At 37.6% G+C, this 72089-nt stretch overlaps 4 protein-coding genes, 2 long non-coding RNA genes and 4 pseudogenes across 6 annotated transcripts; 9 read left to right on the top strand and 1 right to left on the bottom strand.

Moving 5' to 3' along the window:
• Nucleotides 1-1140: 1140 nt before the first annotated feature.
• On the top strand, nt 1141-2995 carry LOC125207899 (aldehyde oxidase GLOX pseudogene; annotated as a pseudogene).
• An 11697-nt stretch (nt 2996-14692) lies between these two features.
• Nucleotides 14693-15961, top strand: LOC148923045 (uncharacterized). Its single transcript, XR_016132370.1, has 2 exons — nt 14693-15495; nt 15621-15961. It is a non-coding gene; the product is annotated as an uncharacterized LOC148923045 (long non-coding RNA).
• A 3241-nt stretch (nt 15962-19202) lies between these two features.
• LOC125207901 (aldehyde oxidase GLOX pseudogene) lies at nt 19203-20992 on the top strand (annotated as a pseudogene).
• Nucleotides 20993-28773: 7781 nt separating this feature from the next.
• Nucleotides 28774-30624, top strand: LOC125207900 (aldehyde oxidase GLOX pseudogene; annotated as a pseudogene).
• Nucleotides 30625-39878: 9254 nt separating this feature from the next.
• Nucleotides 39879-40405, top strand: LOC148923044 (uncharacterized). Its single transcript, XR_016132433.1, has 2 exons — nt 39879-39939; nt 40065-40405. It is a non-coding gene; the product is annotated as an uncharacterized LOC148923044 (long non-coding RNA).
• A 3216-nt stretch (nt 40406-43621) lies between these two features.
• On the top strand, nt 43622-45433 carry LOC148923043 (aldehyde oxidase GLOX pseudogene; annotated as a pseudogene).
• Nucleotides 45434-46309: 876 nt separating this feature from the next.
• On the bottom strand, nt 46310-52999 carry LOC125206049 (Tetrapyrrole (Corrin/Porphyrin) Methylase). The gene is made up of 9 exons (XM_048105332.2): nt 52538-52999; nt 50729-50796; nt 50544-50640; nt 50313-50441; nt 49976-50084; nt 49752-49896; nt 48484-48526; nt 47521-47691; nt 46310-46942 (listed from the first exon to the last, which is right to left on the bottom strand). Exons 1-9 carry the CDS (start codon nt 52760-52762, stop codon nt 46841-46843), a joined length of 1089 nt encoding a protein of 362 aa, XP_047961289.1. The 5' UTR covers nt 52763-52999; the 3' UTR covers nt 46310-46840.
• A 2791-nt stretch (nt 53000-55790) lies between these two features.
• On the top strand, nt 55791-57595 carry LOC125207942 (TRAM, LAG1 and CLN8 (TLC) lipid-sensing domain containing protein). The gene is made up of 5 exons (XM_048107463.2): nt 55791-56233; nt 56674-56814; nt 56890-57009; nt 57094-57189; nt 57353-57595. Exons 1-5 carry the CDS (start codon nt 56012-56014, stop codon nt 57458-57460), a joined length of 687 nt encoding a protein of 228 aa, XP_047963420.1. The 5' UTR covers nt 55791-56011; the 3' UTR covers nt 57461-57595.
• Nucleotides 57596-61858: 4263 nt separating this feature from the next.
• Nucleotides 61859-64118, top strand: SERPIN1 (Serine protease inhibitor (SERPIN) family protein). The gene is made up of 2 exons (XM_048106682.2): nt 61859-62319; nt 63124-64118. The coding sequence occupies exons 1-2, from the start codon at nt 61930-61932 to the stop codon at nt 63901-63903; spliced, it is 1170 nt and encodes a 389-aa protein (XP_047962639.1). The 5' UTR covers nt 61859-61929; the 3' UTR covers nt 63904-64118.
• Nucleotides 64119-66840: 2722 nt separating this feature from the next.
• LOC125207632 (dehydration-responsive element-binding protein 2D-like) lies at nt 66841-67820 on the top strand. Its single transcript, XM_048107054.2, has one exon. It carries the CDS (start codon nt 66927-66929, stop codon nt 67533-67535), a length of 609 nt encoding a protein of 202 aa, XP_047963011.1. The 5' UTR covers nt 66841-66926; the 3' UTR covers nt 67536-67820.
• The last annotated feature ends 4269 nt before the right edge of the window (nt 67821-72089 follow it).

The raw sequence follows: 72089 nt of genomic DNA, 5'->3' as shown, positions 1-72089 counted from the left end.
GAACATTTGGAGAAGAGTAAACGACAGCGACAAGAGTAGCTTAAAAAATTAAGATGAAGATTGATACATATACATACCAAACAGAATGAAATGAAACATAATTTATTAATTAATGTTGATGATATGGGAAGGTGAGCACGTATAGTAGATGGATCAAGCGCTATAGAGACAGGGATATATACTATGATGTAGGCTAATTTAGTGACTTCAAAATGTAGTTGGATAGAACTTAGAAAGGCAATGAACTAGTTTAGATAGAAATAAAATTTTGGAAAACATTAGGGTAGCAAATATTTCTAAATTCAAGTCCAAAATAGCGAATAATAATTTCTAAATTCAAGTCAAAATAGTTTCTAAATTCAAGATTAATGAAATTGATAGTACTCCCTACGTTCTAGAAAGATTGTCTCATTTCCTTTTTTACACTCATTTTGCAAAAATAATAAGAAATAGTTAAAGAAGAGAGAGAGAGTAAAGTAAAAGAGGTAATAATGTAGAGAATAGTCTTACCTACATCATTCTTTCTCTTATTTTACTCTCTTTCAACTTTACCTATTTATTATTATTTTTGCAAAACGAGTGCAAAAAATGAACTGGGACAATCTTTTTGGGACGGAGGGAGTAATATTTTAGAGTTTCAAATCAAACTTATTCTATTTAAAATATTTGATGCGCACAAACAATATTTTATATATGGTCTACTTATATTTTGTCAAGCACTTCAGAAGAATGATATGTAAGTTTCTCTTTGAGCCTATTCAGGGGTCTATTAAATTAATATGCATAATACATTGACGTACGTTGAATTTGGATAAAAGGGCAATGAACTAGTTTAGGTAGGTAGAAATGATTTTGAAGAAACATTTTGGTAGAAACAAATAAAAAAATGAGGGAAGTATATAGACAAGACATAACATAATAATAATTGAAACAGTGATCTGGCATGTTGAGCACGTCTAGTACATGCAGGTAGAGAAGAATGAATGAAATGTAACATTGGATTAAATTGATAGAGCACACTCCAACCTAATTAAAAATTAAATGTGGAAATTACTAGTATTTAAGGATGTGGGAAGAATGAAGAGAGAAAACATCAATTCAATTCAATCTGAAAAAACATTTGATTTGATTTCAATTGAATATATGATGGACATGAAAAAGATTGTAATAGGTTTGAGTTTGATGTTAGTAGCAATGTTGCAAATGATTGTTGTTGGTGCTGGTGGGGGCAAGTGGGACCTTTTACGGTCGAACATCGGGGTGTCTGCGATGCACATGCAACTCCTGAACAACGATCGTGTTGTGATCTTCGACCTGACTGATTTCGGAGCCTCAAACATTTCCCTGCCAAACAACCGGTGTCGCGACAACCCAAAGGATCTGACACTCCAACACGATTGCACAGCGCATTCTGTTGAGTACAACGTGGCTTCCAACTCAATCCGGCCCCTGTTCGTGTACAGCAACACGTGGTGCTCTTCTGGAGCCGCCATGCCTGATGGTTCTCTAATGCAGACGGGAGGATTCAACGACGGTTATAATACCGTTAGAGTGTTCAAACCATGCAACGATAATTCTTGTGATTGGCAGGAATTTAGCAATGTCCTCAAACACAGAAGATGGTATGCCTCCAATCATATTTTACCTGATGGTAGGCAGATCATTTTTGGTGGACGCGACCGCTTCTCGTACGAGTTTTACCCCAAAACATCCGGAGCTGATCTAGCTGTTGAGTTGCCTTTCCTTAAGGACACTCGTGATCCGACCATTGAAAACAATCTCTACCCCTTTGTTTTCTTGAATGTGGATGGGAATATGTTTGTCTTCGCCAACAATCGAGCTATCTTGTTCGACTATGTAAGGAGAGTGGTGGTAAGAAATTACCCTACCATCCCGGGTGGGGATCCTAGGAACTATCCTAGTTCGGGTTCTGCAGTTCTGCTTCCGTTGCGGATATCCTCAGGAGCAATAGTAGCGGAAGTATTGGTGTGCGGGGGAGCACCGAAAGGATCCTTTACAAGTGCAAATAACGGCAACTTTGTAGCGGCCCTTAATACATGTGGGAGGATCCGAATAAATGATCCAAATCCGCAGTGGCTCATGGAGACAATGCCTCTCGCCAGAGTCATGGGTGACATGGTGTTGCTCCCCAATGGAAATGTCTTGATTATTAACGGGGCCGCTGCTGGTACAGCTGGCTGGGGTATAGCGCGTAATCCTGTGCTTACACCCCTCGTTTATCGTCCCAATAATCAGCCCGGCTCCAGGTTTGAGGCACAGACCGCCACTTCTATACCTCGGATGTACCACTCCAACGCAATATTGCTTCGCGATGGACGTGTTCTTGTTAGTGGAAGCAATCCAAATGCTTATTACACATTTACAGGGGTTCTCTATCCCACAGACCTCACAATGCAAGCTTATTCCCCGGAATACTTAGATCCACAGTTTGCATCTCTTCGTCCCAACATCGTTTCCCCGGCTTCGCATTCTCAGCTTGGCTATGGACAACTACTTACCATTAATTTCACCCTTCCTCAACCCACAATCAATGCTACTACTGCTAATTCTCTTACCGTCTCAATCGTCGCACCTCCCTTCACGACACACTCATTTTCCATGAATCAAAGACTCCTCCTTCTTACCACTTCTAATGTCACATCTTTGGGAGGATCCAATTATCAACTTCGTGTCTCCACTCCCAATTCTAGAATTCTTGCTCCTCCAGGATATTATCTTCTCTTTCTTGTGTATCAACAAGTTCCTAGTCCTGGCATTTGGGTCCAATTCAAGTAGCTAGCTAGGAGGACTACTTAATTATTTTCCTTCTTACTATTAGTTTTGTTAGTTTAGTTTGTATCCTCTCTCTTTCTCTTTCTCTTTGTCTTTGTCTTTCTCTTTCTCTTTCTCTTTAAGGAGGGAAAGACAGAGACGTGTGTAATTTCAGCTTCATTTTAAAATACGCTCTCCTGTTCTTGAGAGAGTGCGTAAACAATGATATATCATATACATAAATCTCACTATTTTTACTTGGTATATATTAATGCCTATTGTTCATGAAACAATTTTCTTTGTTATATTTGAATGCATATCGCTCTAACAAGGTTGTAGATCGTTCATGTGAAACAAAGTTCGATCCCAACTTTCCTCAAGTACGCAGTAATCAGCATTCCTAAAGCTAATTCAAAATTAGATTTAACAAACCAATTGAAGCCTCATTACGTAGCATTAACAACCCTATAAACTTGTTGCTCAAAAGATTTCGGAAAGAAAGATAAAGATACACATCGTGACTTTTGAGAAGACTGTGTCATATCATAGACGTTAAAAACACAATGGCTGAGGATATATCTAATTAATAAAGAAGAGAGAAGATAGTCAAAGTTGTCCAACATCTTAATTAAGTGAATAAAAGCTCAAATACAATTAATAATTAAAGTCAAACTATACAAGAATGTAGAGAGAAGCTAGTAACTGAAAGGTAAAAAGAGTAAGAATAATTATGTTATTAATATTTCTCAATGACTTATCATCTACGTGGTCACCTTTGAAAAGAAAATATAAACCCTAGAAAGAACTAATAAAATACTCCATGATTTTATTGCAAAAGATATGCGTAACTAAATATGATACCGTAGTTGGCTTTGTGATATTGCATTTCGTATGAGGTGATCATTATTTGTTGACGGAATTTTGATGCCTCGTTGGCTTTGTGATCTTGCTATTAGAGCATCCGCAATGGTCGGCTAGCGACCGGCTAACCGATTCGTCGCGCTAGCCGATCGGCTAGCCGAACCATTGCAATCGGCAAACGCGATTTCGGCGAGCGGATCGGCGTGGGCTGGCCGATCGCTCGTCGCTGGCCGAAGCGCTAGCCGATCGGCTAGCCGCCATTGTGGAGGCCTGATCGGCCAGCGATCGGCCAGCGCCGATTTTCGATATTTTTTTTTATTTTTAAAAATCATATATAAACGCGATTTTCGTTTCATTTTCATTTGCACCACTTGTTTTAACGAGTTTTCTCTCTCTCTAACTTTCTGTTCAAGAGCATCATCGAGTGATGGATCACAACAACGAGTCTAGTCCGGCGACGAGCGGCTCTCAGACTCCCACAGTACCCGTGGGATCTGGATGGGGGCAGATGGGCCCGAGATTTAACATCCCTTGGAATCAGATGATGGGGATGGTGGCTGGTGCGCCGGGGGGGCGATGGGGGAGGGACCAGGGGGGTATGCCGTGGGGGATGCCGGGCGGCGGGCAGGGGAGTGGCGGGCAGTCAGCGCCCGGGTGGGGGGGGTATGCCCCAGATGCAGCAGCAGATGATGCTGCAGCAGATGATGGGGATGATGTGGCAGGGGGGATGCCGGGGGGAATGCCGCACGGTATGCATCCCGGGATGCCGGGGGGGTGCAGGGGTCACCGGGAGGGGACGCGGTATATCGGCCCTCGCTTGATTCCCCGGTGGAGACGCAGTTCTCTGGCGATGACCTTCTGTCATTGCATGATATGGGGATCGATCTCGGGGACAATGATACTCCCGTTCCAGCGACGCCGGCCGCGCCGAAGAAGAAGACGAGGGGGAAGGGGAAGGGCAAGGCGGTCGGCGAGTCATCGCAGCCCGCTGCCACTGGCCGGAGGAAGTGGACGGAGGATGAGTACGCCGCGGTGGCCAAGGGGTGGTTGGAGGTGTGCGACGATCCACTGGTTGCGAACAACCAGCGGGTCGTCAACATGTGGGCGAAGATCAGGGCTGCCTATAAGAGCCACTGCCCGCACGGGAAGGACTTCAGCAACGAGGAGGTCCGGAAGGGGTGGGAGCGCACCAGGGCCGCGGTGGGCCGTTTTGCGAATTTATACGCCAACGCACTCCGTCAGCTCAGAAGTGGGCAGACTGAGGACGACGCCCGGAGGATCGCCGCGAGTCAGTTCCCCTTGGAGGGGAAGTATAAGGAGTTCACCTTCTGGGAGTGCTTCTTGTTGTTGAAGGACTCCGAGAAGTTCCGGGCGGGGTGCGACGCTGGGTGGACGAAGAAGCAGCGACTTAACTATAGCGGCGACTACAGCGGCAGCAGCGGCGGATCCCACGACCTCCCCCCGGATGCTGAGGAGTTTCCATCCCCTCCTTCATTTACTGGTCGCCCCCGCCCGGTTGGACAGAAGCGGGCGCAGCGGGCTGCGAGGGGCGGATCCCCCCTATCGCCCCGCGAGGTCCAGTCCTCCGCCCTCCCAGCCGCCCCACTCGAGTACACTCTCCATTCGCGTAACCAAACACGGGCTCAGATGTTACAGGTCTTCCGAGAGTGGAAGAACGCCACTGACCCCACGGACAAGAGGTTTCTTTACGAGATGCTCGAGAGCATGCGTGCTGATTTAGAGATCGCGAGGTCACGGCTGGGGGGTTCCGACGTGGGCTCAGATACCACGGGTGGCGGCAGCGGCGGCGGAGACGGCGGCGGCGACGACGAGGACGACGGCGATGGCGATGAGGAGTAGAGAGTGGCGGGGCTCGTGTGTTGAAGCCCTTTTTTTTTAAAAAAAATCATGTACTTTTTTTTTAAATCTTTGTACTTTTTTTTTAATGGAATGGATTATTTTTCCCGTATATGTGTCGTAAATTTAATTCCGTATATCGCAATTTTAATTCCGTAAATGTAGTATATTTTGAATTGTTTTTATTGCGGCTGGCCTATGGCTGGCCTAAATCTGACGTGGCAGGTGGTTTTTTTAGTGTTGCTGACGTGGCAGGGGAGAGAATGGCTGGCCTATGGCTGGCCTAAGCACCATTGCGGATGCTCTTATACTTGGATCTTGTCGGACTTTGGTATCGCTGCAGTTAGGCTGGTCAGATGTGTTCGAGCAGCTGGTGTCTACAATAGGAATATACATGGAAACAACTTCACTTAGGGTGCGTTCGATACACGGAATTGGAATTCTATGAAATTGAATTAGATGAAATTGAATTATAATTCAATTCCAAATCATTTGTTTGGTATGATTAAAGAATTAGTATGGAATTGCATTATAATTCCAAATCCTTTGTTTGATAACTCAAAAATAAAGGATTTGGGATTGAATAGAATTCAAATCAAAATTCAAAATTTTAAAATAACTATTTTTTAATAAGTTAATCACTTTCACTTTTTCTCATTCTCTAAAATTCAAAAAAAATCATTAACTATAATTATATCATAAAAACAAACATAATGTATAATATAACAAAATAATTAAGCAATGATAACTAATCTATATGTATGTAAATATATGGTGTGTGTGCCTATAGTATTTAAATGCAAGATAATTATACATGAATAAAGTTATTTACAAATTATGATCATATCAATTATATACTCCCGAAACAACATCAAATGTATATGATCATTTTCCAAATCATAAAGACTATATATATATATATATATATATTATACAAATGTAAGTGGAGTAATTAACTAGATAGTACCATCACAAACAAAAATAACACAAAAAAAAATAACACAAGTGATTATAAAAGAAGAAACGTAGCTTCATAAGCTGAAAATCTTGTTCATGCAGCAACAAGTGATTACAATATTTAGTTTCACAACCTATGCCTATTTTGATAATGGCTTCAGCTAAATTATCCCTAAATCTAGTTTCCAAGCATTGCTCCAATAGGGGTATCTTCTTCCCCTGCAAATTATAATGGCATGAGATCGTTGCCAAGCACAACATCAAAGCGTATAGGAAAAGTTCCAGCACATCAAACTGATTTTCAATTCACCTTCATGAATGAAGAGCAGATAAACATGCAGGGCTTATACTAGTTTCTTGGAAGGCAGCCCTCAGTACTGGTGATCTACGATTCCTACTAAGAGGTTGTTACAAAAAATACGAAGATCAAAGATAGCATTATCAGTGCATGAGTGTAGTCTGCAGTGGAAGACGATCGATGTACGTTATGAAAAGAGGTCCCGGAAACTATTGAACACCTCTTCTTCAGCTGCAGGATCTTAAGCAACTTCTGGTACTATTGTAGTGCTAGGTGGAATAACTCCCTTTGTCATGGCTTGGCATTCCTCTTAGTAAGATTGAAAAAGAAATTTGGATTGCCTTGTTCTATGTTATTTCTTGGTCAATATGGGACATCCGGAATAAGATCATTTTCCAAAAGTTCAAGCCAACTGGGATTATTGGGATTATGAGAAAAAAATTTATTTTTTGGCACCTAGGATCTTGGATGAGAGGATGGTGCTCGGAGTTTCCATTTTCACCGGCACATATTATGAAAAAATTTGAGGATATCAAAAGGTAGGCAAGGGGAATGAGCCCACGTAGAAGATGACTTGATGTGAATCCAAGTATTACAAGATCCATTTCCCAAGAAAAACCCAAATTGTAGGTGATTAATCTAATATTTTTGTGAAGTAGATTTTCTATTAACCAATAAAGGCAACCCAACAAGAGATAAGGAAACTAAGATGATCAAAACAAGAAGTAACATTGGATAGAGTGGAAATTGAGATACATAGTCATTGATGAAGCAAGTTAAGAAACTTACAACATAACTAACATGCATCCATGGCTAGATCTTCAAGGCAAACCACAAACCTTGAAGCATACCTCTACTTGATCCATACTTCACTAGGAATTGATGAAACAAGCAACCTAAATCTAGGAATTGGATAGGAAACCCTCTTGAAGAGGAACAAATCTCTCAAGCATATAATTTCAACAAAAACTAAGGAAAAGAAATGACATCAAGAGGTATTTATACTATGGGTCCAAAAATAGAAAGTTGACCCACAAAATCCAAGTATCGGCCATTTCGCCCGGCCGGGCGTTTTTCACAAGCCAAAACGCCCAGCCCGGGCGTTTTCCCTGTTCCCGGGCGAATTTCAACAGTGAGCCGGGCGCGCGAAATGCCCTGCCCGGGCGTTCCTCTGAGTGCGTTAGCCAAATCGCCCGGTCGGGCTATTTTCGCATGTGAAAACGCCCGACCCGAGCGTTTCCTCTGGAAACCTCGGTCGGCCCTCTTTTTTCAGCATGATCCTCAACTTTGGCTCCTCCGTCCTCCTAGGCTCCTCCCGCTTGGACTTTTGAATGAAAGTTGCGAGCCCATCCCAAAGCCGCCTCGTCATGGCTCTCGTCGTGGGTCCGCCTCGTGAGTTCGTATCATCCTCCCCTTCTTGGAAAGGATTTGTCCTCAAATCCGGGTTCCCTACAAAATCAAACGGACTCAAATAGTGACGTTGAACGTGCAACTAACATTATACTCACCGGGCAAGTTGACCACGTGGGCATTGTTGTTGACGCGCTCCAACACGAGAAAGGGGCCATCTCCTCTAGGGGCTAGTTTTCCCTTGGTCTTGTCGGGGAAGCGTATCCTCCTAAGATGTACCCACACCCAATCACCGGGTTCAAAAACCACCTTCTTGCGCCCCTTGTTCACGTGGCGCGCTACTTGCTCTCCATTCTCTCGAATCCTCTCTTGCACTTGGGTATGCATCTCCTTCACACACTTACCCTTCTCCTCTCCCCCTACATCAAACATAATTGGCAAAGGCAAGTCCTCCGTGGAGAAATCCAACGGGGTGAGGGGGTTAAAACCATAAACAACTTCAAAAGGAGACAACTTAGTAGTGGAATGAAAGGTTCTATTGTAGGCAAATTCGGCAATAGGTAAACACTCCTCCCAAGACATCTTATTCTTTTTAAAACTTAGCAACTTTGCACTTTATCTCTCAAGCATTGTATATTACATAACAAGCATCTAAACTTATGAACTTTTTCTTGCCACCAACAACAACTACCCAAAGATGTGCTAGCACCTCAATTTTAGTGACAAGGACTGAAAAGAAGGGCTAACAAGAGGATATATCATGTAGGCTAGTATAGTGACTTCAAAATTTTAAGAAAGAAATCAGGCTATAAAGCTCAAACTGGCTTGCTAGGGATTCATGTAGGGTCAGGCATGTGATATTTTTTCTATGACGCTTTTAGTCCTAATGCCCAGATCATTTTTGTGCATCGATATCAACAAAATATATTCAAGTCCTACTCAAATTATGCAAATTAACCATATAGATTTTTTACTCATTTTTCAAAACAGAAATAGTTCTCTCTCCTTAGCTCAAGAAATCGGACACCAAAGAACAGTACTCTTTCCTAAATTAACAAGTGAGACTCCTTGTTCTCCAGAAGCAAGTAAGTGACAACTGAGTTCATAGCACAAGTTCACTGGAAAAGCTAAGTGCACTTAGTGACTCCCAACAAGTATGAGCAAGTAACAACCCATAGAAAATCATTCTAACATGCACACATAGAATTTCAACCCTCTCCCCCAAACTTAAATTCTACATTGTCCCCGGCAACGGCGCCAAAACTTGATGTGTAATTTTAGATCTTTTAAGTCAAAATAGATTCGCACTCAAGTTCACAAAATTATCCCTAATATTACCACTTAATTGCAAGAATACAGTTTCGTGTGTAGTAATTTAAGGTGTCGATCTACAAGGAAGGTAAGTTTGTTTAACTCCAAATAAAAAAACAGTGAAGGTTTTTGTTTGAAGTCTGTTTTCTCAAAATAATGACAAAGAAGTTGAATTTAAATTAACACAAGTGAGACAATTGTTACTCCAAACACTTGCCGACAAGACATAGATTTATCCTCTGCATTCAAATCTATCTCATACGTTCAGGACAATTTAAAATACATCAACATGCAAACACTAAACATGCTAAACATCAACTAGTCAAAGAATAGTTAAACACTTACTCTTTAAACCAATTTCAATAATCCTAAGAACCCTACAGAAGCGCGAGATTCAAAGTACAATTGCAATTAAGATCAAAATCCATTATCAAGTTGTCATCTAAACAATTCCAACTGATAATTCATTACTACCACAATCCATCTCAATTAAAGCTAAAGAGGCACTAAATCAAGACAATAGAATTATCATTACAGATGCACCTAGAGTAATAAATTCATTCAATCAAAAAAAGTAGTAATAACGAACATGAGAAAGAAACGAGCATAGAATAAATCATGAAATCAAACTGTCATACTGTGTGTTTGGAGTAACACAAGATTCTTAGCCTAACATAATTAAACTAAGAACAATGATAAATGGAGATGAAACCCTAGAAGTCATGGAGTAAATTTGGAGTGGATGATGCTTGACTTGATGATTCCTCCGTCTGATCTCTTAACTTCTCCAAGTAATCTCTCCAATTTTCTTCTCAATTTTTCAATATCACCATCTGCTTTTCTCCTTAGGTCCTCTCTGCTGCCGGGCTCCTCTCAATCCCTCCTTTTTATATCTTTCTTTTCTTCTACCCCAAGTTTCTTAGAATTAGTCGCCAATTTCCCCTAAAGTCTCGCCTCCTTTTTCTTCTCTTTTAAGAATAGATATTAACACCAATTAAAATATTGTTTTCTTACCTTATACCATGCGATTCCTTCCACAATTGGGGTGCTTTTTTTAATCATGATTCTTGCAATATTTAGCACTTCCTGCCAAGAAAACATATAATATAAATTAGGCTTTTTACAAATGAATTAATAAACCAACAACCCCATTCCATACGTACAAAAATCAATTAACAAAAGATGGTCAAATTTGAATTATTAATTGACACGATCCTCAACTTTGGCTCATCCGTCCTCCTAGGCTCCTCCCGCTTGGACTTTTGAATGAAAGTTGCGAGCCCATCCCGAAGCCGCCTCGTCATGGCTCTCGTCGTGGGTCCGCCTCGTGAGTTCGTATCATGACTTGTTGGGGAAGTGTTTGTTTCTTCTCCTGTTAGGTGCCTTGATAACAATATATCGTTGTGAGCTGCTAAGGTTGAATCGTCGAACTGATCAGGCCAGCCTATTTCTGCCTGCTACCTGCATGAATGCGGGTGAGTGGATCCGGTAAAAGCTCAGGCTGATCAACTCGGTTTACGTCCGACTCGAGCAAGATGAAACAAGGAACTCAAAGGAGTGCAATCAAAAATCTTAACCCACTAAACTATTAACTAGTATAGAGAAATAACGATTGATCCCACAGAGATGAGGTGTTGGACATTTGTTAGTGTGACACGGCTTGGGGCTTGGCTACTGCCACACTTTCTAGGGGGTGGGTTAAGTTATAACTAGTGGACTTGGAAAAGAAAACTGAACTGGACAACTAAGCTAAACTACCTGATCAACTCAAACAAACTTTCCATTAATGGACAAACAGAATAAACAGGGACTGCTGTAAAGTAAAAATTTTCTAACAACTTCATCGTCTTCAACGAATCAGCATAGAAAACAAAACAATAAACATATATGAAATGTTAGAGAAGACGAAACATCAGAAAATACATAAAAATTACTCCTAAGATCTAAGCTACGACAACATAAAAATAAGAACTAAAGCATTTTCATGCAAAGATGAAAAATAAACTAGTAGATCTAAACTGACGAAGACGACTCAAATATAAAACATCAAATCTAAGCTAAGACTCAACATCAAACAAGAAAGGAAAAACAGATCTAAAGCATAAGACATAAAACAAAACACAAGGCTAGAAAACGTAACAGAAACTTGGATTAAACTAACGCTAAGAGTCGATTACATCAAAAGAAAAATAGTAAACTAAGCTAGGAAAGCAAGAAATTATTTCATCACCCCTTCTCGGAGTGGAATACGGAACATGAAATGAAAATTGTGCTAAAACAAACACTGAATCGAGAACTACCAACAAACAGAATGGAACCAAGTTTGTGTGTGTGCAGAAATCAAGAACAAGGAATTGAAAGGAGACTCTGGTTTCAACCCTGGAAGAGAGTTGAGACCCTACCTAATCTAAGAAGAAGGATGAGAACCCCATCTAAATTACAATTCAGAAAATGAAATTGGGAGAACTCCCTTCTCTTGGTGTGTTGGACTCCTTTATATAGGGAGGCGTAGGGCTCTGATCCCTAGGGTACCACCTCCTCGAAATGACGTTGCTGCCCTTCACACCATTGAGGGGGTCCCTAGTCTTTTCTCCAATGTAGAGTCTGGCTGGCTCCGTTAGAATATCAACTTGATCAGCTTGTTGCCGCCCTTTTTCTCCTCCTTTACTCGACTTTTGCTTTCGCCCTCTTGAATCGTGCGATCTTCGGTTTATGGCGAAATTTACAAACACTTGGCTCAAAAAGGGTTGTTAGTTCACTGATATAGGTGCAGTTTTACATTGGAACACATGCATGAAACGAGCCTCATCAAACTGCTCACACTTAACTCATACTTGTCCTCAAGTATGAAAGAAAAGAAAAAGAAAAGAGGCAAGTTTCAATGCATGGTTCTTATTGGAAAACAGCAAAACCCAAGAACAAAACCCAAAATCTAGAAAAGAAGGAAAAACAATGAAAGCAACTAAACACGTTGACATAAAGATAAAGAAAAACAAAGAGAAAGAATAGAACTAGTTTATGTTTATTGGCAATTGTCCCCACAAGCTTAAGGTCAATCCAATCGTCTACAGTCTCAGATATTTTTCCCTCCCTCTTTTACCTAAGCATGCTTGACCGTTTGTCAAGATAGCTTCTATCATCCTAACTGTTGGATTCACTCGGTCACTCAATCCTCAACAGAATTGTTAGGACCATTATCTCATTCATTTTCCCATACCATTGATGTTAGAGTTCTACTAACAAAAGCTAACTCCTTAAGGTCTTTTATTTAGGTTGTAATGGGGTCAAGGATTATAGTATATACAGGTGAGGGTCCTATGGGTTCTAAGTTAAAAATGAATTGCATCCGAATGAAGGACATGTCCAAATGAAGGACATGTGAACTTAAGGACAAAACTAGAATAACTTCCCTATGTACAATATAAACTATTGGAACTACCCCTTGGCCATTTTTGGCCTTATTTTCCTAAAAAAAAAATTCATAGGGTTGGGTTACATCATTTCTAGCCCTTTTTCTTTCTCTTTTCATTCTATTTTTGCAGGTCAGGCTATACACAATTCCTATCCATTTTCTAACTTTCTCTTTTGTTTTCTAATTTTTTCTAGGTCAGATTACAAAGCTTCCTGTCCGTTTTCTTTCTAAATCTTTTTTTTTTCTTTCTAATTATCCCCTTGTTCACATGACATGGAGGTTTAGGGATTCCAAAGAAAGGATGATCATATTTGAGGCAAGTTTCATGCATGTGTTCCATAGTAAAATTGCACTTAAATCAGTTAACTAACGATCCTTTTTGAGCCAGGTGTGTGTAAATTTCGCCATAAACCAAAGATCACATGATTCAAGAGGGCAAAAGAAAAAGTCGAGAAAAAGAGGAGAAAAAGGCAACACCAAGCTGATCAAGTTGATATTCTAACGGAGCCAGCCAGACTCTACATTGGAGAAAAGACTAGAAACCCCCTCAAAGGTGTGAAGGGCAGCAACGTCATTTCGAGGAGGTGGTACCCTAGGGATCACAGCCCTACGCCTCACTATATAAAGAAGCCCAACACACCAAAAGATGAGAGTTTCCCCATTTTTATTTTCTGCATCGTAGTTTAGAGGGAGTTCTCATCCATTTTCTTAGATTAGGTAGGGTCTCAGCTCTCTTTCTGGGCTGAAACCAAAGTCTCTTTTCAATTCCTTGTTTCCGATTTCTGCGCACACACTTGGTTCCGTTCAGATTAGGTGGTAGTTCTCGATTCAGTGTTTGTTTTAGTACAATTTCCATTTCTTGTTCTGTATTCCACTCCGAGAAGGGGTGATGAAACAATTTCCTGTTTTCTTAGCTTAGTTTACTGCTTTTCTTTTGATGTGATCGACTTTCTGCGTTCTGTTTTAGTTTAATTCAAGTCTCTGTTTTCGTCTTCCAACTTCGCGTCTTGTTTTATATCTTATGCTTTAGATCTGTTTTTGCTTCCGTGCTTTATGTTGAGTTTTAGCTTAGATTTGATGTTTATTGTTTGAGTCGTCTTCGTATGCTTAGATCTAGGAGTTTGTGTTTCGTTTTTGCATGAAAATGTCGTAGATCTTGTTCTTACGTAGTCGTAGCTTAGATCTTAGGAGTAATTTAAGTTTTACGTATTTTTTGATGTTTTGTCTTCTCTAATTCTTCAGATCTGTTTATTGTTCTGTTATTTCCATATACCGATGCATGAAATTAGCCTTATCACTAGCCCAAGAGGTTATTGGCCAGAAAGAGGTGTGCCATTCGCAAAACAGGATCTGCTATCTCTTCCCCTCTTGACTCACTTGTTTTAAACGGTTTTGCACCGTCAACCCCTATTTATTTCCATGCTTCCTCAGCATTGAACTCTTTTGTACAGTTAGGCTGGCCAATTTCCCTCTGAGACCAGTCCCCTTTCTCGCTCATCTTAGAGCTCAATAATCTTAACCTCAACGACCATTCCTTTAGATTCATGGCCATATCTTGGTTGAAAAACCTGAAGTAAATGGACTCCTTGTCCAGATCAGTAGTTGACTCAAAATGGAAGAAAGTGAAAAACTCCTTCGCAAGATTCACAGGTACCGCACAAGGTGCATGTTCCATTATCCAACCGAATCCCATTCCTCTGAAGTAGTCCACAAATTGCTTCTTGATTCCCAATGCTCGCAGAGAGCGAAGATGAATTTTGAAAAATATTTAACCTCAATTCGCTTGACACTCATTGAATAATTATACTATTTTTTTTTTTTTTTGCATACATTGTGCAGCTTTTATCATTCGTGGTGAATATTGTTGCTTTTTTTAAAAAAAAATTATTGTTATTCTCTATCTCCATTCTTCTTCTTACTTGTTGTTTTTGAAATCATATTGGCATTTTAATCTATATTACATATTTTGCAAGCACAACTAAAGGTGTTGGCCATGTTGCCGAGCACAAGTAGAAGTGGTTGGTATATTCCGAGCACAATTATAAGTGCTCGCTGGGTTGCCGAGCACAAGTAAAAGTAATCGCTAGTTTACCGAGCAAAGGTAAAGGTGCTCGGCAGTTTCCGAGCACAAGTAAGGTGCTTGGCGAGTGTTGGTCGAGAAACAGTATTTTTTTTGTAGCGCTATTTGGTACTAGTATATGTATCTAATCATGATCTTAATATTCTATGCTACTCTTGTTGCTCTCATTGACTAGCTTCTCAGTATGTTCTATTATTGTTTGACTTTAGTTATTAAATTATTTGGGATTTTATTCATTTAATTTATATATTTACATATTAATTTTAATGTACGTGGACATCTTTTATTATCTTCTCTCACATTTTTTAATTAGATGTATCTACATTGACATATTGTGTGTTTCTAACAACTGGGGCATGACATGATATATATTGTGGTAAAATTATTTAATATCTATTGCCACAATCTAATTGTGGTAAAATAATTTAAATTGTGGCAATATTAATTAAATAATTTTACCACAATTAAATTGTGGCAATATTGATATACATATATATACTTCCGATGAGTCCAACCTCAAACATATACTCTAATAGAAAATGGCCATCTCTTCAAAGGTCTTCGTCTTCATCTTATGCTCTATCCTTTTAGCATCGGGTTCGTTTTTAAATTTTATTCCACGCTTAAATAATAATAAAAGTACATGTTTGTATTTCCTTACAAAAATACTACTTCAAGATTTCTCAATTTTAATTGTTTCCCCAACTTTTTAAATTTTGCAGTTAGTAGTAGCATTGAGATAAAGCAGGTATGCACATGTGTAAAAGATCTTGGACCGTGCAATGATCGGTGTCAAGCCGACTGTGTTACTTTATTTGTCCGAAATCTAGAAAATGCTTATTGCACATCTGGAGTCTGCCATTGCGCTTTTAGATGCTCAACATGTCCTCCGAAATAAAGTTGGTTCAACAAGTATTTGTTTGCTATAATGTGTCTTATTTCCTTGAGTTTGAACCATCTTTATTAAATAAAAAAAGTACTCCTCCTAAGATTTGAGTTTGATTGTAACATGTGATCATTTTTTTATATAGCTTTAACATAATAAATAAATGAGTTTGCAACTCCTTTTTCGGGTTTTCGTTGTCGTTTCTTTTACGTATCGCAAAAGAGAGTTGAATTGCATAGGGTCCGTAGTAACTCTATAAAAATGTTCCATTGTCGAGGAGTTGCTATTATCAATAGAATCAAATTAAATCCATGAAACTTACTAAAGTATGAATTTCAGCCATCAAAATTAATTATGCAACTCAAAAAAGCCATAATATTATCATAAATTAATACATGCATCTCGTCGTTTGACTTTGTAGAAGACTTTATGTCATGTCCTAGTTGTTAGAAACACAGAAAATATCAATGAAGACACATCTAATTAAAAATGTGAGAGAAGATAATCAAAGATGTCCACATTAAGATTAATATGTAAATATATAAATTAAATGAATAAAATCCCAAATAAATTAATAACTAAAGTGAAACAATAAAAGAACATACTAAGAAGCTAGTCAACGTATGCAACCAGAGTAGCATGGAATATTAAGATAATGATTAGAGACATATACTACTACCAAATAGAATGAAATGAAACATAAGTTATTACTTAAATGTTGATGATATGGCATGGTGAGCACGTAAAGTAGATGGATAATGGGATACAGAGACAAGGGATATATGATGTAGGCTAATTTAGTGACTTCAAAATTATCAACAAATAATTTAGGTAGCTGGATAGAAGGGCAATGAACTTGCTAGATTGAAATAATTTTGGAATACATCAGAGTAAAAGCAAAATTTCAAGTCAAAGAGACATCATAAGTAAGCATAAAGCCATGTTAAATACTCACGTTCTAATAGCACAAATAGATACAAGCACAGTATAAAAAAAATGAATTGATGTTGTCTATCAGAATAAGGTTCAAAACAATTTGTACTACAAAGCAAGGCGTTAGCCATACATGGATGGTTTGGTAAAAATATTCTAAATAAAAATACCTAAGATCTTGTCATCGACCAAAATATAGTCTATTTTCTTTTTTAACTATATTTTGTTTTTCCACAAAACTGAAGAAAAACAAATCAATATAGTCCCAACAATAATGCTCAAATTATAAAGTCATTATTATATGATTGTAATAGAATTTTTCAGTTAGAGTGGGATGAAAACAACATCTATCACTTGCCATAATAGCAACATCAATCACAACTTAAATTTTTGCACGAAATTTTCACAGCTCAATACCCCTAATAATCTTGGAGATTTTTATAATACAAACTACTATACAATATCTGCTCTTTTTATGCTTTCATTAAAAAATTTAACCTTTTCTTTTGCTCAAACTTGCTTAAATATTTAGTCTTAGGTTTTTTATCTTTTTTAAAAGGCTGCCTTTTTCATTTTCAATATAAAACAATGACCTTTTCAAACGTGTATCCCCAAGTGAATAGAATACCATCCAATAATAATTCAAACTTATAATATTTTTCATGCCACCAACAATAACTACTCAATAATGTACTAACACCTCGGATTTAGGGACCGTGACTTAAAAAGAAGGCTAATAAAGGATATTTTCAACAAAGAATTTAGGTAGATAAAAGGGTAATGAACTAGATTAGGTAGAAATAATGTTGGACAAATTTGAGTAGAAAAATAATTTCTAAATTCAAGTCAAATAGAGAAACATAATTTCTTAATTCAAGTCAAATGATTTCAAAATTCAAGAATAATTGATAGATTTGTTTACCTTATACGCAAAAATAAGATATATGTAACTCATTCCAATTGTAACAAGACTTGTCTGTCTATCTTAACATCCTAGCATGAATCACTATACTTGACTAAGTCATGATTCGGATAAAGGAATATGAGTTTTGAAATTCCAATAGCTGGGTAATTCTTACCCAAACATTGTAAGAAATTTTGTACATTGTATCAATAATAATCATGATCGGTTATTAAAAGTTTCCAACTAATTAGAGCCATCAAAATTTATTTTGCAGCACAAAAAAGGCATTATATCACTTCAAAAAAATGAATCCGGACACAAAAATTGAAACGTAATTACCTGCGTTGTGAATTTTAAAAAATAAGAACAATTTAGGACGTTAAAGAAAGCATTCCTAAATTAAGAACAAATTAACTTAATCTTTTTATTTTTTAGGACGCTTTCATTATATACTAAAAATTACCAACTACTGATATACTATATATAGATTTCAGCCCATAAAAGTCTATTATGCTGCTCAAATAAAGCACAATATTATCAGTAATTAATACATGCATTTGGTCGTTTGACTTTTGAGAAGACTTTGTGTCGTAAGTCGTAACATACTTGTTACTTGTTAGAAACACACACAATATCAATGAGGTTATATCTAATTAAAAAGGTGAGACAAGATAATCAAATATATCCACAATTAAGATTAATTTATAAATATATTAGTTACGTGAATAAAGGATTAAATATGGGAAATAACTAAAGTCAAACAATAGAAGAACATTAGGAGAAGAGTAAACGACAGCGACAAGAGTAGCTTAAAAAATTAAGATGAAGATTGATACATATACATACCAAACAGAATGAAATGAAACATAATTTATTAATTAATATTGATGATATGGCAAGGTGAGCACGTATAGTAGATGGATCATGCGCTATATAGACAGGGATATATACTATGATGTAGGCTAATTTAGTGACTTCAAAAATAATTAAGATGTCCCTCGTTCTAATGTAAACAAGACTTGTGTGTCTACTTATGATGAGTTTTATTAATGAAATTGATAATACTTTAGAGTTTCAATTTAGTAAAGTGCGTGTAATAATTCTATTCCAAATTAGCTTTATTGTGTGTGCTATTTTAAAAATTTGATGCACAAACAATATTTTATATATGGTCTACTTATATTTTGTCAAGCACTTCAGAAGAATGATATGTAAGTTTCTCTTTGAGCCTATTCAGGGGCCTATTAAATTAGTATGCATAATACATTGACGTACGTTGAATTTGGATAAAAGGGCAATGAACTAGTTTTGGTAGGCAGAAATGATTTTGAAGAAACATTTTGGTAGAAACAAATAAAATAAATGAATAAGTATATAGACTAGACATAACATAATAATAATTGAAATAGTGATCTGGCATGTTGAGCACGTCTAGTACATGCAGGTAGAGAAGAATGAATGAAATGAAACATCGGATTAAATTGATAGAGCACACTCCAACCTAATTAAAAATTAAATGTGAAATTACAAGTATTTAAGGATGTGGGAAGAGTGAAGAGAGAAAACATCAATTCAATCCAATCTGAAAAAACATTTGATTTGATTTCAATTGAATATATGATGGATATGAAAAAGATTGTAATTGGTTTGAGTTTGATGCTAGTAGCAATGTTGCAAATGATTGTTGTTGGTGCTGGTGGGGGCAAGTGGGACCTTTTACGGTCGAACATCGGGGTGTCTGCGATGCACATGCAACTCCTGAACAACGATCGTGTTGTGATCTTCGACCTGACTGATTTCGGAGCCTCAAACATTTCCCTGCCAAACAACCGGTGTCGCGACAACCCAAAGGATCTGACACTCCAACACGATTGCACAGCGCATTCTGTTGAGTACAACGTGGCTTCCAACTCAATCCGGCCCCTGTTCGTGTACAGCAACACGTGGTGCTCTTCTGGAGCCGCCATGCCTGATGGTTCTCTAATGCAGACGGGAGGATTCAACGACGGTTATAATACCGTTAGAGTGTTCAAACCATGCAACGATAATTCTTGTGATTGGCAGGAATTTAGCAATGTCCTCAAACACAGAAGATGGTATGCCTCCAATCATATTTTACCTGATGGTAGGCAGATCATTTTTGGTGGACGCGACCGCTTCTCGTACGAGTTTTACCCCAAAACATCCGGAGCTGATCTAGCTGTTGAGTTGCCTTTCCTTAAGGACACTCGTGATCCGACCATTGAAAACAATCTCTACCCCTTTGTTTTCTTGAATGTGGATGGGAATATGTTTGTCTTCGCCAACAATCGAGCTATCTTGTTCGACTATGTAAGGAGAGTGGTGGTAAGAAATTACCCTACCATCCCGGGTGGGGATCCTAGGAACTATCCTAGTTCGGGTTCTGCAGTTCTGCTTCCGTTGCGGATATCCTCAGGAGCAATAGTAGCGGAAGTATTGGTGTGCGGGGGAGCACCGAAAGGATCCTTTACAAGTGCAAATAACGGCAACTTTGTAGCGGCCCTTAATACATGTGGGAGGATCCGAATAAATGATCCAAATCCGCAGTGGCTCATGGAGACAATGCCTCTCGCCAGAGTCATGGGTGACATGGTGTTGCTCCCCAATGGAAATGTCTTGATTATTAACGGGGCCGCTGCTGGTACAGCTGGCTGGGGTATAGCGCGTAATCCTGTGCTTACACCCCTAGTTTATCGTCCCAATAATCAGCCCGGCTCCAGGTTTGAGGCACAGACCGCCACTTCTATACCTCGGATGTACCACTCCAATGCAATATTGCTTCGCGATGGACGTGTTCTTGTTAGTGGAAGCAATCCAAATGCTTATTACACATTTACAGGGGTTCTCTATCCCACAGACCTCACAATGCAAGCTTATTCCCCGGAATACTTAGATCCACAGTTTGCATCTCTTCGTCCCAACATCGTTTCCCCGGCTTCGCATTCTCAGCTTGGATATGGACAACTACTTACCATTAATTTCACCCTTCCTCAACCCACAATCAATGCTACTACTGCTAATTCTCTTACCGTCTCAATCGCCGCACCTCCCTTCACGACACACTCATTTTCCATGAATCAAAGACTCCTCCTTCTTACCACTTCTAATGTCACATCTTTGGGAGGATCCAATTATCAACTTCGTGTCTCCATTCCCAATTCTAAAATTCTTGCTCCTCCAGGATATTATCTTCTCTTTCTTGTGTATCAACAAGTTCCAAGTCCTGGCATTTGGGTCCAATTCAAGTAGCTAGCTAGGAGGACTACTTAATTATTTTCCTTCTTACTATTAGTTTTGTTAGTTTAGTTTGTATCCACTCTCTTTCTCTTTCTCTTTCTCTTTCTCTTTAAGGAGGGAAAGCCAGAGACGTATGTAATTTCAGCTTCATTTTAAAATACGCTCTTCTTTAATTTCCTTGAGAGTACGTAAACAATGATATATATAAATCTCACTATTTTTACTTAGAATATGCATGCCTATAGGTCATGAAGCGATTTTGTTTTGTTATATTTTAATGTATATCGCTCTAACATTCCTCAATACGCATCAATCGTCATTCCTAAAGCTAATTCAAAATTAGATTTAACAAACCAATTGAACCCTCATTACGTAACCCTATAAACTTGTTACTCTAAAGATTTCGGAAAGAAAGATAAAGATACGCATGGTGACTTTTGAGAAGAATGTGGCATATCATAGACGTTAGAAACACAATGTCTGAGGAAATATATAATTAATAAAGAAGAGAGAAGATATTCAAAGTTGTCCAACAACTTAATTAAGTGAATAAACCCCCAAATACAATTAATAATAAAAGTCAAACTATACAAGAATATATAGAGAAGCTATGAACTGAAAGGTAAAAACTGTAAGGATAATTATGTTATTACTTCTCAATGATTTATCATCTACTTGATCACCTTTAAAAAGAAAATATAAACCCTAGAAAGTACTAATAAAATACTCCGTGATTTTATTACAAAAGATATGCTTAACTAAATATGATACCGTAGTTGGCTTTGTGATATTACATTTGGTGTTAGGTGATCATTATTTGTTGACGGAATCTTGATACCTCATTGGCTTTGTGATCTTGCTATTAGACTTGGATCTTGTTGGACTTTGGTATCGCTGCGGCTAGGCTGGTCAGACGTGTGTGCCTATATAATTTAAGTGCAAGATAATTATACAAGAATATAGTTATGTACAAATTATGATCATATCAATTATATACTCCCGAACCAACATCTTATGAATATAATCATTTTCCAAATCATAATGACTATTTTATACAAATGTAAGTGGAGTAATTAACTAGATAGTACCATCATAAACAAAAATAACACAAGTGATTGTAAAAGAAGAAAGATAGCTTCATAAGCTGAAAATCTTGTTCATGCATCAGCAAGTGATTACAATATTTAGTTTCACAACTTATGCCTATTTTGATAATGGTTTCAGCTAAATTATACCTAAATCTAATTTCTAGGCATTGCTCCAATTGGGGTATCTTCTTCTCCTGCAAATTATAATGGCATGAGATCGTTGCCAAGTGTAAAAGGGTCGGTAAGAGGGTTCTGTATATTATTTTCGAATGAATTACATTGTCCATGGAGCATCAATATATAGGACTAGGGATTACTCTACAAGGTAAACCTAATTAACATAATTACAAAGATTGCATATCTCTTATAATTAGTAAGAGATTATGTACGCATATCTTCATATGGTGCAATCTTCTCCAACACTCTCATAAGTCTCCTTAGCCATAGTAATAAAGTCAGCCCACTCTTTATCCCGTGAAACTCTGCTTCCGCGCTAGATAGTGCTACCAATTTCTGTTTCTTGCTTCTCCATGTTACCAAGATTATCTCCAACGAAGGTAAAGTACTCCGCGGTTAATCTCCTATCATTCGGGTTTCCAGCCCAATCTGCATCAGTTAACCCATTTATCTCCAAGTGTCCATGTTTCTCGAACAGAAGCCCATGTTCAGTTGTTCCTTTCAAATACCGAACAATCCTTATAGCTGCTTCCCAATGCTCTTCTTGAGGTGCATGCATAAACTGACTTATTATTCCCACCGCGTAGGCAATATCTGGCGTAGTGTGACATAAATAAATCAACTTCCCGACTAACCTTTGATATCTCCCCCTGTCAGCAAGCTTTGCCTCTTCCTTCATTTGCAGTCCTTGGTTTTGAACTATCGGAGTATTTGCAGGCTTGCAGTCAAGCATCCCTAGATCATCTCAACCTCACTAAACAAGTTTTTCCTTAGCTCGGTCATCTCTTCAGTATCATCTCCGGTGATAATCATATCATCCACATAAATTATCAGACACGTGATTTTGCCGCCTCTCTTCTTGATAAACAGTGTGTGATATGAATTACTCTGTTTATACCCATACTTCTTCATCACTTCCGTGAACTGTCGAAACCACGCTCTTGGAGATCGCTTCAGCCCGTGCAGCGTCTTCTTCAGGTGGCATACCTCTCCAGCTTGGAAATCATCAGTAAATCCAGGTGGAGGTTCCATGAAAACCGGCTTCGGTAGCTACCAATGTAAAAAGGCATTAGTCACGTAGAATTGGTGAAGTGGTCAATCCTTGTTGGCAGCAATTGAGAACATCACTCTTACAGTGTTGATTTTTTCCACGGGAGAAAAAGTCTCATCATAATCGATTTCGTAGGTCTAGGTGTACCCCTTTGCCACAAGTCTGGCCATGTATCTCTCTACCGTGCCGTCTGACCTTCTCTTTATCGTGAACACCCGTCTACACCCAACAGTCTTTACCTCTTCAGGAAACTTGCCTTTTACCCATGTATTATTCCTCATTAGTGCCCTCATCTCCGTGATCATAGCATGCCTCCAGTGTTTATGTTTCATTGCCTCATCTGCCGATTGTGGAATTTCTTCCTCTTCATACAATGCAACCTCAAATGCTCTAGCCATTTTGGCCAAATTCCGTTGCACAAAGTTTGCTACTCCTTATCGGCTCTTCTTTCCAATCTTTTCAGGAGAGTATCTTTTTGGTGGGACTCCTCTTGTAGTCCGATTAGGAAGAATGTATCTCCCAGTGCCACTATCAACCGTATTATCCTCCTCTGGGGTATCTATACTCATATGGTCAGGGGAAATTGTATTTTCGTCGTGATCAAGAATTACCTCAGATATCATCTGAGGAGGATCTGGGGGCGAGACCTGCTCAACGGCAGTGACAACTGGTTCTGTTAGATCCTCAATCGAAGAATTTGGAAGTGGCACCACCCAACTTAGGTAGTCTGATGAACTGTCTGGATCGCTCTCCCCCTGACTACTACGGTGGGTGTGGTAAAAGAACTCGGTTTCTAAGAAATTACAGTTCATTGTGGTAATAATGATTTTTTTAGTGTGAGGATCAAAGCATCTGTACTCCTTCTGGTTCATCCCATACCCTACGAAGACACATTTGGTTGCACATGGTGATAGTTTGGTTCTCTCGTGTTTAGGGATATGAACATAGACAGTGCAGCCAAAGACTTTGGCTGGAAAGGGGAATTTTGGTCATTTTGGATAGGATATCGAGTGGAGTTTTATTGTTGAGGATTTTTGTAGGTAAACGGTTCATGAGGTAAACGGATGTGGCTATGGCCTCTGGCCAGAAATGTTTGGGTACTTTGGATTCGATCATGAGAGCCCGAGTAATTTCTAAGATTGTCCTATTTTTCCTTTCTGTTACCCCATTTTGTTCAGGTGTGTAGGCACAAGATGTTTGGTGGATCATTCCTTTTTCTTTACAGAACTGGGCCATTGAACTATTAACAAACTCCCTCCCATTGTCTGACCTAAGGGTTTTTACGGTGGTATGAAACTGTGTGGATTATTTTTAGTGGTGTAAGTGGGGTTAGTAATAAAGTAACTTTTTACCATAAATAGAAATTACTCAAGTATGTTAGGACACCCTAAAGTGGTATATGAGTCTAATATCTTGGGATGGAGGGAGTATTATATATCAAATTTAAATTTGGCTCTTGATATAGTGATTGAACTAAGAACACTAATATTTAATAATAAAAAAAGAGAAAGCGTTAACTTTATAGCTTTAAAATATTAAACATACAGGTAAAAAACAATATGACTATTTTTTTATGGATGTTCGACTAAACGTTCCAAAAATTAATGGATAAAGTAGGAGTAAGAAAGAGAAAATGATTGTGAAGAAATTTCTGCAACTAAAAACGATACTAATTTCAATGAATGGACCAAAATGAACATGACCAAAAAAGAATCACTTCTTTTTCGTACTCGTTTTGAAAAAATAATTATAAATAGTTAAAGTGGAGATAAAGTAAAGTAAGAAAGAGAAAAATATAGTTAAGACTCCACTTTAACTATTTATTATTATTTTTTCAAAACGAGTGCGAAAAAGAAGTGACTTAAGTAACGTGGGACGGAGGAGTAGTATTTTATAAAATTTTCAAAGCATTTGACTTTTTAATTTTTTTTCATTTCAACGTAAAATAGGTAAATTGATAACTTTTACTTATACATTTTTAATATATATTTCAAGCAAATTACTACATTTTTAAATGAACTACATTAAAAAATATATAAAATTGTGGGTCCGGCTTTCAACTTCACTAATATATATTTGAATACTAGTCCATGGCATGTCTTCCATAAATATTTCCCAATACTACCCCTTATACAAATGTTATCGATTTTCAAGATGCATGGGAAAAAAGTACCTTTAAATATATATTTTATTAAAATAGAATATAATGATTACTCTATATAACATTTTAACTCCTAATTATGGCATCGCCATAATGTCAAAAAAACATTTTGTTTTAGTATGCCTTAACTAGATATATACTATTTAATATGATATTAGAGTAAATTAGTCACGTTATAAAATCGTACTATGGCAAAAAGTCATAAGGATAGATCATTACCCTTAGGAAAATGATTTTTTGACATAAAGGCATTGTAATAATGAGATTAACATAGTAATTTTAGATTGTTTTTTATTGTTATATAAATATATTTAAAATAAGACTTTAGCTTTAACTTTAATTATGGAATAAATTTATTTAAATTGAGTATAGCATAATTATATGCTCCTTTTCGGATCTTCTTTGTCGGTTCTCTTCCATATCACAAAACAGAGTTGAATTGCATAGGGTCAGTAGTAACTTTATAAATATGTTTCATTGTCGAAGAGTAACTATTATCAATAGAATCAAATTAAATCCATGAAACTACATAATGTTTGAATTTCAGATATCAAACGTAATTATGCAACTCAAAAAAGCCATAAAATTTATCAGTAATTAATACATGAATCTCGTCGTTTGACTTTATAGAAGACTCTGTGTCATGCCATGGTTGTTATAAACACACAGAATATCAATGAAGATACATCTAATTAAAAAGGTGAGAGAAGATAATCAATGATGTCCACATTGAGATTAATTTATAAATATATAAATAAAATGAATAAAATCCCAAATAATTTTATAACTAAAGTTAAATAATAAAGTCAACCAAAGCAACAAGAACATTAAGATTTGATACATATAAGTTAACATAAGTTATTACTTAATGTTTGATGATATGGCATGGTGAGCACGTAAAGTAGATGGATGATGGGATACAAAGACAAGGGATACATGATGTAGGCTAATTTAATGACTTCAAAATTATCAACAAATAATTTAGTTAGCATGATAGAAGGGCAATGAACTTGTTCAGGTTGAAATAATTTTTGGAGAACATTAAAGTAAAAACAATAATTTCAAGTCAAAGACACATTATAAGTAAAGCTAAAGCTATGTTAAATACTCATGTCATAATAACACAAATAGATATAAGCACAATATTAAAAAATGAATTGTTGTTGTCTATAAAAATAAAGTTAAAAACAATTTATACTACAAAGCTAGGCGATAGCCATATATGGATGGCTTGGTAAAAATATTCTAAATAAAAATACCTCAAATCTTGTCATCCACCAAAAACCTGGTCTATTTTCTCTTTTAACTATATTTTGTTTTTCCACAAAATTCAAGAAAAACACATCAATATAGTCCCTACATTAATGCACAAATTAAAAAGTCATTATTATCTGATTGTAATAGATTTTTTCAGTTAGAGTGAGATTTTTTATTTTATTTTTTGAGATGCACCAAAATGCTTAAACCTCCAGCGAGTGATGAGCAGAGAGTTACAAATCAAAACGACAGACCAAAGCCACTAGAGGCAAAGAGCACACCAAGCTAAGAGCCTAAGACAACAAATCCAAAGAACCAGCTCTTAGTCTAATCTAACACTAGCACAAACACCACCACAGCAAGAAGCTTAGAAAGCCAACATACCCACATAAGCTGCACGTACCTCCTGCAAACAAGGAAAAGGAAGAAAGCAAACCCCATGTAGACATCGTAGTCTAGCTCTCTGTGTTGTTCCACTCCGTTTCACTTCCTTTGAGAAAATGAGATTCTTTTTGCACTCTTTAGTTCCGACCATCCTAGTGTAGGTTATCCATCACTTGTACTGGAGAGTATGGAAAGTCCCAACACCATCCACGTATCCACAGAACAAGCCGCCAAAAGAGCCTCTTCTTCTCGAATTCCCAAATAGGCTTGAAATCATGAAACACTACCTTATTTCTTATATCCCAAATAGACCACGAGACAACATAGAACATTGACATCCACATTTTCTTATCAAACTGATGGGAATGGAGCCCCCATCCAAGAAAGATAGCACATTCTTGGTTCCTTAGGTAGACAAGTGGATAAATTCCACCTTTCACTGCAAAAAAAACTAAAAGATGCTACTAAGCTTACAACTGGAGAAAAGGTGCTCAATGGTTTCCGCTTCCTCCTTGCATAAAGCACAACGATCATCTTCGACGTTGTTAGCTCTGTATCAGAAAAGCCTCTCCGTAGTATTGAGTGTTATGAAAGCTACATCTATCGCATCCCATAATAGCAATATCAATTACAACTTAAAATATGTGCACGAAATTTTTACAGATCAATACCCCTAAACTTGGAGATTTTTCATAATACAAACTATACAATATCGGCTCTTTTTGTATGCTTTCATTTAAAAATTAAACTTTTCTTCGAACTTGCTTAAATATTTAGTCTTAGGTTTTTATCTTTTTTAAAAGGCTTCCTTTTCTCATTTCAATATAGAAATTTCTATCCCCAAGTGAATATAGAATACTATCCAATGAAAATTCAAACTTATGACGTTTTTCATGCCACCAACAATAACTACTCAATAATGTACTAACACCTAGAATTTAGGGACCATGACTTAAAAAGAAGGCTAACAAAGGATATTTTCAACAAAGAATTTAGCTAGATAAAAGGGTAATGAACTAGATTAGGTAGAAATAATGTTGGACAACGTTTGAGTAGAAAAATAATTTCTAAATTCAAGTCAAATAGAGAGAAATAATTTCTTAGTTCAAGTCAGATTATCTCAAAATTCAAGAATAATTGATAAATCTGTTTGCCTTATATGCAAAAAATAATTAAGATGTGTCTCGTTCTAATTGTAACAAGACTTGTGTGTCTACTTATTATGAGTTTTATTAATGAAATTGATAATACTTTAGAGTTTCAATTTAGTAAAGTGCGTGTAATAAAGCTATTCCAAATTAGCTTTATTGTGTGTGCTATTTTAAAAATTTGATGCACAAACAATATTTTATATATGGTCTACTTATATTTTGTCTAACACATCAGATAATGATATGTAAAGACTTAGTATGATTTACTCTAAGCTTATTTAGAGCTGTATTAAATTAATGTAAATAATACATTGACGTAGCTGAATTTGGATAGAGGGTATGCAATGAACAAGTTTAGGTAGGTAGAATTAATATTAGAAATAAAAGCAGGCATAAATGAGGGAAGTATATAGACTAGACATAACATAATAATAATTGAAATAGTGATCTGGCATGTTGAGCACGTCTAGTACATGCAGGTAGAGAAGAATGAATGAAATGAAACATCGGATTAAATTGATAGAGCACACTCCAACCTAATTAAAAATTAAATGTGGAAATTACAAGTATTTAAGGATGTGGGAAGAGTGAAGAGAGAAAACATCAATTCAATCCAATCTGAAAAAACATTTGATTTGATTTCAATTGAATATATGATGGATATGAAAAAGATTGTAATTGGTTTGAGTTTGATGCTAGTAGCAATGTTGCAAATGATTGTTGTTGGTGCTGGTGGGGGCAAGTGGGACCTTTTACGGTCGAACATCGGGGTGTCTGCGATGCACATGCAACTCCTGAACAACGATCGTGTTGTGATCTTCGACCTGACTGATTTCGGAGCCTCAAACATTTCCCTGCCAAACAACCGGTGTCGCGACAACCCAAAGGATCTGACACTCCAACACGATTGCACAGCGCATTCTGTTGAGTACAACGTGGCTTCCAACTCAATCCGGCCCCTGTTCGTGTACAGCAACACGTGGTGCTCTTCTGGAGCCGCCATGCCTGATGGTTCTCTAATGCAGACGGGAGGATTCAACGACGGTTATAATACCGTTAGAGTGTTCAAACCATGCAACGATAATTCTTGTGATTGGCAGGAATTTAGCAATGTCCTCAAACACAGAAGATGGTATGCCTCCAATCATATTTTACCTGATGGTAGGCAGATCATTTTTGGTGGACGCGACCGCTTCTCGTACGAGTTTTACCCCAAAACATCCGGAGCTGATCTAGCTGTTGAGTTGCCTTTCCTTAAGGACACTCGTGATCCGACCATTGAAAACAATCTCTACCCCTTTGTTTTCTTGAATGTGGATGGGAATATGTTTGTCTTCGCCAACAATCGAGCTATCTTGTTCGACTATGTAAGGAGAGTGGTGGTAAGAAATTACCCTACCATCCCGGGTGGGGATCCTAGGAACTATCCTAGTTCGGGTTCTGCAGTTCTGCTTCCGTTGCGGATATCCTCAGGAGCAATAGTAGCGGAAGTATTGGTGTGCGGGGGAGCACCGAAAGGATCCTTTACAAGTGCAAATAACGGCAACTTTGTAGCGGCCCTTAATACATGTGGGAGGATCCGAATAAATGATCCAAATCCGCAGTGGCTCATGGAGACAATGCCTCTCGCCAGAGTCATGGGTGACATGGTGTTGCTCCCCAATGGAAATGTCTTGATTATTAACGGGGCCGCTGCTGGTACAGCTGGCTGGGGTATAGCGCGTAATCCTGTGCTTACACCCCTCGTTTATCGTCCCAATAATCAGCCCGGCTCCAGGTTTGAGGCACAGACCGCCACTTCTATACCTCGGATGTACCACTCCAATGCAATATTGCTTCGCGATGGACGTGTTCTTGTTAGTGGAAGCAATCCAAATGCTTATTACACATTTACAGGGGTTCTCTATCCCACAGACCTCACAATGCAAGCTTATTCCCCGGAATACTTAGATCCACAGTTTGCATCTCTTCGTCCCAACATCGTTTCCCCGGCTTCGCATTCTCAGCTTGGCTATGGACAACTACTTACCATTAATTTCACCCTTCCTCAACCCACAATCAATGCTACTACTGCTAATTCTCTTACCGTCTCAATCGCCGCACCTCCCTTCACGACACACTCATTTTCCATGAATCAAAGACTCCTCCTTCTTACCACTTCTAATGTCACATCTTTGGGAGGATCCAATTATCAACTTCGTGTCTCCATTCCCAATTCTAAAATTCTTGCTCCTCCAGGATATTATCTTCTCTTTCTTGTGTATCAACAAGTTCCAAGTCCTGGCATTTGGGTCCAATTCAAGTAGCTAGCTAGGAGGACTACTTAATTATTTTCCTTCTTACTATTAGTTTTGTTAGTTTAGTTTGTATCCACTCTCTTTCTCTTTCTCTTTCTCTTTCTCATTAAGGAGGGAAAGCAAGAGACGTATGTAATTTCAGCTTCAGTTTAAAATACGCTCTTCTTTAATTTCCTTGAGAGTACGTAAACAATGATATATATAAATCTCACTATTTTTACTTAGAATATGCATGCCTATAGGTCATGAAGCGATTTTGTTTTGTTATATTTTAATGTATATTTTAATATACACGGAAACTGCTTCACTTATACGAACTCTCCAGAGGTCTAGAAGCGCCTCTCAATTCTCTCAACAATACTCATAAAATTCCATACCAAAATGAATAACATATCTCTCCACTTAACTAGTTGTTAGCTAACCAATTCTCAACCGCTCGTTGACGTCAAATATTAGGCAGTTGCTGTAGATATCAAATTCTTGGAATCAGTTCTTACATGTAAAAAATGTCCTCATACATATCCTGATCTTTGTCCTCATATAATGCTGACGTTAAATATTAGGCAGTTGATAAAACAAGTTTATCAATTATATATAATTATTTTATCTGGTAGTCATACAATTAAAATATAAGTTACATGTCGGTGTAACGGGTTGCTATCATCAGACCATCCCTATTATGATATTATTCAATAAACTATGGAAATAAATATGAAATTACATTAAAATATTTTAGTAAAATATTGAAATTATAGTAATTTATCATATAATTTCAAATTTTCATGATCTTATCAATTTGTGCAACACGAACTATACATTAGAAAATTATTATATATACTGCATCAAACAATCTCTCATCATTTGACCCTATTATATTATTAATAATTTATAAAAATGTCATACATCTACATTATATCATTCAACCATAATAATTTCGAAATTATATAAAATTTTCATTTTGAAATCTTTGTTTATTACATTATACAAATAGAGAAATATTATATACTAGCAAAATACTAGTCGTATTTATAAAATATAAGAAAAAAATATTACATATAAATATACTGTCTCATTTTTACTTTGTAGAAAAATGAACAATTTATTTATATTCATGGTGATAGTTTAAATAAAATAAATGAGAAAGACTTATTCTATTAAAATACTATGAATAATTTATCTAAAATTTCATTGTGAATGTTTTAATAGTTGTGGATATTTTCAAGATTAAAATTAGTTACATAGGAAAATTTGTATTAGTGTAACTTTCCTACTGTAATTATAAATAAGGTTAAATTAGTCATAGAAGTATCTAACTAATGATACTATCATTTCAAAATAATTTAATCTTATCCTATTCAAATTTGAAGGGCATTTTGTATGTTCATTTTTTTTTCTCGGTAGAAAGTGTTCTACTCTGACTTATAACTCACATTTTAGAGGGCTTCACGGAGGGTTGGATCGAAGCTATTTTTATCGTTCTTACATCTTCCAAGCAGAGTTGTTTTATTAAAGAAGGGAATCCTACAAATCAACATGCATCCTCTCATCAATCGCTCTCACTAAGGGAAACTTGCCTATTCTTCTAAACCAGTTCTTTATTTTCAAAAACACAAAGAGAACAGAGAACAAAACTAGCAAAAGGAAACTATCTATAAAAACAAACAAACTTCTCACACTTAGACCAAGCATTGGGCTTAATGGGAGAGAACAAAACAACCTGAAGAGCAAGCTCCAAAAAAGAGAAAACCGAAGGAAAAACAGACAAACTTCTCAAACTTAGACAAGGCACTGGACTAAGTGGGAGAAGATGACACACTTGAAGACAAACATGCTCAACAAACATGCTCAACAAACAAACTAAACAAAGAAAACAAACAAACTTCTCACACTTAGACCAGGAAGTGGGCTAAGTGTGAGAGTACAGAACATATAGATATGATTATTAACAGGAACACGAATACAAGTCAATCCAGACATTGTGCTGAGTGGGAGAAATGCAGAATATACTACCAGCAAAAGGAAAGCAACAACCCTCTCACACGGAGGCCACGCAATGGGCTTAGTGTGAGAGTAATTACTGATAAAAGTGGTTTAGGCATGCTTTAAGCGCAATGTAAAAACCGAACTAAAAACCAGAATTAAATTTACTTGGTTTAGTTGTTCTAGTTTCTCCTCTGGCCCCATGGGGGCTAGAGTGCCTTGCTTTCTTTGTCGAAGACGGGCCATGTCGTGCAGAGGATGGTTGGTACGTGGTGGTGGTGGGTTTGGGCCTTCTCCTGAATCTAGGTGAGGTAGGATGAGACGGTCGATGCTCTTCCTTTCTCCGGGAGATCATCCTATCAAGGGGGTTGGCAACCTTCGTATTCAGCCTTTTATGACTCTCCATCAACTCATGTTGGGCCGCACTAACTTCAATCAATGTGTCTACCGCCTCTTCCATGAGGTTCTCCCAACCATGAGGTGCAGCCTCATTTTCATCTTCTGTCTCAGACAGGTGGTGAACATCTGCGACCTGACGTTTGTCCTTCAGTTGCTCCCCTGCCCTTCCTGGAATTTCCACCGACTTCCCTTTCCTCTATCGTTCAATCTCCTGCATTTCTCGATTCGCTTTTGCCGCTAGCCATTCAATGACCCGATTAAGTTTTTCTCTTCCTGGCCTACTGCTCAGCCCTATGCTTCTCCTTCTGATTCTTTTTTCCTCCTGACTATCCTCACCCGAACTCAGTCCGAGGATGGAGGATGATGTGGGTTCCATCTCTTCTTCACTACTCTTCTCTAGACTGGCCCCACTTATAGCCTTCCTAATAATCCTGGTGTGCGCACCCCCTGATGTGCCGAGCGTCGGGAGAGTTTTGTCTTCTAGACTGGCGACTATGGGGACTTCCCGGCTCCATCGCTTGATTGATATTTTTCCTGATTTCTTAGATGCCGAGGGTTTGTCCATGGATAACGATAGGGAGTGATGTTGCCTGAATTGAGAGGAAAAATTTAGCGGTTTTTGGAATAGAGAAGGATATACTTTCTGCTAAAATTGAATTGAAGGAGAGAGTCCCTTGATTAATCGAAAGTAAAAAAGAGAGTAGGGAACGGTGTCAATGATGTCAGTGGCCATTCGACTTTTTCGCCGAATTTGAATTTCAAAAATTTTCAACGTTCCCCCTCTTTTTACTTAGTTAAAAACGAAAATTACATTTCTCCCTTCTCATTTCCTTCAACGAAACCTTATTATTATTATGTCTTTATTCTTAATCTTATTATCTAAAGCTATTATATTTTTTTCCTGTGGATAACGATGCAAGAGCTGCGGAAAAAGATACTCCCTGAATTTAGTAGTCTCTGACCCAAGTGCCTCTTTTGCATTTGACTGGATTCAGATGGTCCAGGTTCATTCCAGTTTGATCAACTTGGTATCAGTAGACCACTTATCAAGGTAGCAGACTCGGAGAATACCAACTCAACTTTTTTCACCCTTATCCACTGATTTTCTTGGGGATTGCCTTCAACTTGATATCCTGCCTTTTCTAATGATGTCTGTACGTCCCTAGAACCTTTTTATTCTCCTTGGGACGTACTCCAGAGTGAGGAGGCTTGGCCATCTTTCGTATTTCCGTCCATGGTTATAGCTGCACCCAAATATATAGCTCTTGCAGCTTTTCTCCTTGATCTCTCTTCCTCCTTCCGCTCTAGTTCTTCCTCCTTATAGCTACACCCCTCGGATTGGTCGATTACTGGAGATGGTTCTTCTGCTGGTGTACTTTCTTGTTCCACCAAGATTGTGAATTCTTTCACCTTCTCTTCTGGCGCGTGCACTATATCTGATTTAGGATAGAACGAGTTTTTGTCGATTTTCTCACCACACTCGATGGTCTCTTCATCCCCACGAGACTCATCGCATGTCTCCTCTATGATTTTCTTTGATACATCATCTTCAAGAGGTGTGGTTGACGACTTCTCCTCATTTGCTTCTATCTCCTCAGCTTCCTTTCCTTCGAATAATGCCTCTGACTCTTACTCTGTTTCAGCTGGTTCTCTCTCCTTATCTCTCTTCACCCCTTCATTCACCTGTGCACTTCCACTCACCTCTATTTTCTTTCACTTCTTTGATCATCTCAGCCAGTAAAGCCACTTGTCTGATCATGTTGTCCATGTGGGACTGATGTTCCTCGTAAGTGTGCTGCTCTCCATGATCATTTCAGCTTCTGGTTAGAATGCAGTCACTCCCTCAGTCTCCCCTGCTGCAGAGTTCGTATTGCACTTTTCCTCAGATGTTAACACTCACAAGTCTGCTACGGTTGAGGGTGGTGATAAGGTTGATCTAGACAAGTTTGGTTTGGGTAGGATTTGGTGTATGAAGGGTGAGGGTTGGAGTAGTCAGGTTGGTATGTAGGTGGGTAGGATTCATAACTTTGATATCCAGAGTACGATTGGTAGCTTGGATACTCCACCGGTCAGGTGGGTGTTTGGGTAGAAATAGGGTAGAGGTCTGTATAGGGTTGGAAACTCTGATACTCCTCTGCCCCTCGGCTTTCATTTGTGTTCCAGAGTTCTCTTGTACTCTGGAGGTGGTTAACATGCTCAGCTCGGAAATGGGTTTGAATAGGAATGGTTGAGCGTTGGCTGGATTTGATCACTGTTTGGAGGGCTTCTTCCAACTTGTCAATTCGGCTTTCCAGTAGATTGTCCTTGTCGTTTGTGGGAGTACTCTTCACCTTCTCCTGCAATGAGGTCTCATCTGCATCCTCGTAGTCCCGCTTTGCACTTAGCAGATTTTCTAAGACAATCTTAGCTTGAATAAGTCTCAGTTCGTAGAAACTTCCTCCACTTGATGAGTTCATCAGGTCCTTGCTCTTAGCATCCATTCCGTCAAAAATATGGAGTATATCTCCACTTCCTTCAGATTATGATTCGGACAGGCCTCCAGAAGGCTATGATATATGTCCCAATAATTGCCCAAGCTCTCACCATACCCTTGCGAAGCCTCCCTAATTTACCTCCATCGTGCAGTAGTGATTAATGCTGGGATGTAGTGGTTAGGAACTCCATTTCGAATTCTGCCCAAGTGTTGATACTGTTGGGCTCCAAACCTCTAAACCATGCATCTGCTTCATTATTCAAAGAGAGGGAAATGACTCTCAGCTTGAGATCATCCTCAATTGACCCCTCTGGTCTCCTCTGCACTCTGCAAATTTTGTCAAACTCACGAAGGAATTTAATCGGGTCCTCGGCATCAGTTCCCAAGAAAGTAGGCAAGATGGGAAACACTTCTGGGTCCATGTACACAGCTCTCTGACCCTCTGTCATAGATATGGCAGATAGTGGTTCAGCCATAGAGTGGGCATAGATCGAACCTATCTCCGGATCTTCCTTATGTGCACCCTCCATTATGACTTCTTCTTGTATGCGGATATCACTTCCTGTGAGTTCACCAAGGTGGTGTCCTCACTCTCTTCATTGCAGGCCCCTGAGTCAGTTGGTGGTGGAGTGGGGAATGGTTCAACTTGAGCACCTTGTGGCTTCACTCCTTCTTCTGCCTCTTGCCTCTCCAACTCAGTGCCATCGAACTGGGGTAAACAAATAGAAACAAAAAGTTCATTTATAAAATTTAAACTAAAATTTCTACCTAAAACTTGAGATGCTCTGCCCATCTAAGTATCATTTGGCATTGGTGGTCGTGGGCTAGCACCAGAACGACAACTGAACAGTCCTCATAGACAAGGTTGTTGATCTTCTCCTGCTGCCTGAGCTATCTCGAAAAACTGCAAATAAAAACTAAGACACAAAGAAGACATTAAAAATATTTACACCCAAGGTATCTCACAAGAAGTTACCCCTTGCGCCATTATCCCCGGCAACGGCGCCATTTTGACCGGACCGCTTTCTCCCCTCTCGTTCTCCCTCCTCTTAAAAGCTGATTGTGTTGTCGTAAGCTACTTGATAAGGCTAATTTCATGCATCGGTTATATAGTGAAAAATATTACAGTTTGCTGGGTCTAACACGGTTTCTAAGCCAGGTGTGTGACAGAATCGCTAGATCCAGGAGATGCTGAAGGAAACAGTCTAGCGAAGGAATGAAGTAGAAGTGAGCAGAATCTAAGGAAAAAGAAGGCTTGAAGAAAGGAGTCAATTGCTGAGGGCAACAAAGTCTATCTATACCTCGCTGGGCCCCACTTCAAAGCCTATAAATAGAGGAGCATGCAACACACAAAAAAAAAGAACTTTTTTTCGCTTACTCTTAGCTCACACACAACACACACTTGGAAAATGGGAGTTCTTGGGTAGTTTCGGTTTCAAGGGGTGAATTCTTCTGAAAGATTCCGTCGTACCACCGTCCGCGTGAGGGCGAAGATACAATCTCTTTATTTTCAGTTTGTTTTGCACTCTTTTCGTTCGAACTTCACTTTTGGAAGTCGATTTGGCTGTTGATGTTACTGATTATCTATGCACTTCTTTTAGTTTTCGTATTATTTGTGTTATTTCAAGTTGATTTACGTTGATCCTGCTGTTGAGAGTTTTTATTTCGGCAAGTTACATGTTGATCTCTGTTTTTGTTGCTTTGGTGCTCGATCTGGGAATTTGGTTGTAGATCTGCGGTGTTGTTGTTGATTGGAGGTTGTTGGTTAAATCTGAAGTTATGAAATGTTTCTTTTGACTGGAGTTTGTGTCGGACGCTTGGATCCGGAGTGGATTTAGCGTTCGAGGTTGGATCTGAACAGGGGAAGTCGAGTTATGCATGGATTTTGAGTTTTCTGCTTGCTTTCTGTTTTACTTCGTCTAGCATCCGTAGATCTGTTTAGTTCTTAATTGTTACTCATTAAAATTGTTTAATCCAGTATTTCGCTCATGCTGCTTTCTTCTGAGTTTTTTTTACGCAAATTGGTTGGAGAAGATGATGTCGTTGTTAGTTAGTACCTTAGTTAGTTGTTTTTCCAGCTTTTCGTCTGTACTCTGCTTTTTCAGTTATGGTCCCACCGTCAGTTTGTTTCCCAGATCTAGGTAATTAGAGTAGTTTCTTAGATCTAGTGATTGTTCGGTTTAGTTTCCGTGCATGCTTTTGTTGTTTCGCCTAGATCTAGCTGTTAGCGTAGCAGTTTAAAATCCCAAGTTAAGTTTAATTTCCTCAACCCAAAAAAATGCGTGGCAGCAGCCAACCCTAAAACAATCCCCAAATCCTTGAGCATGATTATTACGCATCCATCTCTGTGGGATCGATCCCTACTTCCTTGTGCTAGGTTTTAATAAAGTGGTTGAGGGTTTTTGAAGGCGTGCTCTGTGTGTCCGACGACCAGGATTTTCCGACGACCAACGAGTTCCTAGACCGTGTGATCTAGCGGATTTGCTGGACCTAGGAAACCTGTTATTTTCTTTCTGTGCACACAGTGACCACCCACACACTAGTGTGTCTAGCGTGAACTTCACTACTCAAGTTGGGCATCCGACCTGATCAAGCCAGCCTATTCCTGTCTGTTTCACCTACAAAATGCAGGTGAGTGGATCCAGTAGAGGTTCGGGCTGATCAAGCTGAGTGGCTCTGACTTGAGCGAGAGAAAATGAGAGGTTGGAAAGGAAGCGGCGTCAAAAAAACCTTAACCCACTAATACTAACAACTAGTATAGGGAAGTAAGGATCGATCCCACAGAAATGAAGCAGTTTGAATTGTTTGTGTGATACGGCTTGGGGCTTGGCTGCTTCCACGCTTTACTTTGGGTTGGGTTAAGTATCTACCGGTGCGGAAAAGAAAAAAACTAACTAAGCTGAGCAACTAAACTACCTAACTGATCAACTCAGAAAACATTACTATAAAAAGGGAAACAGCATAAACGAGTTTGTCAGAACCCTGCAAAACAGTACGAAAAGTAAATTAACTTTAATAGAATCGTCTTCCTCAACAGATCAGCGTAAAGAAAACAGAGTAGCAACAGATCTGAAAAAGTTAAGTTGAAGAAGACGAAACACAAGAAAACACATAAAACTTAAAATTACTTCTACGATCTAAGCTACGACAACGTAAAAACAAGAACTACGGCTAAAGCATGCAAAAATGAAAAGAAAGCACGTATATCTAAAAGGAAAACAAGGACTCAAACAGAAAACAGCAGATCTAAGCTAAGACTCAAAAGAAAACACGAAACAGAAAGCAGATCTAAACATCAAAACATAAAACAAGCACGAAACAAGGAAAACGAAAATAGGATCTTCAAATTAAACTAAACAAAGCAGGAACAAGAGTCAATATATGAAAATAAACAGAATCTAAGCTAAGAAAGCAGGAAATTGTTTCATCACCCCTTCTCGGAGTGGAATTACAAAACAGAACTTGAAATTTTACGCGGAAAGCAAGGTAAACAGCAAACTACCAGCTACTCTAGACGGAACCAAGTATGTGCAGAGATTTGAAAGCTTAGAACTGAAGAGAAACTTTGATTTCAGCTCTGGAAGAGAGCTAGAAATCCTACCTACTTTAAAGAGAACCCCCCTAAACTACTAAGCAAGAACTGAAAATGTGGGGGAACTCCTTTCTCTTAGTGTGCAAGGCTTCTTTATATAGGGAGGCGTAAGGCTCTAATCCCTAGGGTACCACCCCCCTGAAATGACGCTTTGTCCTTCACACTCTAGAGTGGAGTTCATAATCTTCTCTCCAATGCAAGGTTGGCTGGCTCCGATTGGAATGTGACTTGATCAGCTCTAAAGCCGCCATTTTTTCTTCTTTTCCGAACTTTTGCTTTCGCCCTCTGAATTGATTTGATCTTTGTTTTCCAGCGAAATCTACACACACCTGGCTCAAAAAAGGTCGTTAGTTTGCTGAATTCAGTACGGTTTTGCTATAAAACACATGCATGAAACGGGCCTCATCAATACACAATCTACATTATTTGACTAAAACGTGTTACATTATTAGACTACATAATCTACATTAATAGATGACAAGTGGCATTAATCTAATGGTTACATCACAAGATCCAATGGCTGAGATTTGCTTTGATTTTTCACAGAATTTCATTTATTGATCTGATCACGTCCCCATGTATCTAATCATTACCTTAATATTCTAATGCTACTCTTGTCGCTTTCTTCGACTAGCTTCTCAGTATTTTCTTTTATTGTTTAACTTTGGTTATTAAATTATTTGGGATTTTATTCATTTATTTTATATATTTATATATTAATTTGATGTGGACATCTTTGATTATCTTCTCTCACATTTTTTAATTAGATGTATCTACATTGACATATTGTGTGTTTCTAACAACTGGGCATGACATGATATATATTGTGGTAAAATTATTTAATATCTATTGCCACAAATTAATTGTAGTAAAATTATTTAAATTGTGGCAATATTTATTAAATAATTTTACCACAATTAAATTGTGGCAATATTGATATACATATATATACTTCCGATGAGTCCAACCTCAAACATATACTCTAATAGAAAATGGCCATCTCTTCAAAGGTCTTCGTCTTCATCTTATGCTCTATCCTTTTAGCATCAGGTTCGTTTTTAAATTTTATTCCACGCTTAAATAATAATAAAAGTACATGTTTGTATTTCCTTACAAAAATACTACTTCAAGATTTCTCAATTTTAATTGTTTCCCCAACTCTTTAAATTTTGCAGTTAGTAGTAGCATTGAGATAAAGCAGGTATGCACATGTGTAAAAGATCTTGGACCGTGCAATGATCGGTGTCAAGCCGACTGTGTTACTTTATTTGTCCGAAATCTAGAAAATGCTTATTGCACATCTGGAGTCTGCCATTGCGCTTTTAGATGCTCAACATGCCCTCCGAAATAAAGTTGGTTCAACAAGTATTTGTTTGCTGTATGTGTCTTATTTCCTTGAGTTTGAACCATCTTTATTAAATAAAAAAAAGTACTCCTCCTAAGATTTGAGTTTGATTGTAACATGTGATCATTTTTTTATATAGCTTTAACATAATAAATAAATGAGTTTGCAACTCCTTTTTTGGGTTTTCGTTGTCGTTTCTTTTACGTATCGCAAAAGAGAGTTGAATTGCATAGGGTCCGTAGTAACTCTATAAATATGTTCCATTGTCGAGGAGTTGCTATTATCAATAGAATCAAATTAAATCTATGAAACTTACTAAGGTATGAATTTCAGCCATCAGACTTAATTATGCAACTCAAAAAAGCCATAATATTATCATAAATTAATACATGCATCTCGTCGTTTGACTTTATAGAAGACTTTATGTCATGTCCTAGTTGTTAGAAACACAGAAAATATCAACGAAGACACATCTAATTAAAAATGTGAGAGAAGATAATCAAAGATGTCCACATTAAGATTAATATGTAAATATATAAATTAAATGAATAAAATCCCAAATAAATTAATAACTAAAGTGAAACAATAAAAGAACATACTAAGAAGCTAGTCAACGTATGCAACCAGAGTAGCATAGAATATTAAGATAATGATTAGATACATATACTACTACCAAATAGAATGAAATGAAACATAAGTTATTACTTAAATGTTGATGATATGGCATGGTGAGCACGTAAAGTAGATGGATAATGGGACAAGGGATATATGATGTAGGCTAATTTAGTGACTTCAAAATTATCAACAAATAATTTAGGTAGCTGGATAGAATGGCAATGAACTTGCTCAGATTGAAATAATTTTGGAATACATCAGAGTAAAAGCAAAATTTCAAGTCAAAGAGACATCATAAGTAAGGCTAAGGCCATGTTAAATACTCACGTTCTAACAGCACAAATAGATACAAGCACAGTATAAAAAAAATGAATTGATGTTGTCTATCAAAATAAAGTTCAAAACAATTTGTACTACAAAGCAAGGCGTTAGCCATATATGGATGGCTTGGTAAAATTATTCTAAATAAAAATACCTAAGATCTTGTCATCCACCAAAATATAGTCTATTTTCTTTTTTAACTATATTTTGTTTTTCCACAAAACTCAAGAAAAACAAATCAATATAGTCCCAACAATAATGCACAAATTAAAAAGTCATTCTTATATGATTGTAATAGAATTTTTCAGTTAGAGTGGGATGAAAACAACATCCATCACTTGCCATAATAGCAACATCAATCACAACTTAAATTTGTGCACGAAATTTTCACAGCTCAATACCCCTAATAATCTTGGAGATTTTTCATAATACAAACTACTATACAATATCTGCTCTTTTTATGCTTTCATTAAAAAATTTAATCTTTTCTTTTGCTCAAACTTGCTTAAATATTTAGTCTTAGGTTTTTTATCTTTTTTAAAAGGCTGCCTTTTTCATTTTCAATATAAAACAATGACCTTTTCAAACGTGTATCCCCAAGTGAATAGAATACCATCCAATAATAATTCAAACTTATAATATTTTTCATGCCACCAACAATAACTACTCAATAATGTACTAACACCTCGAATTTAGGGACCGTGACTTAAAAAGAAGGCTAATAAAGGATATTTTCAACAAAGAATTTAGGTAGATAAAAGGGTAATGAACTGGATTAGGTAGAAATAATGTTGGACAAATTTGAGTAGAAAAATAATTTCTAAATTCAAGTCAAATAGAGAAACATAATTTCTTAATTCAAGAATAATTGATAGATTTGTTTACCTTATACGCAAAAATAAGATATACGTATCTCATTCCAATTGTAACAAGACTTGTCTGTCTATCTTAACATCTTAACACGAATCACTACACTTGACTAAGTCATGATTCGGATAAAGGGATATGAGTTTAGAAATTCCAATAGCTGGGTAATTCTTACCCAAACATTGTAAGAAATTTTGTACATTGTATCAATAATAATCATGATCGGTTATTAAAAGTTTCCAACTAATTAGAGCCATCAAAATTTATTTTGCAGCACAAAAAAGGCATTATATCACTTCAAAAAATGAATCCGGACACAAAAATTGAAACGTAATTACCTGCGTTGTGAATTTTAAAAAATAAGAACAATTTAGGACGTTAAAGAAAGCATTCCTAAATTAAGAACAAATTAACTTAATCTTTTTATATTTTAGGGCGCTTCCATTAGATACTAAAAATTACCAACTACTGATATACTATAGATTTCAGCCCATAAAAGTCTATTATGCTGCTCAAATAAAGCATAATATTATCAGTAATTAATACATGCATCTGGTCGTTTGACGTTTGAGAAGACTTTGTGTCGTAAGTCGTAACATACTTGTTACTTGTTAGAAACACACACAATATCAATGAGGTTATATCTAATTAAAAAGGTGAGACAAGATAATCAAATATATCCACAATTAAGATTAATTTATAAATATATTAATTACGTGAATAAAGGATTAAATATGGGAAATAACTAAAGTCAAACAATAGAAGAACATTTGGAGAAGAGTAAACGACAGCGACAAGAGTAGCTTAAAAAATTAAGATGAAGATTGATACATATACATACCAAACAGAATGAAATGAAACATAATTTATTAATTAATGTTGATGATATGGGAAGGTGAGCACGTATAGTAGATGGATCAAGCGCTATATAGACAGGGATATATACTATGATGTAGGCTAATTTAGTGACTTCAAAAATAATTAAGATGTCCCTCGTTCTAATGTAAACAAGACTTGTGTGTCTACTTATGATGAGTTTTATTAATGAAATTGATAATACTTTAGAGTTTCAATTTAGTAAAGTGCGTGTAATAATTCTATTCCAAATTAGCTTTATTGTGTGTGCTATTTTAAAAATTTGATGCACAAACAATATTTTATATATGGTCTACTTATATTTTGTCAAGCACTTCAGAAGAATGATATGTAAGTTTCTCTTTGAGCCTATTCAGGGGCCTATTAAATTAGTATGCATAATACATTGACGTACGTTGAATTTGGATAAAAGGGCAATGAACTAGTTTTGGTAGGCAGAAATGATTTTGAAGAAACATTTTGGTAGAAACAAATAAAATAAATGAATAAGTATATAGACTAGACATAACATAATAATAATTGAAATAGTGATCTGGCATGTTGAGCACGTCTAGTACATGCAGGTAGAGAAGAATGAATGAAATGAAACATCGGATTAAATTGATAGAGCACACTCCAACCTAATTAAAAATTAAATGTGAAATTACAAGTATTTAAGGATGTGGGAAGAGTGAAGAGAGAAAACATCAATTCAATCCAATCTGAAAAAACATTTGATTTGATTTCAATTGAATATATGATGGATATGAAAAAGATTGTAATTGGTTTGAGTTTGATGCTAGTAGCAATGTTGCAAATGATTGTTGTTGGTGCTGGTGGGGGCAAGTGGGACCTTTTACGGTCGAACATCGGGGTGTCTGCGATGCACATGCAACTCCTGAACAACGATCGTGTTGTGATCTTCGACCTGACTGATTTCGGAGCCTCAAACATTTCCCTGCCAAACAACCGGTGTCGCGACAACCCAAAGGATCTGACACTCCAACACGATTGCACAGCGCATTCTGTTGAGTACAACGTGGCTTCCAACTCAATCCGGCCCCTGTTCGTGTACAGCAACACGTGGTGCTCTTCTGGAGCCGCCATGCCTGATGGTTCTCTAATGCAGACGGGAGGATTCAACGACGGTTATAATACCGTTAGAGTGTTCAAACCATGCAACGATAATTCTTGTGATTGGCAGGAATTTAGCAATGTCCTCAAACACAGAAGATGGTATGCCTCCAATCATATTTTACCTGATGGTAGGCAGATCATTTTTGGTGGACGCGACCGCTTCTCGTACGAGTTTTACCCCAAAACATCCGGAGCTGATCTAGCTGTTGAGTTGCCTTTCCTTAAGGACACTCGTGATCCGACCATTGAAAACAATCTCTACCCCTTTGTTTTCTTGAATGTGGATGGGAATATGTTTGTCTTCGCCAACAATCGAGCTATCTTGTTCGACTATGTAAGGAGAGTGGTGGTAAGAAATTACCCTACCATCCCGGGTGGGGATCCTAGGAACTATCCTAGTTCGGGTTCTGCAGTTCTGCTTCCGTTGCGGATATCCTCAGGAGCAATAGTAGCGGAAGTATTGGTGTGCGGGGGAGCACCGAAAGGATCCTTTACAAGTGCAAATAACGGCAACTTTGTAGCGGCCCTTAATACATGTGGGAGGATCCGAATAAATGATCCAAATCCGCAGTGGCTCATGGAGACAATGCCTCTCGCCAGAGTCATGGGTGACATGGTGTTGCTCCCCAATGGAAATGTCTTGATTATTAACGGGGCCGCTGCTGGTACAGCTGGCTGGGGTATAGCGCGTAATCCTGTGCTTACACCCCTCGTTTATCGTCCCAATAATCAGCCCGGCTCCAGGTTTGAGGCACAGACCGCCACTTCTATACCTCGGATGTACCACTCCAATGCAATATTGCTTCGCGATGGACGTGTTCTTGTTAGTGGAAGCAATCCAAATGCTTATTACACATTTACAGGGGTTCTCTATCCCACAGACCTCACAATGCAAGCTTATTCCCCGGAATACTTAGATCCACAGTTTGCATCTCTTCGTCCCAACATCGTTTCCCCGGCTTCGCATTCTCAGCTTGGCTATGGACAACTACTTACCATTAATTTCACCCTTCCTCAACCCACAATCAATGCTACTACTGCTAATTCTCTTACCGTCTCAATCGCCGCACCTCCCTTCACGACACACTCATTTTCCATGAATCAAAGACTCCTCCTTCTTACCACTTCTAATGTCACATCTTTGGGAGGATCCAATTATCAACTTCGTGTCTCCACTCCCAATTCTAAAATTCTTGCTCCGCCTGGATATTATCTTCTCTTTCTAGTGTATCAACAAGTTCCTAGTCCTGGCATTTGGGTCCAATTCAAGTAGCTAGCAGGACTACTTATTTTCTTTCCTTTAGTTTAGTTTCTCCCCTCTCTTTCTCTTTCTCTTTCTCTTTGAGGAGGGAAAGCCAGAGACATGTGTGATTTCAACTTCATTTTACAATACCCTAAACAATGATACATATAAATCTCACAATTTTTACTTGGAATATGCATGCCTATAAGCATTTTTATTGGTTATTTATGAATATATATCGCTCTAACAAGGTTGTAGATCGTTCAGTGAAACAAAGCTCCCAACATTCCTCAAATACGCATCAGTCATCATTCCTAAAGCTAATTCAAAATTAAATTTATCAAACCAATTGAAGCCTCATGACGTAACCTTATAAACTTGTTGCTCAAAAGATTTCGGAAAGAAAGATAAAGATACACATCGTGACTTTTGAGAAGACTGTCATATCATAGACGTTAGAAACACAATGTCTAAGGAAATATATAATTAATAAAGAAGAGAGAAGATATTCAAAGTTGCCCAACATCTTAATTAAGTGAATAAAGGCCCAAATACAATTAATAATTAAAGGCGAACTAAACCACAATACATAGAGAAGCTAGTATGTGAAAGGGATAAGAGTAAGTATAATTTAGATAGTTTAGGTAGAGCACTTCAATAGTGGAGTTTTTGATATTTCAAGGTTCGGAGAACCGAGAATGGTGATGGAAGGTATAAAGAGTAAGAATAATTATGTTATTATTTCTCAATGATTTATCATCTACATGATCACCTTTAAAAAGGAAATATAAACCCTGTAAAGAACTAATAAAATACTCCATGATTTGATTGCAAAAGATATGCTTGACTAAATAAGATACCGTAGTTGGCTTTGTGATCTTGCATTTGGAATGAGTTGATCTTTATTTGTTAACGGAATCTTGATACCTAGTTGGCTTTGTGATCTTGCTATTAGAGTTGGATCTTGTTGGACCAAAAGTATCGCTGGCAGCTAGGCTGGTCAGATGTGTTATCAGCTGGTGTCTACAATAGAAATATACACAGAAACAACTTCACTTAAGAACTCTCCAGAGGTCTAGAAGCCCTCTCAACTCTCTCAACAATACACTGTAAAATTTGATACTGAAATGAATAACATCTCTCCACTTAACTACTTTATTTTCCAGCCCCAATTATTAGCTAACCGATTCTCAACCGTTCGTTGACGTCAAATATTAGGCAGTTGCAGCAGTTCTCAAATTCTTGGAATCATCTTTGTAAAAAATCTTCTTCAATGTAGACCCTTGGCAGAATGCCGTCCCAACACTACTCAAAAAACTCCCTCTACTCAAACAATAATGGAAATAATAATAATAGTAACACATCCTTCATGTAACTTGATGACAATAATGATGTTGGCATCCACCTTCACGTAACCGACATGTCCAGCACTCCATTGCTTGCATTCGCCCCACCTCCAAGTAACGGTTGATGCGTACCCATTCTCCAGAAACAAAATATTCGAGAGTTTCAGTCATAGTGGGTTTTGCATGTCTTTTATAAGCCACCTGATGACTAACCATCTTGCATCAATTTTTCTTTTCTGAACATTGGTTACCATATTTCTCCAGTGCTAGTGAATATATTGCTTTTCTTTTCATGGACGTGCTAGATGCCACCACCTTGACTGCCTGCATTAGACAAATGGTATACAACAAGTCATCAAGCCATCTTCACAATCGTGACATTCATTGCTAAGACAGCATGTAAGGCAGCCAGACTAATTCACATTAAGAGTAATATAAATTCAATGTTCATAATCAGGTAGAATCCTTAATTCGAACAATGGAACCTTGCACATTTCAACTTCCAAGGAAAATCAGCAATAGGTTCAAGTTTTACGAGTTGAAAAGGTATATATTCAATCAAATCAAACAATATTTCTAGCTTTTAACGGAAGAAAGAAAATTGAGCAACATAAAACTAGATTTGCATTCGTGAGAGTGGGAAGTCATACAAGAAAATGAGATATTCAAATGATGGATCACAAGGCTACTTAGATCCTAAATGCATTAGTGTGCTCAACAGCCTACAATGATATTAATTAGAACAAGAGCTCAGTAACATTTCAACAGCACCAGCATCCGAGTCAACTTGAGGAAGGGAACTAAATGCCTTAGAGCATATGCAATAAGAAATGAACCTGTCTATCATCTCTGGAAGACAATTTTATAAATGTGAGCGTGATCTAACTTTACAGGGAGATTACCGTGGAGAGACTATGCCCTTTGGATATTAATTCCTCCAGCTTATTCTCCAGTTGAGAATTGGAGAGTTGGTCATCCTCACTTATCATCCCTTCGATCATCAGTGTTATTTCACCCTTTGGTTGATGGGTTGAGAATGCTTCATTCGCCTCCCCAAGAGTACCCCTCCAGAACTAGTCAACAGATTTTTTGTTAATTGAAACCAAATAAATTTTGCATAAGAATTCTTTATTATCCTCCATATGTATATGTGAAAATGCTAAGAGAACTTAATGTAAATGCTGCCATGGAAATGATTCTACTGCACATATAATTAAACATAAGCATCCACAGGAAATTCATATTGGTGCACTGAATTAATAGCCAAATAAAATCATACATGCACCATGGTATTTTAATAAATTTATTATCTATCCAGCATTAGATAATAATCTAATGCTGATAAATGCATGATTTGACTATCTTTATCCTTTAGGGTTTCTCCAATCATATCCTTTCAATGGAATATCAATCAAGCAAAATTAGTTTAAATATTAATTATGACGGGCCTTGGGATATCCCAAAAATCCAATCTATCATAGTAAACAATGGATTAGCAGAAGAAAATGATATTTATTGAGTTAAGTGGAGAGAATAAAGTATGAGATAGAATAAAGCAGGGGACAGCAAAGTATTGTTTTTTTGCTAAAAAGGAAATCAATCACTTGAGTTGGGACAACCCAAAATGGAAAGTGGATCACTTGAGATGGGACAGAGGGAGTATATATTAGGGCTAGGGGTGGGGTTTCCTAAATGTGGATGCTTCATATCATATGGTGAGCCTCGTAAAACCATAAAAGTGAACTTTACAAGAACATATCATAGACTTTATCACTACCAGTTAACTCCTATCTCTCTTTCATACATACAAACTCATCAAGCAAAGAAATGGAATATAACATCAAACCACTAAATGTAAAACTTACTTCTTCATGCAGTTTGGTCATTTCCCGAGCAATAACACAACGCCTGAGAAAAGTTTGCAACAATTGGAAAACAATGATGCAGGTGCAGGACTTAAATTTAGTGACGAGTAATATACAGTTTTATGCGATAAAATATGAAGAGAAAAGGGGGAAAAAGACCACATTTCATGTATATGGAATACAATATCAGCTATCAAGAAGTGAAAGAAGATTATTTTCTTTAACTGATTAGCATATTTTTACATATAAAACGAATAAGAACCAAGAATTTACTGTCATTTGAATTGACAAGTGAACCCACATTTTCCAACTTGTCCTCAAAATCATACACCATAGATATCACAAGGGTCGTGTGTTGCACATAAAATTTAGATCTAGAATTTAATTTTATTGTAGCACATTGGTTTGAAATCCTTGAAGATACTAAGTTACAAATCCACAACTTCCAGTTACTGATTGCAGGATATATCTGTTAGAGGGCAATGCAAAGACACATGCGATCAAAAGCAGCTGCATGAAGCTGACTCGGCTGTGTATGGAGCTGAGCTGGAATGCCAGCATGATATTCAAGTTGGTGCACGAGATGAGATTAAAATAAAGTGTGTTGAAGATCAGCCAAAGCTGAAGGTCGTTATGAATGAAACAGCTGGATTCTGGACCACAAAAGGACATGGAGATATGTGGCAGCACAAGGCATAGTGAAGAGAGTGTGTACGTGATTCAGTTATGATTAGGATTAAATGATCTTGTGGTTAAGTAGTAGATGCAGAGATTAAGCTAAGGTTCTAGATCTTTCTGAGCATTTATATAAATGTGTAATGAGATCTTGAATTCAGCCAATGAAAAACAGAATCTTGAATGCTATTTTGAGTATTATTTTTTAACACTTTCTTCATTATGTTTTGGAGTGAATCCTTTCAATATCTTCTATCAGGTGGTGTGCGTATTATCTAAAGTTCTTTGAAACATGTCAAAGACTATGTAGTCAAAAGAAGGAAAATATGATAAAAGGAAGCATGAAAGCAAGAGCCCTTGTAGTTATTTGCATAGAAAAGTTTACAGTCAAACATGGCAAATTTGTATTTCAAGTAGAACTGCAGAATCACAAAAATCTAGAATATATGTGTTTATACTTTAAAACTGAAAGACAGAATTTTTCCCAGAGACCTAGTTCGAAGAGCAGTAATGTGAACCATTAATTAAAACAAAAAAACTGTGTATTGACCTAAAATTGCTCTCCAAATGAGAGGGAGCAGTGAGGGAATTACCTTGAGTTTCCAAAGATCGAAGACGACTCTTCTAGGAACTGACAGAGCTTATGAGGAGGGACAAAAAAGACCTGTGTTGTTGCACTATTGGCAGAAACCATGAGCCTCTCTCTTCTTGTAGTGGCATGTTTAGGGAGAAAGCCAACTGCAGCATAATTTTGCCTCATAAGACAATATGTCATGAGTTGCAAAATGTATGACTTATCATGTATTCATGTGATTACCAAATGTGAACTCATTAGTTGGCAAACCAGACGCCGAAAGAGCTGCTACCACAGCAGATGGACCGGGGACAGGAATGACAGGTATATTTTTGTCTACACACAACTTGGCCTGGATCCATCACAAAATTAATACAAGTTAGTAGAATCAGATTGTTTTCTAAGTTCAATGAAGTTAGTGTTGCCTCTGTGACTGGAAAAATGAGCATACACACACTCCAGAATAATATCCATATACACATATACGCATAAATAGATGTACCACAATATTACTTACGCAGGTGGACCATGTGTTAACTGTAAATTATTTGATAAGACAGCATGCAAACATTTAACTTACCAGCTCCATACCAGGATCACTGATTCCAGGCATCCCAGCATCACTAATCAGTGCGACAATTTCTCCACCTAGTAATCTCTTCAGCACAACTTGTTCTCGTTGAGACTCATTGAATTTGTGATAGCTTAACTGAATATCTAAATATTATATGAGCAAGATCTCCTTCCAAAAATACACATATGAATTTATTTCTAATCTTAAGCGCATAAATAGAATTTATAACTGTCTTACAAGTGGAGTTTTGATTTTATAGTACATAAGCAACTTTCCTGAATGCCTTGTATCCTCTGAAAGTATGACATCAGCAGATTTCAGAACCTTTAAGGCTCTACAACAATTGAAACAGAAAAGTATATTGAGAACCAGGGAAATAAAATCAAAAGGAAAACTCCAGCAACATTTACAGGATGATTGACCTTAAAGTTATATCTTCAAGATTCCCGATTGGCGTGCCAACAAGATACAATCCTGGCTTTAAAGGACCCTACAAATTTAAGTTGGAAAGAACACCATTTACTAAAAATGGAAGCATAATGCCTTAAATAAAATGAAACTACAGAGGATAAGAAAAGTAGCATTCTTCAATGTGATTGTAATGACTTCACAAAAATAAATATGACAATATCCCATATCAGTGTAAAGAGTAAACTGAAACCACTATATTAGACTCGTTGGCCACTCCTCCTATCACCAATTGGTTTTTAGAATGGAACCCTATGGATTTCTATCAATTTTATAGTTAATTTTATCAATTAGTTCGATTTGATCTATGTTATATTCTCAGTCTTTTTCGTGCATTCTCCTATTTGTTCCGACCAACAGTCGCCTTCAGATTGAACGATATTCATACACTAACAATTCTATGTGTGAACGATGGTTGCAAAGCTAGAATTATAGAAGGCGATTGAGTCCTCAGCAACTACAATGCAAAAATTGTGTGAGGAGATGCGGGCATTTAAGGTGGCCTTCAAGATATTCCCACGCGAATAGAACCCATGCTTTCATCCAGCCCCGACACCCACGTCCCAGCTTCCGACAATACTTCAGTTCCTTCAAGTCCTTCATCATCTTTACTGATGTTCAAAACAACCAGACCATAGCTACCTCTTTAACCATTCAACCTCCAATGTCATTGTATCATGTGTCTTGCCATCTATCTATCCTGTTGTTTCAAACGTTGTTTCAAATTCTCCATGCGTCGCACCATTGCACTTGCTTTCATACCGCCCTGATGATTCGCCCACACAATCTCAGCCTCCACCGCCACAATCCATGCCCCTTCTACTGCAATGTTTTTTCTCTACTATATTCCCTACAGCAGCCCTTGGCCCTTGCTATTTGGATACCCGCACGGCTTCACAACTACCGGTTTACAGATCTGTGTTGCTTGCACGTTTTTTCGCTCATTCTTCTTTTTGTTTTACAGTGGTGCTAACCACCTCCCCACCCCCAGACAATTCTGACTCCAGGCTTCAGGACAAAGCTGTTTTGACAGTCGGAGGAAGTTGATATTGATCAACTCCTTGTTTCTTGCATATTTTCTATTGTTATCTCTTAGTATGTTTAGTTTATCTTTTCCTAGTTTTGGGTACATTTAGGAGTGTTTAGTTTGTAGAGATGTTTATTCAATTTAAGAGTCTTTCATAAAATCTTATAAATATGGATTTCTTCCCAACTTCTGAAGTTCCAGAAAATTAGTCTTTCGTACCGGTGATTGTTACGCCCTCCTCGGAGGTGTGGCCCTCTGCATAGGCCGTGTATCGTTTATTATATACTAATTTTCTAGTTCAGTTTATCTACTGTGGTGCCTATTTCCTGCCTTCTCCTATTTGTTCCAGACTTCCAGCAAACAGCTGCCTAGCTCTAAGCCTCTAACAGGCAATGTCAAACCTAAAACCATACCAAGTCTAGATACAAATAAATCAAGTATTGCTAGCTTCAATCCTCTTACATATACAGGCCATGAGAGCATAAATGTATGATATATCAACGATTATATGTTAACATAATTGATTTGTAACAAGGAATTCGTGCAGTAGAATACAGAATGATAATTGATTTCATCTCTATCATCTATCCATGAGGCCGAGTATCAAAGCTAATAATCCAACTACATCAATAAATAAATTATATCGATAGGATTAAATATCTAGTAAAGTTTGCAGAGTACTAATAGAATGTGAGAAGAAACGAAGAAGTAGAGACTTAAAAAAAAGTTCACTTACTTGTTTAGAGGGGAAATCGTCCGCGAGGTCGGACGACGGGGAAGGTTGATGATTACAGGTTGAGAAGGAAAGGGCGGAAGTGATGGTCTGACGATGTGCAGAAGCGGATAATCGAAAATGATTTGAAGGAACCAAAAGGATTGGACAGTGCCACGGAAACGCCGGTCGCCGTAGATGAATTGCGAAAGGCGCTGCCATTGAGTGGCAAAGGCGAAGCAGCTTCATGTATGGCACACCACAACCTAGGGCTGCAGAGGTTTGAGACTGAGAGAAACAGAGGAGCGGTGGCGAAATCAGACGAGTTCAGCAGCAGCGATGAGGTCGGAGTCGGACGGCGGGAGTCGCCGGAAGAGAGGGATGAAGAAGAAGAGAGAAATTAGGGGTTTTAGACTGAACAAATTAATTGATTCCTAACGGCATCCACGGCACTTCTGAAAATTGCACCCACATTATCTCAAATCTCAAATCCTCTCATTTCAATTTTATTTTATGCAATTAAAAATATCTAAAAGTAAAGTAAACAATGAAATTAATTATTTTTAAATTTGAAAAACTAAATAAATTGAAACCTAAATTAAAATCTCAAGTGATATGTACTCAAGTTTATTTGATCGGGTCTTGTTGGAGTCAGCCATGAGTCTCCATCCCTCGTGGATGGAAGCTTGTCGGGCCATATACTCTTGGAAAAGTGGTGGTGCGCCTTGAGACAGGCTATCGCGGTCTAGCGTCTTATCCCAATTTATTACCCATATAGTACATTTACAACTTATATTATCATTAAAACACTTGTAATAATGGGGTCACATAATTCACTAACACTATTTAACTGCATTTCTCCTCATATATTTTATTTTACCAATTTTATCTTAATTCTCATGTCATATCATATGTCCATATTTTTATGGACGGATACATGCGTATATCACATCAGAGATGCATGATTGGCCCAGTGTGATTGCAACACAAATTTCCTCTCAACATCCTAATGTGTTGCCTCTTGCCTTTGAGCAATAATGTCTTCTTCGGATATGTCCGACATATAATCGACTTCACGAACGATGGTCACTTTGGATAAATTTCATTTACCAAGTAGTAGCTCATATGATATTGTCGGCATTTGGCAGTTAATTCAATGGCTATGAACCAAATAGTACATGTCAAATACAGAGTCATTGGTCGGCAACAACTTATGAATGATGGTCGGATGTTGTCCCCTCGTGATTACTAGTCAGTGTAAACACATCTCCAAGAAGTCTCGCATATTTTCAATTGTCGATGCTTCCTAACATGTTGGAAAAGCCGTGAACTATGTCGTGCAAATTCATCAACGACTAAGCATCAACGGTGATCAGCCTTCTCAAATACATGTCACGGAAAGCCATTTTGTAAGCGGTGTTGCGGCACACGAGATGTTGTCACTTATCTTTGGAGACGACTCGCTTGAACCGAAAGCACTATCCGCGCGTATCGCATCTTGCAGAAGAAGGTATTCATCCGCTCTGTTGATCAACACGTCGTCTACTCTAGCAATGATGTTGAACATTTGTGCTTCAACTCAATAGCCATAGGTGCTCACTAACCCTTTGGACTGATTCACTTCGAGTCAGGGACGGATCTAATGTGCAAGGAGGAGGGGCAAATGCCCTCCCTCAAAATTTCATATGTATGTATAAATTCTATTATAGAAAAAAATTAATATTAGTTTCTTCTTTAAATGCCACTCCTCAAGTACTTCAAATATCCCCACATGTATTTTTGCCCATTCTATGATCATTTTCTAGATCCGTCCCTGCTTCGAGTGACGCGGTTAATTCCACTTCTAGCGGTTTAGATGGATGATCCTTAGACTGCATAGTGCATACAATGTTTTGGTGCTAGTGTATTAGGCCATCTCCAACCATTTACATCAAACTCAAATCCATTTTGAGTATATGTCACACCAAAAAGTAGTTTTACTTCAACCATTTACACCATCTTTAAGTTTACACCATTTTTGAGTATTTCTTTAACAAAATTTTAGAGTAAACACCATATTTGGTGTTATTCCATTGAAAAATCCAAAAATGGGTTTGAGTTTGTTGTATGGTTGGAGAAATTATCTACACCAAAAATGAGTTTTGGTGTACGGTTGGAGATGGTCTTAGAACGGTATGCATCAAAATTGTTTAAATAGTCTTCATTTTTAATACAGCAGGCAATAGAATTAAATTAGCCGAGTTTATTCTATAGGAGCATTCAAAATTATGAAAATTAATTACTCTTTCTACAAATTAGTTATTGGCCACGAAATCGATATCTATTAATTTTAGATTCTTTTTTTTTTTTTTTGTATAATTAAGAGGAAATCTTAATACTTTTATATATGTGCGTGGCGTGGTACGTGGAAATTATGATGGCCAACACCCAACAAATTCAAAATCTTTTACTTCTATTAATAATTAAGCTAAGGTGGTAGGAGCGGGTAGGTGACGAATTTTAATTTTGGCATTAAAGTTCCATTTTCTTAAGCAACATCTCTATCATTTGAAAAAATAAATAGATCTACCTCTGTATTTAACAAGTTACATGCATATATATAATTATGAACGATCCCATATTGAATAAATACAGGTTCATTGTCCACCAACCCTACCTAAAAAACTATTTTATATTTTTATACATAGATGTATATATCTAGCTGTAGAAGTATTAAATACAATTATTAGCTTAAATAAAATTTACCGGTATGCAATTACTGTCTGTTATGCCTAATACATGAGTAAATTTTACCGTCCTTTTTTTCCTGATGTCTCAAATTTAAGAATATTTCATCCATCCGTAATTATATCGTTATTAATTTTATTTTATCATTTTAATTCGTCAAATACTAGTATAAGTTTTATTTCACTTTTAATATGATAAAAAAAAAACTTACATTCTATTAACTCGATCCTTTATGAAATCATAAATAACACAGCAATCAATATGCTACAAAAATTACATATGAGATGTAAAGTATCTCTCAAATTTGGAGAAAATCACTTTCTTGGTCACATGGAGAAGTGGCTCTATATGTGATTATAGTTAGACCACAAAACAATCTACCTGTATTTGTTTGTGAATAAAAGGATAAACAAGAAGAAGAAAAAAAGTGTCCAAAACTGAAAAAAAGGAAAAATCATAGTAATTTTCATTTAAATCCTCAAAATTTTATAAATCATCTAAAAAAATATCTAAATCTATATTTATTTCCAATAATTCATATTTTTCAATCAAATACGAACATTGTTCTATTTATTAGCAAACAAACTTGTTTAACTCAATTGTTATTTTTCCTAATTTGGGCAAATAAAAATCTACCAACGATTCGCAACGGATCTGCCGATCTGGTGAGTAGGCGAAGAATTAATAGCTACCGCTCTGTTTGTTTGAAGACTCTTTCATTAAAGCAAAAAAAAAGCTCATATTTACCAAAACTGGAATAATTTGGATGCCATGGAGGATTATATTGTTAAGTTGATGGTGTTTAGCGTGGCGGCATGGTCAACTTTGTTCGTGGCGATCAGGAAAGTCGCATTTCCAAAGCGCTCTTTCGATTTCTGCAACCGTCTTGTTTCGACGGCGCACGCTTTCTTGGCCGTTGCTTTGGCCTTTTCTTCAATTCAAGACTGGAGCTGCCCTGTTTGTCCCTTGGCCTCAAAATCTTCTCCTAAACAGGTACTCCTTCCGGCCCTTTGTAGCTGAATCGTATTTTTTTTGGCAGTCTTACTATAGCTGGATCATTTTTTGGCAAAAAACAACACATTTCTTTGCATATATTTTATTTTTTCTTACTTTATTTTTTCTTCGTTTTTCTATCCTTTTTATTTTCTTCAATTCAAGACTTGAGCTGTCTAGTTTGTTCTCTCACTTCAATTATTTCCTTAAATTAATTAACACAATTTTTTTTACTTTGTCTGTCGAAAAGAAATGCCTCAAATCATTGTTATTTGACTATAACCTCTGAAATTATTTCAAACATATAAGAGTTCCGAATCGAATCTTTAGAAAGGGGACGAGTACTATATTCTCTTGAAAACAATATTTGGGTCCCGAATTCAAGTTAGATTCCTCTTCTTCTGATAATGATTCTAGCCTATTTTTTGTGTTTTTGACAGATGCAAGCATTAGCAGTAACTGTGGGATATTTGATATATGATTTGGTGTGCTGCCAATTTGACAAGCAAGTGAAGCTTGATAACACTGTGCATCATCTAGTGAGCATTATTGGGCTTGTGGCTGGACTTTTTTATCAAAGGGTAAATTTGGTTCTCTGGTAATAATATTTGAAGATATTGAGAAATTAATTAATATTGTTGAATTAATGAGTGTAGTGTGGATCAGAGATGGTGGCAGCCTTGTGCATCACAGAAATATCAAGCCCATTCCTCCACTCAAGGGAGCTTCTTAAAGAGCTTGGATATAGGAACACCGATCTCAATTTGGCAGCTGACGTTAGTATACTTTAAAGAAATGTGAAATGTCATTTAATTGAAATATTATGAAAGTCTAAACCAATTGTGCATCTTGTTTTGCAGATAGCTTTTGCAGTCATCTTCACAATTGCAAGAATGATAGGTGGGCCATATCTTACTTATGTTACTCTCACTGCTGATAATCCGTTTCTGATTAAGGTAATGTGATATTTAAATTATATATATAGATCTTTAATTAGCCTTAATTAAGTTGTAGATTTTCCTGTTAATGATTAAATATAGTCATACAATGTGTGTGAATAACATTTATCCGATTTTATTGTTTTCAATTTTTAATTGGTCTAAGGTGAATTGGTCACAGGCAATGGCTTTGGGACTACAGCTTGTGAGTGGATTCTGGTTCTACAAGATTGTGAGGATGATTATTTTTAAATTAAGCACAAGGTCATCATCCATCAAAAAGCAATGATATCGAGTTTTATTATGATTTAATCATGGATCATGATTTGAATTATTGACCCATCATTGTATACATGTACCATAATTTCTATTATAGAGATATCAAACAGGCTATTTTTAAATTGATTTCAAGCTATCCCCATCACATATGTGTGTTATACATTTTATATTTCTACTTTTCTCCGATGCTTCTATAGTTCTATTTATATGGCAATACATAATAAAAATATCTAGTATACACATTTTATTATTATTATTATTATTATTATTATTATTATCATTATTATTATTATTATTATATGCCTTGTACGACTTTTTTAATCCAGAAAAAAAAATCGATAAAGAAAATCTAAAAATAAGTTTATTATCGCTTGACTCTGTTACATAATTAAATTCATTTACTTAACTACTAAATCATTTAGATACAAAAGGCATATGAAGAGTAGAATATGGATTAGTTGCGTTTGTTCCGCTTGGGTTGAGAAATAGGCGGAGATGCGTGGGGTACAAAATGTAATAATAAATGAAAACAATATAGTTGATGAAACAATAGAAAAGTATAGATTGATTAGAGCAAAGAAAAATATTTTGACCATATAAATATATAATCGTATTTTTACTAAGAAGGTCAAGCAGGGAAATTCGATGAATCTCCTCATGAGTTTTCCAGTAGGGGACTTGGCCAGATCTAGTAAGAAGAAAAACGTATTCACAACCTAGATAGGCTTTGGCTACCTATTGGTACGGTTGCGGTGTTTGTGATAATTCTCTCTTACCTAAGAAGAGATTAGTAACACCGGTGTGGTAAAGCACTGAAAGGATCTAATCCGAAATGTATTTTTTATTGCTATCTACTGAAAGAATATATTTCAGAAAGTTTAGTATTTTCTAGTCTATGATATTAATATCAATATTGTTTATTCAATCAAACGCCACTTTGACTTATCAATATGTGAGAGTTTGTACGTAACTCAAGTTCATGATATCTTGGGTGGTAGTAATTGAATAACATGAAGGTATTGGAATATTATTTCATAGAATTCACGTGCCCAGTGTGGTATGATTAAATCCCTAAGGGGTGATCCCCAAGAGGTGTTTGAAAAAAGAATTTATTATTTAGAAAACTGCGCAGTTGGAATTTATTCCACGAATAATAAATAAAGTTTCAGACTAGAAAAACTCTTTGGAGAATTAATTTAATTCTAGTCACATAGCAGACAAAAGAATTAAATTGACGGATCAAGATAATCTTAAACGCGGGAAATATTATAAAATAAAATGGACCCAAGTTATTTGTAAATTGGTGATTTAAGTGGGAGTGCAATATTATTCTTTAGTGGAATAAAATAATATTCCATTGATAATATATTAAATCATGGGTCATTTGATTTAATTAGTAATTTATCTAATGGGTGAGCCCAACACTTAAGTCATTCCATGGATCCTCATCCTAGCCCAACAAGTCCATTATAAATAGTGATGAGATGTGGAAACCCTAGCACACCACAAGTCACACCTCTCAACCCTAACCCTAGCCGCCACTAGTGTGGCTTCTCTCTCCCTCATTTGGCTCGATTTTTTGAGCCTCCAAGTAATAGGGAGCTAGGGTTTTTGGTTTGATCTTGTCTTGTTCATTCTAATCCATAGAATTGAATCGAAATAGATAGATTGGTGTAGTGTTCCTCCTAGATCTCATCAAGACTATTTTGGTTGTTTAAGATCCGCCCACACGGATGAATAGCCAGGGAATAGGTTGGAAGATTCACGGTCGATAAACCAAGGATCTCCAGGTGGTGCAGCTAGCAACTTCGATCCTATGATGGATCAAGAAGAGGTAACAATCGAATTTACATCAAATTGCATGATTATGTGTTTATTTGATGTTATAACTATAGATCTATGTTTATTGCATGAAATTGGAGTCGAATGCATAATCACCTAAATAGATCCGGTCAAGGACCTGTTTGGTTTTCGTGTCTTCCGCTGTGGTAGTCCCAACAGCGTCGCGCGCGGAAGGGGCCGGCCTCAAGCTATCTGGCCACGCGCGCGGGCCACGTGGCGCGCGCTTGCGGATGGCGTGACGCCCACTCGCCGGCCCTCGAGTGGGCGTCGAATTATGACGTCATAATTTTATTTTTTTTAAAAAAATTCAAAATTTCGATTTTTTTTTTCAAACGGTCGATTTTCAATTTTTTTTTCTTTTATTATTTTATAAATACTCCATTCCTCTTCCATTCTCCATTTTACACACAAACACTACACCCATCTATTCTTTTCTCTCTAATTGTTGAAAAAATGTCCGGCGATGGAAACTCCAGCGGCGGCGGCTCGCGGTGCTCCGGCGGGTTTGACTTGAACTCGTTTGGAGATTGGGCGAGCATATACAACGTTTTGGGTACTCCCGGTTCGTCGTCGGGCACCCAAGGCTCGATGACTCCGCCTGCGTACCAAACACCACATTTTGATGTGGATGCATACTATCGTCCCTCCCCCCCAGAGGTACGGGCAATTGCCGGGATTATCCCAAATTCTGGAGAATTTTTCGGATGAACGCACTTTGGAATACCAGCCGATAGGTGGAGGCTCCGCCAGGATCGGCATCAATGCCGAGGAGGAAGAGGGCGACCACGAGATTGTGGGGGACGGCGGCCGTCATCCATACAGCCAAAAGGAGACGTTGTGTCTGTACGACGCTTGGATTAGCGTCTCGTACGATCCTGTCGTCGGGAATCAACAAACCAACTTGTGTTTCTGGAAAAAAGTCATCGAAGTTTACAACGCACGAAGGCCGAAGAAGACCTTTGCCCGCAACGTGAAGATGCTCTGCGGTCATTGGGACCGATGCGACAAAGATGTCAAAAAATGTTGCGCGATATACAGGGCAGAAGAGGCGAATTACCAAAGCGGAGCCAGTGGAGCCGACATTCTGAGAGCGGCGTTGCGGGTCTTCAAAGACGACGTCAGTAAAGATTTCAAGCATGTCGAAGTTTGGTCGCACGTCCACCACCTTGAAAGATGGGCTGGCGGTGTCCAGTCGGGCTCGGGCTCAAAACGCATGAAGCACACAGCGCGTGCCTACTACTCGTCTAGTGATGGCGGCGAAGGCAACACCTCACAAGAGGGCACGCCAACCGATGATACAGGGGGGTCTTCCGGTTCACGACGTCGGCCCCAAGGGACCAAGGCGGCTAGAGCGAGGGGGAGAGGGAGGGGGGGTGGGGGGCGGCGAATCAAGCCAGGCGGGCTCGGGCTCAGGCTCGGGCCCGGGCTTGGGCTCGAACACCCTAATGTCCATGTACCTGGTCGCCACGATGGCTGACACTTCAAAAATGAGTCATCCCCAATTTGAAGCCCATATGGACGGAATTGAGCATATGAAAGCTCAACTTGGTATTCGGTCTCGATCTAACTTGGGTGCACCGTCGACTTCGGGGGATGATTCGCCGGCGGAGTAGTTTTTTATAATTTAATTTAGAGTATTTTAATTATGTATTTTTCATTTTTTTAAGATTTTAATTATGTATTTTTTTATTTTTTAGGCCTTTAAATTGTAATTTTTATTTTATTTAGTGAAGTGTGTTTTTTATTAATTGAATTTGTTGGAATTAAAAATAAAAAATAAAATTGAATGAATAGTTAAGGGATGAGATGATTGAGAGATGGAGGGTTGTAGGTATTGTTTCTTAGTTAAGAAATTGGCTGAAAAGTACAGCCATGAATAGTTAAGGGATGAGATTGTTAAAAGATGAATAAGAAATAAGGACGTGGATGGCCTTATTGACTAACTAACGTGAATTTTCAAAGTGTAACTCTCTAACTACCCTAACTCCCTCGTCTCTCTTCTTATAAAAAAGGGGAAGAAATCAGAATTGAGCTGTTCAGCTCGCTCAAAACTGATTTGAGCTGACTTGGGCCGATCATTTGGGCTTCGATTCATATGGGCTTATTGGTTGGACTCTTGGTTGATCCAGCCACAAATACCCAACAGTTTTTAAATACGAAATGAAACTCAAATTATTATTAAGTGACATTTTGGTTGATATAAAAGCATAGAAAGGAAATTCGACTGCGTCGAAAAGTTATATTCCCCTGTTAAATTTTTCCATTTTTTAATTTATGGAAAAGGTAAACTTGACGTTCACATTTCCAATTTTATTCATTCTCGCCCAGACTAAAATTAATTTTCAGTCTTAAATCTGGTTAAAAATTTATTTTTTTTAAGAAAAATGAAGCTTAAGTTTCATTTTCTTAAATTTCAAGTTTGATGAATTATTTTCTATTCAGAAATAACCCATTTTAAAAAAAAAGGTGTAAAACACGTCGAGTCAAACGTGACACGTGTGAACTGTGGCGGTTGCGCGTGTGTACATTTTGTAATACACGCCCACTAAGAAAGGCATATTCGAGTAGCCTCAATTTCAAACTCCGTCTTCAACAATAAATCACACAATCACACACTCTGCGCAATACAATAACGCAATGGACCTTGAACAATCCATCCTCAATCAAACCGACGTCTCCGTTTTACTGGCGAACCGCGTCATCTCCGGCCACGCCAAAGACGCCAACCTTGTATTCTCTCCGCTCTCGATCCACGTCGTCTTGGGCCTGATCGCGGCCGGGTCGGACGGCCCGACCCGGGTCCAGCTCCTTAGTTTCCTCAAAACCAAGTCCACCGAGGAACTCAACTCGCTCTCCTCGCAGCTCGTGTCCTTGGTGTTAGCCGACGCCAGCCCCCTCGGTGGGCCCCTTCTCTCATTCGCCAACGGCGTCTGGGTCGATCGCAGCCTTACCTTCAAGCCCGCTTTCAAGGATATTGTCGACAACTCTTATAAGGCTGCTTCCGATCATGTTGATTTTCAGAATCAGGTAATTCATCTGTTTTTAATTTTGTTTGTCAATCTATCAAATTGAAATTGGAAGTAGAGCATACTGTGGATTATTTCGTTAGATCCTCTCTTCGATTAATGTTCGTTTTCAAGGATTAAACTTAGCGTTGGAGGAGGAAACTTTAATTTGCTAAACATAATGTTGAATTTTAGTCGTACAATTATCGCCAAAGCCCTAATCCCTATCTCTGTGGGGATCAGCATCAGCAAACTCCATATAATTTCATCCAATAATTTCCCCCAAATTAATTTGTGCTTCAATTATATCACCAACAGCCGCAGCAGCATGATTAAAATTTAGGATAACTATGATTTTATAGTTTGTATGTCTAAGTATAACTTTGCTTTGGATGAATTTAGCGAGTGACTTTGCTCGAAGTTCAATTGCAGATGAGGTGTTTTAAGAAGCTAAAAGTAGCATTTGTTTTTATTGTTAGGTGTTTACATCAGGATTACTATATCTGAGAACACAGATCCTTTCTTCACCCTAAAGTCATCAATTGCTGTAGTTGATTTATACTATTAGTCCTAATTAGCACACAGGCTTACAATGCATTGAGTAGAGTGGCAAAAAAGTAGTAACTCGATGCGATCGTAATAATTTTGACATGTGTCCCATCACATTCATCTTCTACTATCATGATACATTTCATAGATTCCCTGTTTCTTTCGTGATGGTACACTTCATAGATCGTACTAATTTTACATTTGACATGGATTTAAGATATATTGAAAATTTTATTCATCTAATTATTGCATTTGGTTGTCTTGATTATTTCTCAAGGCTGTTGAAGTAACAAAACAAGTGAATGCATGGGCTGACAAGGAAACAAATGGCCTAATCAAGGAAGTACTTCCAACTGGTTCTGTTGATGCCTCTACCAGGCTTATCCTGGCAAATGCAGTGTATTTCAAAGGAGCCTGGAATGAAAAGTTCGATGCATCTGAAACAAAAGATCATGACTTTTTCCTCTTAAATGGAAGCTCAGTTAAAGCGCCCTTCATGACCAGCAAAAAGAAGCAATATGTTCGTGCTTTTGATGGCTTCAAAGTTTTGGGGCTGCCATACAAACAAGGTGAAGACAAGCGTAAGTTCTCAATGTACATCTTTCTCCCCGAAGCCAAAGATGGTCTGCCAGCTTTGATAGAGAAGTTCAGCTCGCAATCTGGATTCATTGAACAACACCTCCCACATCAACAAGTTAAAGTTGGTGATTTCTTGATTCCGAAGTTCAAAATAGCTTTTGATTTTGAGGCTTCTGAAGTTCTCAAGGGGCTGGGGTTGGTGCTTCCTTTTACTGGGGGTGGTCTCACTGAGATGGTAGACTCTAGTACGGGCAAGGATCTCTATGTTTCGAACATTTTCCACAAGTCGTTTATCGAGGTGAATGAGGAAGGAACGGAAGCTGCAGCGGCGACTGCTGTTGTAATTAGACTCAGGGCTTTGATGGTAGAGGATAAACTGGATTTTGTGGCTGATCACCCATTTCTGTTCGTATTAAGGGAAAATATGACGGGAGTGGTGCTGTTCATCGGTCAGGTACTTAATCCACTTGCTGATTGACGTAAAACGACCACATCGAAAATACGACTTATTGTGCATTCGGCATAATATAGTAAATGTCGTTGGGCTATTCAATCTTTGGCTTCTATGTTCTCATTATAGATGCTCGAGTGTATCCTTTTGAATTTGTGTATGTAGGGTTCAAGTATAAAGCTTTCTTTGTTGTAATATTAAGAGTTATGTTATCATACAATAATGCTTCTTTTTTGTAACAATAGTAGATTATATGAAAACTACTCATTCCGTTCCCAAGGAAGATGATCATTTTCTTGGGCAGCATGAGTTTGTTTTGCGTATTATATAGAAAAGGCGATAGCGAAAAGATAGTGAGCAAAACATAAGTATATTAAAATTTATATGCACACATTAACAACTACTTCTAAGTTAGAACACATAATATATAAATAGATATCAATTAAATTCCTACAAATGCATACCAGAGATTTTATAGAAAACCGATGCCAATATCGAACCTGAATTGAACCTCTTCAATATTCGACGATGGCATGTACTTCTCCACCTCCACGTATAGTAAATCAACCTTAGATCTTCTGCCTAATTTTCATAGATTCACAGCTATCGCACTGACAATAGTTTACCAAGAAGAAGAAATAGAAGGTAAAATTATCTTTCCAGATGAAGAGAAAAAAAGTCGACTAGGGGGAGAAATTTTGGTAGAAGTTAAGTCAATTGTGCTCTCTCAGCTTTCTTACTCCTGTTTATTGTTCAAAGATCAGGTTTCCTAGGACTTATGAGCCATGCTTAACTCATCGCTCCTTAATGAAAACATCTAATATAACTTGTACCACTTCAAAAATTAATATTGAATCATAAACAATTGTGAATTATTCGAAGAACCTTATAAATGAATTATTCTCATGTGTTAGATTCCAACATTTAATAATTAATCAAACGTGTTATTAGTATAATTAATTAATAATACTTCAATATTCGTTCATCATTAACTGTCCGACGACATGAGTTAATAGTAGTAAATATAAAATGATGTGAATGAAAAAAGTTAGTGAACTGTGAGTCTCTTTTTTATTAGTAAGTAGCAACAAAGGATGAGAGAGGATGATAATTTCGACATTCTTTAAGCAAGATTGTGGGAAGATACATAGGAGCCTAATAAATAAAGCAGGACCTCAAGAAGTCCAACTGTTGTTAAATACCGGTCTATAAATCTCTGACTCAAACATTCAAGGTTCGTTTGGTTTGAAAGATTATATATCATGATTGAATACATACTTATGTTTGGTTAGATGCGATCTCTGTCAATAAATATTTCATTTTTAATTAGTTCGGATTATAAGAAATTATTTGACTTTGTAAAGAAAGTAGTACTCCCTCCGTCCGATTAAAGATGATTCATTTTCCTTTTTAGTGTGTCCCAACAAAGATACTCCCTCCGTCCACGAATAAGAGTCCTGTTTTTCCATTTTTGTCCGTCCACGAATAAGAGTCCCAGTTCATAATTACCATAAAATGGTAAAGAGACCCCACATTCCACTAACTCATTCCACTTACATATCATTTAAAACTAATATATACAAGTGAGACCCCTATTCCACTAACTTTCTTCCACCCACTTTTCTTAACATTTCTTAAAACCCACACCATTTAGAAATGAGACTCTTAATTTTGGACGGAGGGAGTAACTCATTACTAAAAATGAAAACACTTTTTATCTCTACTTTATTTCATCTTTCTTATTTTACTATCTCCACTTAACACACAAAATAAAGCTGTATAAAATCTCGTTATGCCCAAGGAAGGGGTCATCTTCCTTGGGATGGTGGGAGTAGAAAAAGTGAATAAAATATGAGTATTATTGTATTAGTATTATAATAAAATATGAGTGAGATGAAATAGGATATTACGGATTAGTAATTTAAATTGAGACATAATTTTGTGACATGTGACCAAATTGTTGTAGGAGTAGAGAGTAATTAAGCTGTGAAACTTGTGTAAAATGCTGACTTCAACACCACTGCTGTTTTTGACTTTATACTTCAGTGATTTATTGCATACATATCTCATGGGGCATTGCAAAATAAACTCGATCCCTAATGTTAGGGTGATGCAATATTCAATGCATTTGACTATTATATTCAAGTTCATAGCCCATCTCACAACAGACAGCGTAACCGCACGTAATACAGATGTCTTTTACTACCTTAATTTAGCTGAAATTAAGCTGCCAATTCTTGGGAACCCTCTCCACTAAGTAGCAACTCATGTTTGTTCAAACCTCTCATTATTATGTCATATACTCACATCGATTCGATAATGATTCGATTTTATCTTATATTCTTAAATCATTTTAACTCATTTTTAGATAATATCATAGTAGAGTTAAGTCGATATAATATCTTTATTTGCACGTATGAAAGTCTAATATGCATTCTGGCTTGTCCAAACTTGTCCAAACTCAGACACAATGACGGTTAGTATACCTTGAATCTACGTGGTTTGCCTCTAATTAAACAGACCTTAATTGTCATATTGGCCTAGCCCGTCGTGTGTTCATATTTATATAGAAAGGGCACAAAACTCTGTAATATGTAACTCCAATTATAATACAATATGTTTTCTTTTCTAATCCATGAACGTAACTAACACAACGTTGGTGAACCACATAAATGAGTGTCCTTTTACGTTTATATTTGTGTTGATTACTCAATTACCTTATTTTGTCACAATGACGTTATCGAAGCACATGGTGGAAAATGTGGTCATTGCCCCATTTTCTCTTCTTCCTTTGTAATTTCAAAGAAATTAAAGCAGATAGCTCTCTGTCTTCACATCCTGCCACCTAAACTCGTGTGTACACTGTATCCACTTTGTAACCTCAGTTTGTCTTGCCAAGTATCCATGGACACCCCCAAGCCGGAGACACGTGTCGCCACTCTCCCATTATAAATCCAACCGCATTTGTATTGATCCCATTCTCAATTTCAAATCTATCCATATATGCTCACATACTTACCATCTTCCATCTCTGTTTATTGGAATCGGAAATGTTGAAGTCCATGAGCGCGCCTGCCGCCGGCGAGGAGAAGCGGGTGAGGAAGATCGCTCAGGCGAGCTCGAGGAAGGGCTGCATGCGCGGGAAGGGCGGCCCCGAGAACGCTGCCTGCACTTACAAGGGCGTGCGGCAGCGCACTTGGGGCAAGTGGGTGGCCGAGATACGGGAGCCCAACCGCGGCTCCCGTGTCTGGCTCGGCACGTTCGACACCTCCTACGACGCGGCCGTGGCGTACGACGCCGCGGCCAGGAAGCTCTACGGCCCCGATGCCAAGCTCAACTTGCCTCACTTGTACGAGGACAATAAGCCCCAGCTTCCGCCGCAACAGCAGTTTGCTGCTGCGGCAGAAGCCAGCTCTGCCACTCCAGAGTGGCAGAGCATGGACGGGGGCGGATGCGGCAGCGGCGGCGGCGGAGGGTATGTGAGTAGGTGTGAGATATTGAAGGATATGGAAGTGAGTTTGCCGGAGGTGGATGACTCGTATTTGTGGGCGGAGGCGGCGAAGGGGACGGCGTTCAGGATAGTGGAGGAGGAAGGGGCGTTCGCATCCAATTTGGATGGAAACGGCGTGCCATTTCCGTGGTTTCCTAATTCGATTTGAACGAGTGAGTGGAATACAACTGCGCATCGGCTGATGACGCATATACATATTAGTGAGTGTTAGTAATGTTTAATTTAATGTGAATATAGATTTGTCCATATATAGATATAGATATATACGGCGGTAGTAGGACGGGGTCGTCGATGCGCCGCTGCCAGCCAGGAGGAATATTGCTTGCTCTGTAGTGTGGTGTGTGATGTGGCGCGACATCCGCCCATTTCGCCTTCTTCAGCTGGATATTTATATACAATTATGATATTAGAATCGATCCTACATTAGATTTCACCTTTTTACTGTTTCTGTTTCTGAAATTATATGATATAAGGTGGTCCAGAAACTTATTTGATCCTACATTCTAAGTCATCATTTTCAAAATTATTTAATTAATACTCAGCTTCTTTAGTTAAAAAATAACATGACACATTTATAATACAAATTGGTAAATAAAAGAATGTGTTCGTGATCTAAATATCTAATAATGTGAAACAAGCTCTATTTTTAAACATGAAATGCAAAAACAGGACTTTTATTCGCTGGAAAAGCTTTCATAGCAAAAACGGGACTTCTATTTGTGGGAAAAGCTTTCATAGGATCACTCTAGTTGTTGCAACCAAACAACAAATCAAACAACCAAACAACAAATCAAACTCAGAAAACTAATGCTATTGAGCATACAAGATGCTATAACAACAAATCAAACTCAAACTCAGAAAACTAATGCTATTGAGCATAAAAGATGCTATATGGATATGAAATTCTTCTTTAATAAAGTAATTACAGTTCTGCAGGCCAAATTGCGCCTATATTTTTCCTAAATGGGCCATTTATGGGCAAGCCAAAACTGCACCTAAAAGGCCAAATTGAGCCTATATTTTTCCTAAATGGGCCATTTATAGGCAAGCCTAAACTGCACCTAAAATATTTACATTTCAGATGAAACAGTATGCGCCTTTTAGGCTACAACTGGGCCATTAGTATTGTGTCAACAAATACCAAACAATGAGAACTACCCATCTAAATAGTTATATCTTGTCTTTTATGGGCAAGCCAATGATGCATTTAGTTGGATTTCTATTGACAATGTTTTAATGGTTTATTTCACCCACACCCCATCCTTCGATTTTTGAAGAATATCATAAAACTATGGCCATTTGGCCACATCTACTGCGTGTTGGTCATCATGCCGACGAAATTGACCACATCCTTCTGCACTCGAACCTAATGCTTGCGCTTGTGATCGTAATCTTGTGGTATTAAATGGGCCAACTTGCTCTTGTTGCACTTCACAACAACTTTATCCCAAAATATTTTAATCTTTTGGTTGTTCCTGAGTATCGAGTCCTTTAGAGGTATATTCTTTCAATTTCCGCCTCTAAGCTAAACTTTCACTCAAGCTCCGCCACTAGTCACATGGTACTAGTTGGGAATTTACCAAGTGGCTAACCCCAGACTAACCTCCAAATAATCATCGCGATGCCATGGATTTTCCAAACATTCATCTCATCCAACATCGGGAGGGACACTCTCAAAAGAGACACTAAAAACTCACTTCTAACCTACCTTACAAATGATACAAAATACCCCATTTGTAGATGTGGAGGATTGCGAGATTAAAGTTCACTCAAACTAGGGTTGCAAAATGAAAAGACACTCAAAATAATTCAAAATCACGCCTACAAAAGGCCCGGTCAACGTTTTCATGAATCAGAAGATTCAGAACGCCCACCCGCGCAAACTTTCTGAAGTCTTTTTTACTTGACTACACGGCTTTTGTGAAACGACCATAACTTCCTCATTCGGGCTCTAATTGAGGCATGCAAGGTAATCACGCGAAGCTCTTTTGACGATGAAGAAAATGGTGGGCTTAGAAGATACTTTGAACGCAATCTTGATAGACAGATTGACGTTTGAAACAGACCCAAGCTCCGGCTTGGCTAATTGTATGCATTCACTTTCCCTTCTCTTGGTTTGGCGCTTCCCGGATTCACATCAATATCATTGACTTTGTAGTTGTTGGTATTCACCTCGACAATTTAAATGAGTCATCATTCGAATTCTTCAGTGAATAAGAAGATATGTTATCTTGTTCGATGTTACAACTTGTTAGTCTCGTTAGATCCCACCCTTTTTTTCTAAAAAAAATCAATGAGGTGTTGTTGCCCGTTATAGTTGCGCTTCACTTTTTGTGTAGTTTTAGTTGAAAAATATGTAAATAAAGGATAAGAGAATGGATGAAATGAAAATGAAATTGTTGTTGTAGAAATTTGGAATAAAACTAATTGTCATCCCCACCCACCCCAAAATACCAACCCCACATGCTAAGAGGTAATGTGTTAAATTAGAGCTTTTATATTAATGAATAAATAACAATCAAGTTGAAGTAATGTCCCTAATATTACAACTATTGCAAGACTACAGTTGTAATTGTAGTATTAATAGTGTCGAACCATAGGGAAACTCATGGTTATTAATTGGGCTATAAAGGAAAATTTTATGGAATTAGGTAAGCAAATAACAAAATAAATTAAAAAGAAGCAAACATGAAACTAATGGAATTGGAAGGCAAATAACATTGTTCTTATCATGTTTCAGACTCATGAATCATGACACGTAGAAGAACTTCTTTAATTAAACCTATGAAAATGATGATGAAGTTTGTTTTATACTCTCTATCCAGTTAACATTTTAAGGGAATTGTACACATGAGATGAGCCGAACACGCCTGACAAGTTCTACTTACTTACCTATCACTACTACTAGGTCGCGTAGAAGCTTTAGATTAGTTTCTACAATGGTCAAACATGATAACTAAAACCTGAGTCTTCTCTTTTCATCATTTTCTTTAATTAAACCTATGAAAATGATGATAAAGCTTTAGATTAAGTTTGTTAACTCATTGTCCATGTGGAAGCACAGTAGACACCAAACTAATTTTGGCACATAACAACTATCTATCCACTCAAGACTTCTCTTTCTCGCTGAACAAGTATCAAATCTCAAGTTTCTTTCCTATGGTTTCCAACCAGGATCCAAGCTAAAGATACGTCAGATTAAAGGTTTTAAATATTTACCTATAATGACATCTCAAGAACAGTAAAGTGAAAATCCAACCATAGAAAATAATCAAACAAGGATTAAATCAAATCATTCATCAGCGTATGCAACGATTCAAACCCTACTACATGTCAAGAGATATGAAGGACACTATGTAGGGATTAGATTAGGATTAGATTCACTAATTACCAATACCTCTTTGTTCTTCATTAGGAGAGCTCAGTCAAACTCTAACCATGCGACTGATAGTTATCAAGATTACAAGCTTGAATACAAGAATGTAAAGTCTAGCTATTACAATCAATAGTAAACCCTAGGTATTGTTGTTGGGAAACTTATTCTTCTTAGGCTTAGTACAATCTTTCTTATAGTGCCCAACTTCCCCACAGTTAAAACACTTCCTATTGGTTTTAGGATCCTTACTTCTAGACTTGGACCTAAACTTTTTCCAAGAGTTAGAGCTATTACCAGAACCCCCACTGGGCTCATTGCTCCTTCTATATTTAGATCTACATCTGACATTCAGAACCTTGTTATCAGCAGCTCTCTCCCTAAGTTCAAGTTCCTTAGACTTTAGGGAGCTAATTATAAGGTCTAGAGGAGCAGAATCTCCACCATACTTAATGGCAGCCTTAACATCATTATGGGAATCAGGTATGGCATTCATCAGGGCTATACTAGTGTAAGCATTTATGGCAGTGTCACCAGATCTCTTTATATCTTGCACAAGCTTCTGAAATCTATCAACATTGTCATCTATATCTTTAGTAAGGTCAAGCTTAAACTTAAACAACTTTTCAAGCAGGTACATCCTTGAAAACATAGAAGTTTCAGTAAACAAAGTATCAAGCAGTTTCCACATTTCAGGAGCAGATTCAACATGATCAACTTTCCTAATCACAGAATCAGACAGATTTAACACAATAGTAGTCCTTGCCAACTCATTCATTTCATCCTTATTGTCCTGAGCTGTATCCTTAGGCAAAGTACCATCAACAACTTTGAAAATCTTTTGCTGGATCAAAACACATTTCATTTTCTATTCCCAGATAGCAAAATCATTTTTACCATTATAAGGAATCAAACCAACAGGTTGGGCCATTTTTGCAACAATTTTAGCAAGAACACAGGAAGCAAGATAGAAACACAAAGCCTTACACACCTGAAAACACAGAGACATACACAGCATCACAAGAACAATCACACAGCTTTCACACAACAGTTAAGACCTCAAATCCTTGACTATCACGAGCAAAACTGGCCAAGGCTATCCCAGCTCGCAATCACTCACTTCTGGAAGGCGCAGGGGATCACTTGGGCAGTACAAGATGCTTGGTGGTCAAGTAATAGGAGGTCAAAAGATCACAGAGAACAAGAACCAACGGAAGCAACACAAACAAAGAAAGCACAGAAAGTCCTAAGCCTTTGCCAGAGGCTGTCTACCACAGAACAACCGCCCAAGCCTATATTTGGCACTAAACAGAAAAGTAAAACCAGGAG

Source organism: Salvia hispanica, chromosome 6 (assembly GCF_029641045.1).
Source record: "Salvia hispanica isolate PSC_SH4W2 chromosome 6, Shi_PSC_v1, whole genome shotgun sequence".
Lineage (NCBI taxonomy): Eukaryota > Viridiplantae > Streptophyta > Magnoliopsida > Lamiales > Lamiaceae > Salvia > Salvia hispanica.
This window is presented reverse-complemented; position numbering and strand designations above follow the sequence as displayed.

Coding starts and splice junctions, on each gene's coding strand:
- LOC125206049 (XM_048105332.2), bottom strand. CDS start 52,762: ATGAAGCTGCTTCGCCTTTGCCACTCAATGGCAGCGCCTTTCGCAATT. Junction 50,641..50,728: donor CTTGAAGATATAACTTTAAG/GTCAATCATCCT, acceptor CAATTGTTGTAG/AGCCTTAAAGGTTCTGAAAT. Junction 46,943..47,520: donor AAGGGCATAGTCTCTCCACG/GTAATCTCCCTG, acceptor TGTCTAATGCAG/GCAGTCAAGGTGGTGGCATC.
- LOC125207942 (XM_048107463.2), top strand. CDS start 56,012: ATGGAGGATTATATTGTTAAGTTGATGGTGTTTAGCGTGGCGGCATGG. Junction 56,234..56,673: donor CAAAATCTTCTCCTAAACAG/GTACTCCTTCCG, acceptor TGTTTTTGACAG/ATGCAAGCATTAGCAGTAAC. Junction 56,815..56,889: donor CTGGACTTTTTTATCAAAGG/GTAAATTTGGTT, acceptor TAATGAGTGTAG/TGTGGATCAGAGATGGTGGC.
- SERPIN1 (XM_048106682.2), top strand. CDS start 61,930: ATGGACCTTGAACAATCCATCCTCAATCAAACCGACGTCTCCGTTTTA. Junction 62,320..63,123: donor ATGTTGATTTTCAGAATCAG/GTAATTCATCTG, acceptor TTATTTCTCAAG/GCTGTTGAAGTAACAAAACA.
- LOC125207632 (XM_048107054.2), top strand. CDS start 66,927: ATGTTGAAGTCCATGAGCGCGCCTGCCGCCGGCGAGGAGAAGCGGGTG.